General features: G+C 37.9%; 6 protein-coding genes, 2 long non-coding RNA genes and 1 pseudogene across 9 annotated transcripts; 3 read left to right on the forward strand and 6 right to left on the reverse strand.

Annotated features, from left to right (window-relative positions):
• Positions 1–1891: 1891 nt before the first annotated feature.
• On the reverse strand, positions 1892–2964 carry LOC126596577 (uncharacterized). The gene is made up of 3 exons (XR_007613995.1): positions 2819–2964; positions 2140–2316; positions 1892–2045 (listed from the first exon to the last, which is right to left on the reverse strand). It is a non-coding gene; the product is annotated as an uncharacterized LOC126596577 (long non-coding RNA).
• Positions 2042–6716, forward strand: LOC126596572 (probable linoleate 9S-lipoxygenase 5). The gene is made up of 10 exons (XM_050263202.1): positions 2042–2302; positions 2775–3070; positions 3627–3867; positions 3994–4036; positions 4270–4565; positions 4669–4754; positions 4848–4955; positions 5051–5364; positions 5453–5716; positions 5800–6716. The coding sequence occupies exons 1-10, from the start codon at positions 2080–2082 to the stop codon at positions 6566–6568; spliced, it is 2640 nt and encodes an 879-aa protein (XP_050119159.1). The 5' UTR covers positions 2042–2079; the 3' UTR covers positions 6569–6716.
• Positions 6717–11598: 4882 nt separating this feature from the next.
• On the forward strand, positions 11599–12477 carry LOC126596575 (photosystem I reaction center subunit II, chloroplastic-like). The gene has a single exon (XM_050263206.1). It carries the CDS (start codon positions 11716–11718, stop codon positions 12352–12354), a length of 639 nt encoding a protein of 212 aa, XP_050119163.1. The 5' UTR covers positions 11599–11715; the 3' UTR covers positions 12355–12477.
• Positions 12478–16173: 3696 nt separating this feature from the next.
• On the forward strand, positions 16174–16924 carry LOC126595282 (putative lysine-specific demethylase JMJ16). Its single transcript, XM_050261628.1, has 3 exons — positions 16174–16416; positions 16514–16617; positions 16781–16924. Exons 1-3 carry the CDS (start codon positions 16200–16202, stop codon positions 16922–16924), a joined length of 465 nt encoding a protein of 154 aa, XP_050117585.1. The 5' UTR covers positions 16174–16199.
• A 4794-nt stretch (positions 16925–21718) lies between these two features.
• Positions 21719–23525, reverse strand: LOC126595283 (leucine-rich repeat receptor-like serine/threonine-protein kinase RGI4). Its single transcript, XM_050261629.1, has 3 exons — positions 22601–23525; positions 22290–22496; positions 21719–22197 (listed from the first exon to the last, which is right to left on the reverse strand). Exons 1-3 carry the CDS (start codon positions 23523–23525, stop codon positions 21719–21721), a joined length of 1611 nt encoding a protein of 536 aa, XP_050117586.1.
• Positions 23526–31186: 7661 nt separating this feature from the next.
• On the reverse strand, positions 31187–34093 carry LOC126596574 (uncharacterized). The gene is made up of 7 exons (XM_050263205.1): positions 33695–34093; positions 33530–33595; positions 33344–33441; positions 33111–33236; positions 32774–32983; positions 32590–32655; positions 31187–31661 (listed from the first exon to the last, which is right to left on the reverse strand). The coding sequence occupies exons 1-7, from the start codon at positions 33738–33740 to the stop codon at positions 31473–31475; spliced, it is 801 nt and encodes a 266-aa protein (XP_050119162.1). The 5' UTR covers positions 33741–34093; the 3' UTR covers positions 31187–31472.
• A 145-nt stretch (positions 34094–34238) lies between these two features.
• On the reverse strand, positions 34239–37582 carry LOC126596576 (uncharacterized). 2 transcript variants are annotated; one of them, XR_007613994.1, is made up of 5 exons: positions 37242–37582; positions 37008–37152; positions 36238–36614; positions 35322–35387; positions 34239–34571 (listed from the first exon to the last, which is right to left on the reverse strand). It is a non-coding gene; the product is annotated as an uncharacterized LOC126596576 (long non-coding RNA). The 2 variants fall into 2 exon arrangements; XR_007613993.1 differs by having other exon boundaries at positions 34239–34635.
• Positions 37583–39059: 1477 nt separating this feature from the next.
• Positions 39060–40316, reverse strand: LOC126595284 (senescence-associated carboxylesterase 101-like; annotated as a pseudogene).
• A 2791-nt stretch (positions 40317–43107) lies between these two features.
• Positions 43108–46227, reverse strand: LOC126596573 (thermospermine synthase ACAULIS5-like). Its single transcript, XM_050263204.1, has 10 exons — positions 45944–46227; positions 45352–45418; positions 45159–45253; positions 44928–45030; positions 44592–44680; positions 44228–44384; positions 44059–44134; positions 43740–43798; positions 43484–43620; positions 43108–43401 (listed from the first exon to the last, which is right to left on the reverse strand). The coding sequence occupies exons 1-10, from the start codon at positions 46123–46125 to the stop codon at positions 43314–43316; spliced, it is 1053 nt and encodes a 350-aa protein (XP_050119161.1). The 5' UTR covers positions 46126–46227; the 3' UTR covers positions 43108–43313.
• Between the last annotated feature and the right edge of the window lie 24438 nt (positions 46228–70665).

The following is a 70665-nucleotide window of genomic DNA, read 5'->3' on the forward strand; positions in this document are numbered from 1 at the left end:
ACGATTCCAAGTGCCTTTACATCTTTGACTATGTTTTCCCTCACCAGCTTGCTCTCAGCTTTAGTGAGTTCATCCTTCTTCGCCAGAGTAGCGAAACCCTTCTCGACAACATCCCAGAGTTCATAAGATCGGAATATGGTCTTCATCTGAATATGCCAGAAATCGAAGTTGTCTTCATTGAATACCGGTGCTCGAAGATCAGCACCATTTGACCCAGCCATATGAGACTCAATTCAAGATCACTGAGATTTCTTCTCTGAATTTTCCTTTAGCAACAAAGTTCGACGATTAGTTCGAGTTCTTCACTGCGCTCTTCACATATTCACGCCTAGTTGCAGATGATGCAACTTGGCTCTGAGGCCATGTTCAATTGTGTGATTTTTGTACTGTGATTCAATGCATCTAAGAAAGATTTTTGGAATAGGGATTGAATAATTTTAGAAAGCTTCAGAGTAATGAAAGCCTCACACTCATTCTCATTGAAATTGCTCACTCTCTCTCTTACATAGCAAAACGAATATTACCGTTTCACTGAGGAGGGAATATTGCCTTTCTCTCTCCTCTAACAGAATGAAAACAATCTCAGCCATTCATGTTATCTATCCTATGAGATAGTTACATGTGTCACTCAACACCACTTACTTTAACTTAATCTAGAGCATCCATTTGGAATGTAATCCAAAGGCTCTGATTAAAACAAGTAAAATATAAACTTATTTCAGTTAAAATCACTTAAATGCTAACAGTCACGGACTGCAGGGACGTGATTAGTAGACGGGGGTTCGGCCCTTGTGTCTGGGTTTGGATTGCGTAGCAGAGAGAAAGGGGTTTAGGAAAGGAGTGAGCAAGTGGTGGTTGTGGAGAGAAGGGGCAAAGAGAGAGGGAATCGAAGAAGAAGAGGGAGGGTTAAGATGGGATTGGGGTTATTTTTAAAAAAAATTAATTAATTATTTTTAATTTTTTTAATATTCATTTGGGTCCTATATTGACACATGACATCTAGTCATTGTTCATATGGATGCCACATCACTAGTTAACGGCTGACTTAACAGCAACCTTAACGGATGTATGAAACTATCCCAAAATTTTGACTTCAGGTAACAATCTGGAATGAAAAAAACTTCATGTACCAAATGTTGAAAACCAAGAAACTTAAGGATAGTAAACTGATATTAACCCTTCATAAAATATATTCGACCAAGATGAGAGAATACATAAAATATATGCCAACATGTATATATTAATATTATTGCCAAATGATTTCAAATAAAATTATTATACTGTAATAAACAAAGATAATAAGAGTTATTACTCTTTACATTACTATACCAAGTTATTTTCTTTATTTTTTATCATTCAATTAAGGAAAAAGCTAAGGACATCATTTTTTTTATCATATTTTATAGATCACATGATGTGACAGTTGATGATTAGATTGTTTATGTAATGATTTAAAGAATGAATTTAACCATTAATCGCCACATTGTGTAATTTACCAAATATATTTCAAGTAGATGATCATTCTAGCATCACTTACTAAACTAAATCAGTCATATGTACGAATGAATCTGTGTAATAGTAACAAGTATTATCTTCATGATTAATTGTTATCTTGTCTAAATCGAACAAATGTTTTTTTAAAGATGATCTTCATATGAGATAAAAATAATAAAATATTCTGATTATGACGTTTGTACAATAAAACGATAAATTTACGTCATGTAACATATACAATTGTATGCACTTTATTAAATAAATACATATAGCGATTGGGTTTGCCAAGATGGAATCCAGTCCTTGAATTGTTCACTAGTAAAGAGAGAAATATTAAAAGTTCCACAAGGATCCCACAGTGTGTTGTCAATAAAAGTCCAAAAAAAAGAAAAAAAAATAAAATCATTAATCTGAAATATCATTAATAAACCCTCCCTCAAAAGGAGGAAAGGATTACCTGATTCACATCTTACTCGAACACAGAGCTAAATCCCTTCCCACATTCTCATCCATGTTCCTGAGATTTTGACCTTTTTTCTGAGGGGTGGGCTCTGTCCAAGTTCAACAACAGCGGTGAGTAGAGTGATGGAAGCATGTTGTTTGAAGGACAAGGAGAAGGACAATGACGACGAGAAGCCAGATTACATGGTGAGTGGGAGCAACAGAATCAGAGGAAAAGTTGTGTTGATGAAGAAGAATGTGTTGGACTTCAACGACCTCAAAGCTTCATTCGTTGATAGAATCCATGAGCTCTTGGGCAAAGGTGTTTCCATGCAGCTCATTAGTGCCACTCATCCTGAAGCAGCAGGTCAGTCTCTCTTCCTTCAGTTGAATCGAATTAACAATTCACTCACTAAAATGCCTTGAGTTTTTCACACGTAAGCTCTAAATAAACTAACTTTACATTTGAGAAAAATATATCATATCAAATCTGATACTTTAGAAGAAAAAAAGTTCCACTTACTTGGTAATTGGGGAGGACAACATAAGAATTTCACAACTGCGAATCATTTATTGCATGACAAGTAGATAAATTACGAATGAGAGGTTTTCCTCCCCAATTGATCTCTTGATGTGCTTTTGTATAAAACTTATAGTTGTGAAGGTGTTTTCTAGTTTACTAAAATTCTTTTGTTCAAGTTTTGAACGCATGGTTTTACTTTTAGTGGGAACCCGCATAACTGGATACAAAGTCAAAAGCTACATATGTTGAAGAAGATAATTACTATATTAAGATTTTAACAGAGCTGAAATTGACATAAATTCTTATTCATGTGCAGCAAATGGATTGAAATCGAGAGGGAAGCTTGGAAAGGTTGCTTACCTGGAGAAATGGGCTACAACCATTACATCGTTGTCGGCCGGTGAAACTAGTTTTACCATTTCCTTGGATTGGGATGAGTCCCATGGAGCTCCCGGCGCTTTGCTGATCAGAAACCATCACCATAGCCAATTCTACCTCAAGACAATAACATTAGAAGATGTTCCCGAGCACGGTCAACTCCATTTTGTCTGCAATTCCTGGGTATACCCAGCACATCGTTACAAGTACAATCGGATATTTTTCCCCAACAAGGTATACATTCAGTCTGGTTAATTAACATAATGTCAAAATATAACATGCAATAGGGAGACACATTTTTCACTTGTATTTTTTCTATTTAAGAATCGAAGAAATCTGGATCTTATCTTATCCGACCCATGTGGTCAGATTTGTCATGATTGATCCTTTTAATCTCTATAGTATGAAGCTTTACTGACCAAAAGTGGAAATATCACAATCCGCTACTTTTCCAGCTGGATTAGCACTTGCACATAAAAATACCATGTTTTATTAATTATAAAATTTCATATCTGGTTTCATTGAACAATTTTCAGAAGTTACAACAAATTGGTATTTTTTCTAAATTATTGAAAGATAAATGATTTTCGCACACTTTTATTTATTTTTACTTTCTACTCCTATGATCCACCAAATGTATAAGAGTGAAAGAAAATAAAAGAGCCGTGCTGAATCACTTCCCTGCTTAAATCTGTGACCAATGACACGCAGAAATGCAACTTAAAAGCTATAATTTTAGCTAAGGTACTTATGAGATTGCACTGACTGAAAACTTCATGTTTTTGTTCAGGCCTACCTGCCATCTCAAACACCTGAGCTACTACACCCTTACAGGGAAGAAGAACTCGCCAATCTCCGAGGGAGTGGATCAGGCGAGCTAAAGGAGTGGGACAGGGTCTATGACTATGCTTACTACAATGATTTAGGGAGTCCGGACAATGGTCCAAAATATGCCCGCCCTATACTTGGTGGGTCGTACGAGTATCCATATCCAAGAAGAGGAAGAACTGGTCGAAAAACAACTAAAACCGGTCAGTAACCTGAATAGTTCATTTTGCTAATTTAAGTCCTGACTAAGTTAAGATATGGCGTAGAACACGAACGACATGAAGAATTCTTACGGTTCTATGACCAATTTTCTTTCATGCTTCGTACAGACCCCAATTCCGAGAGCAGACTGCCGCTTCTAAGTCTAGACATTTATGTAAAGAAACAAATCTTCTTCTGTAAGATTGTTTTTCATTGACTGAATAAACAATTACATGGATGTACATATATATAGCCTTTTGGCTCTTTACATTTATACCCTTAGCTTCCTTAACTAAACTTGTACAATCCTAACTAACCACAACTAATAACAAAACTAACTACATTTAGTTTTTCCAAACTATATATCATTAACAGAAATGGATGATGTATCATCTGTCCTAATATTATGTTCCAAGAGATGAGCGGTTTGGCCACGTGAAGTTTTCCGATTTTCTTGCTTATGGCCTGAAATCCCTAGTTCAAATATTGCTTCCAGAACTCAAGTCTTTGTGTGATAAAACTATCAATGAGTTTGACACCTTTGACGACGTAGTTAATCTCTACGAGGGAGGTATCAAGTTACCAAATGGGCCTACACTGAAGAAAATAAGGGAGCGCATCCCTTGGGAGCTGCTTAAGGAACTGATTCGCTCAGATGGCGAGCGATTTCTCAAGTTTCCAATGCCTGATGTGATTAAAAGTACATACGTCTTTCCCCAATGGCTGGTATTAGATATGCTAAATTCCTTGAATTTTGAACATACTATCATACTAAATTGCAACGATTTCTTGATATAATGCAGAAGATAGGTCTGCATGGAGGACAGATAAAGAATTTGGACGAGAAATGCTAGCAGGAGTGAACCCTGTTAACATCACCCGCCTCAAAGTAAAATACAAGTTTCCCTGATTCATTTGACTATTATAGTGATAAGGATACGTTCCAAGTTTGTTCAAATAACCATCGAAATTCTAACTACAGGAGTTTCCCCCAGTCAGTAAGCTAGACCCTAAAGTATATGGGAATCAGAACAGTTCGATACGAGAAGAGTACATAAAAGGCAACATGAATGGCCTCACTGTTGAAGAGGTACTGCTGATGCTTCATTTGTCTCCAATATATTAATCCAATGTTTTTTTTAAATGTATCTACTGAAATTATCATTTTTGTCCCTTTTTGCACAGGCAACTGAAAAGAACAGGCTATTCATATTAGATCATCATGATGCATTAATGTTATACCTGAGGCAAATAAACTCAACGGACACAAAGACGTATGCCACAAGAACTCTCCTCTTGCTGCAAGAAGACGGGACGTTGAAGCCTTTGGCAATTGAGCTAAGCTTACCACATCCACAAGGGGACCGTCATGGGGCTGTCAGCAAAGTTTTCACTCCACCAGGACAAGGCAATGAACGCATCGAGGAGTCGGTGTGGCAGCTTGCCAAAGCTTATGCTGCTGTAAACGATTCTGGCTATCATCAGCTTATCAGCCACTGGTAAGATGCCTAACATACAAAGTGCTGTATTGGAGCAACAGGTAGCGGCTTGGGTTCTAGTTTACACGCTTATAAATTTTATTTGCAGGTTAAACACACATGCTGTGATAGAGCCATTTGTGATCACAACAAATAGACAGTTGAGTGTACTTCACCCGATACATAAGCTTTTGCATCCGCACTTCCGGGACACAATGAACATAAATGCCCTGGCCAGGCAAATCCTCATCAATGCCGGTGGGGTGCTTGAGAAAACAGTCTTCCCAGGTCGATTCTCCATGGAAATGTCGGCTGTTATTTATAAGAGCTGGGTGTTTACCGAGCAGGCATTACCTGCTGACTTGCTCAAGAGGTAAGCCAGAAAGCCCAAATTGAAAATAATAATGTTTAAATTTCCATCAAACTGAATGTCATTTTGCTTCTGTTCGATTTCAGAGGAATGGCAGTTCCAGATACGACTTGTCCTCATGGCCTGAGACTTCTGATTGAAGACTACCCGTTTGCTGTTGATGGGCTAGAAATTTGGTCGGCGATTGAAACTTGGGTTAATGAATACTGCTCTTTGTACTACCAATCGGACGATGTGGTCCAAGGTGATTCTGAACTCCAGAACTGGTGGACAGAGCTCCGCAATATAGGCCACGGTGACAAGAAGAATGAACCATGGTGGCCTAAGATGCAAACAAGAGCTGAACTTATCGAATCATGTACCATAATCATATGGGTGGCTTCTGCCCTCCATGCAGCAGTCAATTTCGGGCAATACTCTTACGCTGGCTACCTCCCTAACCGCCCAACTGTAAGCCGACGTTTCATGCCTGAGCCAGGCACTGCTGAATATTATGAGCTTGTGTCCTCCCCTGACACAGCTTTCCTTAAAACAATTACAGCTCAGTTCCAAACTCTCCTTGGTGTATCTCTGATAGAGATTTTATCACGACATTCGACTGATGAGGTTTATCTAGGGCAAAACGATACTCCTGAGTGGACTTCAGATGCTGAAGCACTAGCAGCATTTGCAAGATTTGGAGAGAAGCTAATGGACATCGAAAAGAGAATCGATGCAAGGAACAAGGATAATAGATTGAAGAACAGAGTTGGGCCTGTAGACGTGCCTTATACCTTGCTTCACCCTAACACATCTGACAAGAGTAGAGAGGGTGGACTGACTGGAAAAGGAATTCCCAACAGTGTCTCAATCTGAACCCTTTTGGTCTGTAAACTAGATGAATGTTTTTTAAGTAATTAGAGTGTGACATCGGACAACAGGAGTGAAAGACTACCAAATAGGATGTTTGTAATTCTCATATTCTTTTCCATGATCGTGTTAGAATATAGGAACTGTTATTTGATTCTTGGGAGCAGCCTCTCCATAAATGGGGGTAAGGCTAGCCGACATTCACCTCTCCCAGACCCTGCGTAAAGCGGGAGCTTGTGCACTGGGTACGACCTTTTTAGTGTGTATATGAGTGAGCCAATCAGATAGTACACTACACATCACATTTCTTATGAGTAAAGAAAGAAATTCGCCAATTTACAATTGTTGAACTGATCCCTTGCCAATGCCTCGGTGAATATGTCTGGTAGCTGCTCCTTTGTCAGACAGTAAATCAAGTCAATTATTCCTTTATGCAGTACTTCGTATTAAATGCTACCTTCGGTTAATATGCTTGGTTTTTCCGGTGAAATATGGGATTCTTGGTGATGACAATTGCGGAAGTATTGTCATAATTCAAAGGAGTTACCTCAGTTTGAAGTTCACCAAAATCCTCCAAAACAAACCTAAGCCTAGGTATCTTTTTTCAAGTATAAAAATATGTAAGTTGTAGGCTCAACTCAAGTGATAACAATTAATCTCTGCACTTGGTTTCATTTTCCCCCAATGCTGCTGGTTTGATTGTAGGAGAAATTTTTAGTTATGACGGGAACACAAGTGGTACACCACGTGTTTTAATAGAAGTGGTGAGAAATTTTATTGTTTAAGTTATTAACTTTTTAACACATATATCCCACCATTTGTATAATGACACGTGGTGTACCACCCCGTGTACCGGTCACACTGAAAAATCTCTATGATTGTAGAACGTAATTGAAACTTGGTTGGATGAGACAGCCTTTCATCTATGTTAAACCGATCACGCTAGCAACATGGGTTGGCACAAAACTGCGTTACATGAGACATTTTTTTTCTTTCTTTTTTAGCTTAAAACCTTTACTTAAGGCGTCTCTAACATTATAAAATTCAAGTTTCTTACCAAAGTAGGCAAGGGGGACAAGCAGAGAGAAGGGGCTAGATGGAGATTGACCCTCGAGTCCAAAGACAGATGAAGAGCTTGATTGCCTGTGTAAAGATGAAGCACCAACTCGAAGGGTTAACATGAAAGCGATCATGTTAAATTATATTTATTCCATCAACTAGCTATTGGTCTAATATATTTTTTGCTTCCAATATTCAAATAGATTCAGACCAAAAAAAATCCGAATGGATATTTTTTTTCCCACATAATGGTAAAAATAAAGTAGAAAAAGGGCTTTCCCCTTTCTCTATTTCTTCTCACCAAACACTAAATCTACAAACTTCATAGTCACAGGCCCCTTGCTCTGGCTTGGGGCTTATGGAAACCCCTCCTTTATCTTCTCATGGATTGTTGCATATTTTACGCCTTAGTATTTCCGTCAAGTGCCACCGTAGTAAGATTATTTATGAGTCTTTCTTAATGAGTATTTTAATTTATGTTGGTTTGTTATTGGCTCCTCTTGGGTCTATTTTGTTGGAATCGGTATCTTTGAGATGGTGTTGTGCACAAACTTTTTATGTTGGTATGAACACTAGTTGGTTCGTTGTTAGTTCCTCGTTGGAGTTGACAATGTTCATTGTCAAAGAGTGTCCGTATGTTTCTTATATTCAAGATTTTGTGCGCAGAAGTTCTCAGATGCTAATTCGCAAAGTGTTTGACCTTTTCGTTAGGAATGGAGTTTCTTTGGCCTTGAAGTGCCATCTCAGTCATCTGAGTTTGAGTGTGGATGATTTCAAGACTTGGATGCATTCAGCTGCTTAGTCCCAATCCTATCTCGCTCTCAAATCCACTAGTACAACGACAACTAGCTAGTTTGGCCAAGTTGGCATTTTAGGTTGTGTTCAAGTTTTTTTGAATTGAGAATTTCCTGAATGTTATCTCGAATATCCTCTTTGGTATTTGTACCAATTCTTAATATAATAACAAAACCACTATTGTTTCATCTTAAAATCACTATAATGTTACCGCTATCATTTCATCTCAAAATCAGAAGAAAAAAAAAAGATACAAAAACACAATATTTAGCCCCGTTTGGTATTGTTTTTTTCACCATAAACTGCTTCACTTTAAAGTTAAGCAGTAAAAACATGTTTAGTAAAAGTAGTATCCTGTTTATTTAAACAATAATGGCTTCCAGACAATAACTTTTAAAAGCAGCATGTAGGTTGATTTTAAAAACTACTTTAATAAAAGGGTAAAAGACTGTTTACTACTCTCATGTTTCATGATTTTCAACATTTAGTACATCAAGTTTTTTTCGTCTCAGAGTCATACCTAAAGTGTAAATTTTGGGACAGTCTCACACATCCGTTAGTCAAACTGTTAAATGTGCCGTTAATTGTGACGTGGCGCCCATGTGGACAATGACTGGGCGCCACGTGTTAGCCACGTTTTTTTTTTTTTTTTCTTTCTTCTTCTTTCTTCTTTCTTTCTTCTTCTTCTCTGCAACTTTTTTTTTTCTTCCTCCTTCCTCCTTCTTCCTTCTTCCTTCTTCTTCCTCCTTCTTCCTTCTTCCTTCTTCCTTCTTCTTCCTCCGAATCTGCCCAAATTCAGTTTTTTTTTTTTTCCTCCTTCTTCCTCTTTCTTCTTCCTTCCTTCTTCTTCCTTCCTCTTCATCTTCTTCTTCTTCTTCTTCCTCCAAATCTGGATAGATTCGGTTTTTTTTTTTTTTCCTCCTTCTTCCTCCTTCTTTCTCCTTCCTTCTTCTTCCTTCCTCTTCATCATCATCTTCTTCTTCTTCTTCCTCCGAATCTGCCCAGATTCGGCTTTTTTTTTTCTTTTTTCTTTTTGCTTCTTCTTCTTCTTCTTCCTCCGATTGCAACTTTTTTTTTTTCTTCTTTCTTCTTCCTTCTTCCTTCTTCCTTCTTCCTTCTTCTTCATCTTCCTCAAAAAAAAAAAACCTTCATCTTCCCCAGATTCGGAGGACGAAGAAGGAAGAAGGAGAAGAAGGGGAAGGAAGAAGGAAGGAGGAAGGAAGGAGGAAGGAGGAAGGAAGAAGGATAAGAAGAAGGAAGGAAAAAAAAAAAAAAAAAAAAAAAAAAACCGAATCTGGGCAGATTCGGAGGAAGAAGAAGAAGAAGAAGAGGAAGGAGGAAGGAGGAAGGAGGAGGAAAAAGGAAAAAAAAAAAAAAAAAAAACTTCCCCAAATTCGGAGGAAGAAGAAGGAGAAGGGAGAAGGAAGGAGAAGGAAGAAGGAGAAGAAGGGGAAGGAAGAAGGAGGAAGGAAAAAAAAAACAAAACTTCCCCAGATTCGGAGGAAGGAGAAGGAGAAGGGAGAAGGGAGAAGGAAGAAGAAGGAAGAAGGAGAAGAAGGAGAAGAAGAAGAAGAAGAAGAAGAAGAAGAAGAAGAAGAAGAAGAAGAAGAAGAAGAAGAAGAAAGAAGAAGAATGAACAAAAAAAAAAAAAAAAAAAACGTGGCTGACATGTGGCGCCCAGTCATTGTCCACATGGGCGCCACGTCACAATTAACGGCACATTTAACAGTTTGACTAACGGATGTATGAGATTGTCCCAAAATTTACACTTTAGGTATGACTCTGAGACGAAAAAAACTTGATGTACTAAATGTTGAAAACCATGAAACATGAGGGTAGTAAACAGTCTTTTACCCTTAATAAAAAGTGGACTTGAGCCTTTAATAAATATCTTCAATTGTTGTAATACCTTCATTATTTATTTTTATTTTTAAAATAACATTATTTAGCCTTCCACACATATTTTATCCCTTAAAAAATAAAGTGACCACTAAAAGAACTTAAGCTAGGGTTGTAGAGACTGATTGCATAAGCTCAACTCAGATAATGATGAGTGAGGTTTTGACTTCATTATATAGAGATTACAACATATGTTTGTTACAATATAAATGTATGGCAAATTACAAGAGAATTCAAATTACAAATATAAATTGATAGAGTCTAAGAATAGACAGGACTACGTTGGTTCTCTATCCGGTGAAGAGTCCTTGAGTTATCCAAACTATGACTTTCGCTTGGTGAGCGGGAATCCTGTATTCAAACTGCAGGCGTGTGGATTGCTGACTTATGCAACCATTTGGCTTCAGATTGGTGACTTGGATTACATGTAGGATTAATAGGTTTATCAGTTACGACCTACTATTACAAACACTAATAACCTTACACCATCAACGCCGTTACAACCATCATTGTTGCCACCACCACAACCACCACCACCATACCATCATTGTCATCACCATCATTACCGCCACCACTGCCACCACAACCACCACCACCAACGCTCCCACCGCCTTTAACACCATTGATACCTCTACACACCCCAACCACCACATCCCACTACTAGCGCCACCATAACCATAATCGCCACCACTACCACTACAACCACAACTGCCACCACCGGCGCTACCACCGCCTCTAGCACCATTGTTACCTCTGTACCCCAACCACCACATCCCACTATTAACACCATCACCATACCCCCACCATTGCTACTATCACCACCATTACTACCATTGTCCCCGTCACTGTTGTCGTCTTCCCATCTCCTACTACTATGTCCATTTTATTATTTTACACAATTATATTACTTTTACACTAAAATTTACCAAAAGCTTTTACACTACTTTTCTTACCACAACAATTTTAAAATACAGTTAATCAAAATCTACTTTATTTTACAGCTGATTATTCTTAAACACATTAAAAGCAAATTTTTAAAAAGTACCGCAATCCCAAACTGCCCTTAGCTTCTCCATATGGATTTACAAGTTGACCAGAACTCATTTACATATGCAAAGAAGAAACAAAAGCAAAGATGAGCCCTGAGTCACAGGTAGGGCAACGTATCAGAATCATGTTCTTATTGGTCGATCCCATATCACCTTATCCAAACCCAAATCCTCACCACCCACCTCATATCCTTACAAACTCCCAATCAAAATCTCCATAACCCCATAACACCCACCACCCCCCCCCCCCCCCCCCAAAAAAAAAATTATACTACCACACAACACAAACCAACCACAACTCTCTCTCTCTCTCTCTCTCTCTCTCTCTCTCTTTCCTCTCTCTAGTTCCTCATGGCCATGGCAACACAAGCCAGCCTCTTCACCCCAACTCCCTCAGCCCCAAAGACCACTGCTGACCGTACAACCACCCCATGGAAGCAATCAGTCTCCTCCTCCTTCATGGCCCCCAAGCCACTCAAGCTCTCCACCGTAAGAACGATGAGGATCAATGCCTCCGCTGAGGAAAAAACCGTGACCCCCACAAAGGAGGCCCCGGTAGGCTTCACCCCACCCGAGCTGGACCCAACAACACCCTCACCGATCTTCGGTGGCAGCACTGGCGGGCTGTTGAGGAAAGCGCAGGAGGAAGAGTTTTACGTGATCACATGGGAGTCACCAAAGGAGCAGATATTTGAGATGCCGACTGGCGGAGCTGCCATCATGAGGGAGGGTCCTAACTTGCTGAAACTGGCCAGGAAAGAGCAGTGCTTGGCTCTTGGAACTAGGCTTAGGTCCAAGTACAAGATTAAGTACCAGTTTTACAGGGTTTTCCCTAACGGGGAGGTCCAATACTTGCACCCCAAGGATGGTGTGTACCCTGAGAAGGTGAACCCTGGGCGCCAAGGGGTTGGCCAGAACTTCAGGTCGATTGGGAAGAATGTCAGCCCGATTGAGGTCAAGTTCACCGGCAAGCAAGTCTATGACATATGATGATAATATTGATTTGTGTAATTTGCATTGTATTTATAATCATGATGGCAATGTGAGTATAATTTGTGTTTCTTGTAATTTGATTTCATTAAAATGCAACCTCAGAAACATGATTTGGGTTAATATGTTTTTTCGTTTATATGAGATATTTTTACCATAGATTAGTAGGGAGAGTAGTTGAAGTAAAACGTGTTATATTGAAGGGGGTTCTTCTAATTTTGCCATCCATATATGCAGGTAAGAATTTTGTTTGTTTTATATTTGTACAGTCACTTTGCTTAAATAGTTTATTTACTTTATTAGTTGTTTAGGTTCCTCAACTGAAACTTTGAAGCTTTTAATTAGGCTGTATTCGCACATTATGTTTTTTTTTTTTTTTTTTTGACAAACGATAAAATAATTTACACTAAATCCATAATTTCTTAGAGGCAATAAAATCTACGCTAAATTCACCTAAGCTAGCTATAAGGAGAGGAAGCAAATATGGCATGTTGAATTTTAATCAAATATCCTTTGAGAAGCATATAGAATATTCTCTCTCGACGCAAAATATTTCCAAAATGTTCATAATTCTCTTATATGCCATTCCTTTCGATTGTCCTTTAATATTTGTCTTTCCGAATCACCTTTTTATATAGAATTCATCTGAGTAGTCACCCTAAAATAAGTGTGATCTGTAGCCATTTCTGTGTAGCGGCCACTTTAAATTGATCGACTTACCACTAGCCTATCTATCAAACTGGTAAAGGTCGCAATTTAATTCAATTCATTGAAACCCAATTGTTTGATTCTTGGCTATGGTTTGAATTTCATCCTCTTATGAATTGATAAGTGTTCATTTTATAAACCAAGAAGGAAAAAGGATGAACTTAGCAGAAGAAGAAGAGCTTAGCAGTCGAGAGAAGGCAAGGAGGAGATGATCACGGTTCTTTCTGTATTACTTTTCTTGGTTAAATTGGATTAATAGTTCTTGTGGTGATAGCCTGATAGGGTAATCGGAAGATAATCTCCGTGGTTTAAAAATTCAGATTTAAACCCTCATGGTGAAGTTCTGTTAGGATTTAAGTCCAAAATTAACATTTCCGTTAACCCACAACGTCAATTTTCTAGATTTTATCCTATTAACATTTCCGAATAGTTAATTTAGCCTACAAATTAACTAATAATCCAATTCAGTAAATTAATCATTAATTTGTTGGCTGGTTTTGTTGGATTAACATTTCTTGATTGGTTTTGTTGGTGGTAGAAATGATAAAATCTGAACAAGCCAACAAAATCAATCGATGGTTCGGACTAAGTCGTTGAGAATCGCACACCAATCAAGCAAAACAAAACCCAAGAAACATGGAAAGAGGAGCAGCAGGCAGACCTCATCATCATCCACTGAAGAATTATCTTTGTTTAGGGTCTGATTGTTTTATCTCAAAATGAAAACAACGTAGGGAAGCTAAATAGAAAGGAGAGAAAGGAACAGGATTTCTTAGGCATATATGAAGAGAACATAGTGAACGATGTTCTATTAAGCACGACATTTTCAGTCGGCTCCAGAAGAGAGAGAGGCTTTGTACTTCCATGACTTAAGTTGGTAAAACTACAGCTACAATGCGGGCTCGACTCCCTCATAAATCTTTATTTCTCACACTAATTATTTAAATTTGCTATTAATTTCTTTTATTTTGAAGTTGAAAATTATTAGTTAATTAACATGTTTATTTTTTACGGAAAAAAAAACATGTTCCCTAACTATAACTATGACTCTATGATTTGGATGCTGGGATGCAGATAAATATCCATTTGGTTTGCTCCAGGCCGAAAGTCTGGAGGGAATGAGAGAGAGAGATGAGATGCAAAGAAGCAGGCGGGGAGAGGTAGAACCAAAGTGGGAAAAAGACGGGGTGGGGGTGGAAATGTTAACGGAAATCTGATTTTTTTTTTCACCACGGGGGTTATCTTCCAATAACCCTATCATCACGGGAACCATTAATACAATTTAGCCTACTTTTTTTAATGAGAAAGTTATTACAATGAGAGTATTTATACAAGAATCTCAACAATACAACTTGACTAACAAACTCTAACGGAGATGAACATTTCTTTCTATATTACTTTTGTTAATGAGGAAGTTATTACAATGTGAGTATTTATACAAGAATCTCAACAGTACAACTTGACTAACAAACTCTAACTAACTATCTAATCTTTGTACAAGTGGCACAAAATTTATATATCTATCATCTCCCCTCAAACTCATGATTGGATGAACCAAGCATGAGATTGGAGAAATGAGTTCGAAACAAGGGAGCACCAAGTTCCTTAGTCAAAATATCTGCAAATTGTTTTCTGGAAAACACAAACTGCACATTAAGCTTCTTCTTAGCTACCCTTTCTCTAATAAAATCAACATCAAATTCTATATATGTTTGGTATTCTGATGCTGAAATGGATTAAAAGAGAGAGCAATAGCAGACAAATTGTCACATAAAAGGCACTAGGGTAAGAAAAACAGGACCCTATAGAAAAACTAGTAATTGCTTAATCCAATCAAGTTCAACATAAGTAGTATAGTAGACATTACTCTATACTCTGCCTCTGTGGATGACCAAGACAAAGTTCATTGTTTCTTTGAAGACCGGGAAATGAGATTGGAGCCTAATAAAACTACCGAACTAGTTGTTGACCTTCTATCATTAGGGTCTCATGCCCAATCAGCATCACTAAAGGCTTTCAAAGATAAATTCTCTTTTGAATATGTAATGCCAAAGGACAGAGTGCCTTTTTAAGTATCTCATGATCCTTTCTACAAAAGTGAAATGAGAAACCATAAGATTTTGCATAAATTGACAAACTTGATGCACAAAGAAAGCAACGTCAGCCTTTATGAAAGTAAGAGACTGCAAAGCTCCCACTATACTTCTATAAGCAGCAGAATTAGTATAGGGAACATCGTCATCTTTGAGAAGTCTATTATGAGGAAGGCATGGACTATCACAAGACCTGGATTTAAGCATTTTAGTTTTCTGTAACATATCTTGTCACAAAAACAAACCATTTGCTATCCTAGAAATCTGAATGCCCAATAAATAATGCAAAGAGCCCAAATTTTTTATATCAAACTCAATAGTAAGAGAGTTAATAACCTGTTGAATGGCTGCCACAACACTAGCAATGATAATTACATCATTAACATACAAAAGCATTACTACAACATCAATCCCAACTTGCTTAATAAAGCCTAGAGAAGGAAGAAAGGTAGTGAATCTGATACCAACCAAGAAGGAGAAAGGATGAACCCAGAAGTAGAAGAGCTTAGCGGTTGAGAGAAAGCAAGGAGAAGATAAATAGTTCTTCTTTATTACTTTTCTTAATGAGAAAGTTATTACAATGTGAGTATTTATACAAGAATCTCAACAGTACAACTTGACTAATAAAATCTTTGGACAAGTGGCACAATCTAAGCAATACAATATATCTATCACATTTGATTCAACCTTTCTTATGTTTAAATTATTTTATCTTCACTATACTACTAACAATTAGGGTTGTGCAAAAGTGGAGTTGAGGTGGGTTTGAGTAGCTCAACATGTAACGAAGGAATGGGTGTGGTTAGCCCACCAAAATTTTAGTGAAGTTGTATCATGTTGGATGTTGGAACCTAATCATATTAAAGAAACTTTCGTATCAAAGGAAAAAGTATAGTGAAAGCCCAAAGTAGGCCAAAACGCTATAAAAAACATGGCCATATAAAAGGGTTGAACAAAAAATATCAAAGTTTTTTTAAAGTGCTTTTAAAATTGTTGAAAATGTTATTGGTGATACAACTTTAGAATGAGGACAGACATGAAAAGATGGGAAGAATTGCCGATACAACTTTAGCAGACAATGTACGAATGACAACTGGAACTTCGTCGTCCAGCCAAAACAATTTGGACCGATATTACCGCCAAAAGGGTCCCCGAATAGCGAAGGTGGGGCGGAGAATCTCCTGCGTTGTTGAGCCTCTGGAAATTGGAGTTGTGCTATCTGGAAAGTCATGGTGTAACACCCAAGCCATTTTTCCAAAAGGTAAGCTTCATTTGCATTGCGACTAATGCATTTGAGATACTGTCCCAACCAAGAAGATCAACATTCATGTAATTCATGTTTGTTCTGCTCAATGCAGGATTTAGGAGCCGGGTTAGGCACATGAGTGTTCTGGATCCAACTGTTCTGTGTCATTATGTCTCACAAGTACTGGATGCTGGACAGGGTGGACCACTGTTCAAGGTATTGGGGAAAGCACCGTATTTAGCATGAACAGTTTCGATAAACTCCGGGCAAAATAGTATTTAATAGTGATGATCCAAGAAAACCTGTCTATATCTACCTACTGTGATTGAACGCGCTAGTTATTTACTTGATCTATTGTGTTATTTTTCTCTGCCTTTAGGTTTCTTTGGAGCATTGTCCAAGTGAGGTTTTCATACATAATTCAGCTGACAGATGCTGGGAAATGGTGAGAGAGAGAGTCAATCAAGAAATCACGAGGCAACATAAATTGGGAAAAATGAACCTTCCTCCTTTGCAGCTGTGAACACGGAAAATTCCTGAAACGAAAGTGACAAGAACAACGTGCACAAACAAATATTTGTATTTGATGATTTTGGGTTACAATCTCTCTCTATTTTGATCATCTGATTCAATCTCCGTAAGGTGTGTATTTGTGGATGTTTTGTTGATCCAAGGGCCGTTGAGGCTTGATCTTGAATGAACTGTTGGAAGTTTCTTCAAAGGGGCGTGGGCTTGATCTTTGAAGGTGGATTTGAGCGGATCTTCAAAGGGGGCTTTTGGGCTTGATCTTTGAAGAACAGTGATGAACGGATCTCCAATGGCTTTTGGGCTTGATCTTGAAGAACGGTTTGGACGTGTGGATTTGTTGATGTAGTTGATCCAAGGGGCCGTCGGGGCTTGATCTTGAGGATGAGTGTTTCTTCAAGGGCCGTTGAGGCTTGATCTTGAATAACGGTGATTATTAATCCAAGGGCCGTCGGGGCTTGATCTTGGAAGAACGATGAACGAAGAACAAAGAGAGCTTTCTTGATTCTTCGGGAACCTGGATGCTTGAGAGCTTCGGAGTTTCAGAGCTTCAGAGCTTCAAGAATTTTGCCTAATCATTTTTGGTTCTCCCAAATGAATGAAATGGGCTTGTATTTATAGAATTTTCCAAAGCCTAATTTTGAATATAATATCCCAGATGAAATAAGTCGTTTCTGCCAGGTGTTGACACATGTCCTATTTGATGACTTTTCCAACTTATTTTAATTTTCGTTGAGTCACACGCTACGTGTAAAATTTATGTAATACATGAGCGTTGACACTTTGATTTATCGGTCAACATTTATTTACCGAAATTTCGATGTCTACAAATGCCCCCACTTCAAGGCACGTCGTATACATGTGTTTGTCGCGTGTAGGAGATGCGTTTTGAAGTCCCTTACTGTAGACGTCGATCCAAGGGCTGTCGAGGCTTGATCTTGAATTGGGCTGGAGATTTCTTCAAGGGCCATTGAGGCTTGATCTTGAATTGGGCTTGAGATTTCTCCAAGAGCCGTTGAGGATTGTTCTTGAACTTTTGTTTGAAATTTCTTCAAGGGCCGTCGAGGCTTGATCTTGAATTGGGCTGGAGATTTCTTCAAGGGCCGTTGAGGCTTGATCTTGAATTGGGCTTGAGATTTCTCCAAGAGCCGTTGAGGCTTGTTCTTGAACTTTTGTTTGAAATTTCTTCAAGGGCCGTCGAGGCTTGATCTTGAAGGTTGAAATTGGACCACAAGAAGCTTCATGTGGTAGATGATTTTTGACTTTGGTAGTGGGTGAATCGGCACATATTTTGTTGCGCTTGTTGACTTTCCACAGTTTTGATCTTGAACTGGGTTGGAGGTTTTTCTAGATTCCTCCAATTGTTGATTTTCCACAGCTTATTCTTGAACTAGGTTTTGATTCAAGGGTGGTAGACACTTAATCTTGAATCGGACTCGTGATTTCCTCAAGTGTCGTCGAGGCTTGATCTTGAATTTGGCTGGAAATTTCTTCAAGGGCCGTTGAGGCTTGATTCTTGAAGGTTGAGTCGAACATATGACAAGCAGGCACGAGGTGAAGGTGACGACTTGTTGCTCTGTTCAATCTTTCTAATTCACACCTGAGCAGTTTGGTCAACGGTATGATCTTCAAGATTGACGAGCTCCTCTTCCAGTTGGTGACTTGATCTTTAAGGATTTGATTCAAGGGTGGTGAATCGACACGTGCAGCTCACAATGCCTAGTAAGCCGACCCAAGAATTTGAGGGTCAAAAACGAGTTCACCGTCCTCAGGCAGATGCGGCATCTTCTCGAGTTCTTCATCTCAGACTCTTTCTACTGAGCTGACTGTGCATGCTGCATTCTTCTCTGCTTGTTTTTCAGGCAGATGTGGCAGCTTCTCGAGTTCTTCAGCTCGGACTCCTTCTGCTGAGTTGACTGTGCAGACCGCATTCTTTTCTGCTTGTTTCTTCAGCACGTTGTCTCCACATGCTGCAAGGTATCATTTTCACTTGCCTTATCTGTTCTCCAGGCAGATGTGACAGCTTCTATGGAAGTACAGCAGCAGTGGGAGACGAGTACTCGAGAGCAGTGCTAGGCAGGCAATCAGGGAAGGGTTCCAAACAGTCGGTTCCTTACCCGAGTTTTAGTGGAAGTTCCGGCATATTGTTTTCTTTATCCTTGTCTTTGTAGATAGGAGCAAGGACAAAGGAAACAACAGGGAGAACGCATGATATGAGATACTCTTGCTTTCTACCCTGGTGATATGAGATACTTTTGCTTTGAAGTTATTGGCTTACAGAGGTACCCCAAGGAATAAGGAACACTAAGTGACTCGAGAGGCTTCGTTGGGAAGGCATTCTCGGAGATGAAGAAAGGTTCTGTATGTCTGCCTTGCTATGGAAGGTAAAAGTGGACAGTTATAGGAGGTCCCTTAATACCTGTAGAGGTACTATTCTTTCACTTGTGTTGGCAACTAACGCGTGATTGAACAGTAAACTTTCACGTGCTTTCTCCTTCACCAAAAATCTTCGACAAATTGCCCGTGATTTGCGCAAAGTTGAGTGTGCATATGACAGGTGATGACGCGGCTGAAAAAGACTGGCGCCTCTTCGATATCTGGGATCGGCGCTTCGACAAATTACCCGTGATTTCCGCAAAGCTGAGTTTGCTTGTGACGGGTGCCGACGCGTCTGGAAAAGCAAGATGCTTCTCCGATTTCTGAGCTTGCCTCTTCGATTTTTGAATGGCCTCTTCGAATTCTAAGCTCGCCTCTTCGATCTCTGAAATCCTGTCGAGTGCGGATTTTTTATAGAGGCAGGCAGTTCATTTCAAAGCACACTTGAATTTTTGCTTGTACCTTTTTGCACTTCTAAGATCTCGATTTGCCCGACCTCTTCTTTCTTTAACACCTTTGAAAATGTCTGGCCCCTCCGATCGTCGTTTTGACTTGAATCTTGGTGAAGAGGCAGTCCCTTCTTCTCCAGACAACATATGGCGCCCATCCTTCATATCCCCCACTGGTCCTCTTACCGTTGGGGATTCAGTGGTGAAGAATGATATGACCGCTGCGGTGGTGGCCCGGAACCTTGTCACTCCCAGAGATAACAGACTACTTTCCAAACGGTCTGATGAGTTGGCTGTTAAAGATTCTCTGGCTCTCAGTGTGCAGTGTGCAGGTTCTGTGTCTAATATGGCCCAACGCCTATTTGCTCGAACCCGTCAAGTTGAATCATTGGCGGCTGAAGTGATGAGTCTCAAATAGGAGATTAGAGGGCTCAAGCAGGAGAACAAACAGTTGCATAAGCTCACACATAGCTATGCGACAAACATGAAGAGGAAGATTGACCAGATGCAGGAATCTGATGGTCAGATTTTACTTGATCATCAGAGGTTTGTGGGTTTGTTCCAGCAGCATTTGCCTTCGTCTTCTGAGGCTCTGCCGACTGCTGAGGCTTCAAACAGTCAACCTCTGGCACCTACTCTTCCTGGAGCTCCGCCGAGTTGTGAGGCGACACTTGATCGTCCTTGAAGATCCCCTCTTGTAAATTTGATTTGGTTTGATTTTTTTTTTTTTTTTTAAGGTATGTATAATGCAAATTTATGTAAAATTTCCAGAAAAAATAAATAAAAATGGACTTTATTTCTCTCAATGCAATTTTTTTTTTTGCTATATATATATTATGTACACACACATGCCCCATCATGATTCTTTTATATGTATTTTTTTTTTCTATTCCTTGCTTTTGGTGGTGCTGGCACCCATCATTACTTCCCCTTTTTTTTTTTATCACATTTTTTTCTTCTTTTCAGAAGGGTGCCCATGCAAAACCCATGCTGCACCATTCCAATTGCCCTTTTATAATATATATATATATATATATATATATATATTTCTTTTTTTTTTTTTTTTTTTTTTTTGCTTTCACATGGTGCTGATCCACCATTCCCCTTTTCTTTTCTTTTTTTTCACGTGGTGCCAGATGCACCATCACCTCCCTTTTTTTTTTTTTAATTTTTTTTTTTTCTGTATAAATTTGGGTGATGGGTAGACGAATTTGCAGGGAGCGGAGCAAGGAGGACGGAGAAGATGGTGCTTCGAGCTTCACGACCGGCTAGTCGTTTGACGGCGGTCGTTGAAGTCGTTGGCAGCTGCGAGGCAAGAGACGAATGAGGTCTTTGGGTGTGTATTGATAAACTTTGGTTTTGTCAATCTCATTCAAAGGCGGCGGCCATGGCGGAGGTGCAGAGGAAGACGCTCCACCACTACCGTCACTGCACAACCCCTGAGCACAACCATTGCACTGACTGTTGCACTGCCGTTGCTGCGCTGCCGTTGTGACAACCACTGCCCACTGCTTGCTACCGCGACGTTTACCCATAGTGCCAGCCTTTTAAGTACGCTGCGACATCAAATCCTAGAAGGAGCTCTTTGATAGGCACAGGAACATCTTGATGCAGAAATGGAACTGGCTCCAGACGGCCGTGCTCTCAACTTCCCTCTCCACAAACATTTGCTTTCTGTAACAACTAACCATCCTATTGTTATCGCCACCCGTCCCGTCTTCGCCGGCGTTCCTCAAGCTTGGGTTTTTGTCTTGCAAATATACCCACGGATCATCTCCTAGTTTGTGCAAGTCTGTCACTGCCAAATCGCCAGATTTTGAACACAAATTGAACAGAGTCGACTCCTCAGCGTCGGCGTCCACGTAGGCGAATGAGTCCCCGAAGCGACTGCTCTGGCCTCCAACTTCTTCCAGTTGATTGATCGAAACCATTTATGGCTTTTGACGTTATCCCCTCCATTCGGCCCGTTACCTAACCTCTGTGACGGATCCTTTTTGTACCAATCCTTTCAGCAGAGAGTGAGCTTCGCTGGTTAGATACGACGTGAGTTTAACTTTCTCCTTGATGATTCTCTCCTTAAGTTTCTTTCTGTTTGCGTGTGTAAATGGTGGCTGCCCTTTTAGCATCTCATACAAAAGTATACCGATGCTCCACCAATCCGCATCTTTGTTATGGCCCTTCGACAGCAAAATTTCTGGAGCCATGTACTCTGTGGTGCCACACATTGAATTCGATCTGCTGGCTTCGTCAATTTCCTTTGCTAGCCCAAAATCAGTTAGCATGACATGCCCATCAGAATCCACAAGAACATTTTCAGGTTTAAGGTCCCGATAGACAATCCCGCACTTGTGAAGATGTGCCACAGCAGACACTATCTCAGCAGTATAAAACCTCGCCTGATCCTCGCTGAAGATTCCCTGCCGGTATAGATGAAAGAAGAGATGCCCTCCGTTTATAAAATCCATGATCAAGTAAAGCTTAGAGTTGGTCTGGAAAGATGGTGCGAATTGCTGGGCTTGAAGTCCTTCCTGAACATACCGGTAACGCCGCCGCCGAACTTGCTTGTTCCAACGACGTCATTGAGTAATTGCAGTAGCTCCGATGTACGGTCGATGTGGAAATCCCAGGAATAAGAGAGGAGGTTGAGGGATCCGATAGACGAAGGGAGACGGACCGGGGCGAGCTCATCGGACTGCAGGAGCCCTCCACTTTTCACTTTCTCTCTTTCTCTGTACAGGCTCGGAACTTGGAAACAATTTCCCGATGTAAGCTTCTACAGTTCAACAATTTCAAGTTCAATTTTTGCAAACCATTTGACCATTTATTTGTGGGTTTTTACTTGCATTTACTGTTCTTCCTCGGCGGAGTGACGAAAGCGGAGATTTCCCATGGGATAATGCCGGTGAGAGAATTGCGACTTAGATTCAAGCTGAGAAGCTTCTCGCAGTGCCCGATGTCCCATGGGATCGAGCCGTTAAAGTCGTTACGTTGAAGTTCGATCCTGTACAAGCTTTGGCAGCCGATGAAGTCGGGGATTTTTCCTGTGAGGTGGCTGGAGCTAGCAGAGAAAATCTGCAGATTTGGTGCGCGCCAAATGTTTGACGGAAGGACTGAGTGCAATGGGTTCAGCAAAATGTTCAAGTAACTGAGAGCTTCGGCATTGCCGAGATCTTCCGGGATCATGCCTGTGAAATTGTTGCCGCTCAAATCGACGAAGGTTAGATTGGGTAATGACCCGAAACCAGTCGGAACCGACCCGTTGATTTGGTTGTTCTGGATTCGGAGTATGAACAGAGAAGTGCAGTTTGCTAAGGTTTTGGGAAGAGGGTCGGTGAACCGGTTGGAGAAAAGTATGAGCTTTTGGAGCTTGTTGCCGTCGTAGATTTGGTGGGATCGGGCCGGAGAGAAAGTTCCGGGAGAGGTCGAGGTCGGTGGCTGTATCATGCCCGCCGGGACGGTGCCAATAGGCCATTTTCTCGAGAAGTCGGCGATTCTGAGGGCGGTGGGTCGAGAACGGTCTTGAACTAAGGGAAGGTGGTTCCAGGCGAACTGAGCGGCAAGGAGATTGCCGGACCAGCTATGGCTGGGATGGGTGGAAAAGGAGGTGGTACATAGAGAGGTGGTGGTTGCGGTTTCCATAAAGCTTTTGAAGCTGCTATTCCTGCTTGGAGCAGGGCCGTGACTACCAGGCACATTGGAGGTGGATGGTGCTGCTTCCATGCTGCAAGAAATGGGAGATGGGCCTTGATTTGTAACTGAAGTCTGAGCAGGCATTGGACTTGATCGCGGATTGGGCTTGGGGGCTGCCACTTGGGCCTGGATGGCCTCCTTCTGAGAAGGCTTGCTGCTGATGGATATATATACATACATATATATATATATATATATGTATACGTATGTAAAAGAACTCTATTTTTTTTTGTTTTTTTTTTAATACATAAAACATATGTATATTTTTTTTAAACAAGTAATAACATATGTATTCCTTTTTTTTTTCTTTTTTTTTTCTTTTTGGATACATAAAACATATGTATTTTTTTTTTAAACACATATTCTTTTTATTTTGATGTGACTGAACTCGAAATTTTGGAATATTCAAGCTGCCTACGTACCCCTCCAAAGAAGAGATCAAGTCGTAACGTAGTTCAAATACATACATATTTTTGGTATTTTCTTTTTGTGCCGTTTGCAGTTTTAACTCATGCAGGCAAGGAGCATTTGGTGCCGTGTTGCAGTTTCAGCTCGTGCAGGCAAGGAGCGTTGGTTCGTGCAGTTTAGGCTCGTGCGAACAAGGAGCTTAGTGCCATGCAGTTTAGGCTCGTGCAGGCGAGGAGCCTCGTGTCCTACAGTTTAGGCTCGTGCGGACAAGGAGCTTTTGTGTTGCCTTTTATGCTCGTGCAGACCAGGAGCGTTGTGCCATGCAGTTTAGGCTCGTGCAGGCGAGGAGCTTTGGTGTCGCCTTTTATGCTCGTGCAGACGAGGAGCTTTGGTTCGTGCAGTTTAGGCTCGTGCGAACAAGGAGCATTTGTTCGTCAAGCGATCTGAGAGAGTCGTTCCTCGCAATCTTCGTAGCAAAGAGCCTTGACTGAGTAGTTGAAGAAGTCTTCTGGGAAGATGTCACGCATCGTGATGGGGATGGATGATCTTCGTGTCAAAGTTTCATTATCTCCAACACTTTCACATTGTTCTAGAGGTGAACAGGAGCTGTTTTGCCCCCTTTCCCATTGGTGAGCTTGTGGAGAAGACATATGCTTCTTGTGCAATTTCTTCGGAGTGACATAAGTCCATCCTTCAACTTCACTCGGCTTGACTGGCATGTTTTTGGAGCATGCCCCTAGCGATTGAGGTGAAAATTTTGAGTTGACAGAGCCGGAAGTGACGTCTTTTTCCAGGGTTTCGTCTTCTTTGTCTTCTTGGGCCTTCTCTTCAGTGCGATCCTCTTGGGTTTGTTGCCGTGAAGATTGGCCAGTGTAGATGATGGTGCGCATCCTTACCTTTAGTGGTCCTTTTGTGTCGACTTCCAAAGTTGCTTGGCGCTTCATCCTTGAAGGAATCAGGCTTTGAACATCGTCTTTTCCTGCTAGACTGTCGAGCTTCTCTCCCTTTGGCGTTGTCTTCCTGTTTCTAGAAGGCTTCTTAGTTTCTTCACGTCTGTCCAAAGCCGACCGTTGCGGAGGAGATCTAGCTGTGCCGCTTTGTTTCTTGGGTTTTGATAACCTTTCAAAGACTGATCTTTGCGGTGTTGGCGTCTCAAGCCTTTTAAAGACGGAATTTTGGTCTCGACCACTGATGCGATCAAGTGCTGCAATTCTAGGTTTTGAATAATTCAGCCTTTTGAAGACTGAAGTTCGAGGGGCGGGTTTAGGCTCATCTTTTGGCCTTGTGGCTTGTGGTATTGGCTTCCTCGTTTTTTTGTAGGTCACCGATGTCCACCCTTTCTTATCACCAGTAGATGCATCTTGGTTGCTTGCCCCCGGTGATGGTTGTGTAGGAGGTGCCATGTGACTTGAACATTGACGGGAATGGTCATGCATGCTTCGGAGATGCACAGGATCGAGTGATTCAAACACGATAGTAGTAGTGTGTGCCGCAACCGTGTCTTCGAGGTCAAGCTCGATTTCCCCTTGCTGTGCTAGCTTCAGGATGAGATCTTTCAATACGAAGCACTTTTCCGTTGGATGATTGATGAAGCGGTGGAATTTACAGTATCTTGGGTTGTCGGTACGATTCATCTCTTCCGGCCGTCTGCACTCAGGCAAACTGATCACCTTCTTGTCCAACAGGTCATCCAGCATGGCAACCACATCAGAGTCGGGGAATGGATAAATCTTCTCCTCAAGCTCCTTCAAAGTGTGTCTACGCATCTCTTGATCACGAAAAGCTTCGGTTTGAATCGCCTTGTCTCGTGTGGAGATTTTGACGGGAGCTGTGTTGACCGTCATCGCTTCCTTGGTGGGTTTCCATGTAGCATTTTTCACCTTTGTCCCAAGAACTTTGTCGTTCTTGTAGTCGGCGATTGGTTCTTTCTTCCCATGATGGGCGATGCTCAACTCCATGTCATGGGCGCGAGTGGCCAATTCCTCGAAGGTCCGTGGTTTGATGCCTTGAAGGATGTATTGCAAACCCCATTGCATGCCTTGGATGCACATCTCGATTGAAGAGGTTTCCGAGAGCCTGTCTTTACAGTCGAGGCTTAGGGTGCGCCATTTGTTGATGTAGTCAATGACTGGCTCGTCCTTCCACTGCTTTGTTCTCGTTAGCTCTAGCATGCTCATAGTACGGCGGGTACTATAGAAGCGGTTGAGGAATTCCCGCTCTAATTGCTCCCAACTGTTGATGGACTCAGGCTCTAGATCCGTGTACCACTCAAAGGCGTTTCCTTTCAGCGAGCGCACAAACTGCTTGGCGAGGTAATCCCCTTCGGTTCCTGCGTTGTTGCAAGTTTCAACGAAGTGGGCAACGTGCTGTTTTGGGTTTCCCTTTCCATCAAATTGCATGAACTTTGGTGGTTGATAACCCCTCGGCATCCTTAAGGCGTCGATCTTCTTTGAATACGGCTTTGAGTACAACCCGGAGGTATTTGAGCTCCCTTCGTACTGTGCCTTGATGGTGTTGGTGATCATCTCTTGCAGCTGTTGGATAGAAAGAGATCCCATGAGTGCCGCTGCTTGATCTGGCTCCGGCTTCCCATCGATTTTCTTCACCGGGGGTTCTTCGTCTCCGCCAGCTCCTCCCTTTAGTGGATCATCCTCTGGGTCGGGTTTATCGCCGTCCTGCGCCTCCAGTCGGTTGACTAGTGCTGCAATTTGCAAGTCTTTTTCTTCCACAGTTCGGGTTAGCCTTGCGATTGCTTCATTCATTTGAGCCAGCTGCTCATTGATTGAAGTTGCTCCAATGGTCATGACTTGCATGGCTGAACTGTCGCTTGAATCGGCATCAGAGAGCATGGATTCGGAGTATTTCCTTGGGCTTTCCCCCTTGGTGCCCTTAGTGAGGCTAAGGTGATCAAAGGCTCGTGCCTTGGGTGCTTTTGTTCCCTTGGTAGAGTTGATGCAGAGGTGAAAGAGGCGGCAGAAGTAGCTCTTGCCATGCTTCGAGTCGTGATGCCTAAAGTGACACCAGTTGCGACGAGGACGCTTTTGTTCTTTGCGCCGGTTGCGGGAACAGTTTGAGCCTTCCTTGATGCCATTAATTTTGAAAGTGCGCTTGAATTTCTTGAACGGAGAAAGAGATGAGAGGCAGAGATTGTCCCACTGGGCGTGCCAATTTGTGAACACGGAAAATTCCTGAAACGAAAGAGACAAGAACAAAGTGCACAAACAAAATATTTGTATTTGATGATTTTGGGTTACAATCTCTCTCTATTTTGATCCTCTGATTCAATCTCCGTAAGGTGTGTATTTGTGGATGTTTTGTTGATCCAAGGGCCGTTGAGGCTTGATCTTGGATGAACTGTTGGAAGTTTCTTCAAAGGGGCGTGGGCTTGATCTTTGAAGGTGGATTTGAGCGGATCTTCAAAGGGGGCTTTTGGGCTTGATCTTTGAAGAACAGTGATGAACGGATCTCCAAGGGCTTTTGGGCTTGATCTTGAAGAACGGTTTGGACGTGTGGATTTGTTGATGTAGTTGATCCAAGGGGCCGTCGGGCTTGATCTTGAGGATGAGTGTTTCTTCAAGGGCCGTTGAGGCTTGATCTTGAATAACGGTGATTATTAATCCAAGGGCCGTCGGGGCTTGATCTTGGAAGAACGATGAACGAAGAACAAAGAGAGCTTTCTTGATTCTTCGGGAACCTGGATGCTTGAGAGCTTCGGAGTTTCAGAGCTTCAGAGCTTCAAGAATTTTGCCTAATCATTTTTTGTTCTCCCAAATGAATGAAATGGGCTTGTATTTATAGAATTTTCCAAGGCCTAATTTTGAATATAATATCCCAGATGAAATAAGTCGTTTCTGCCAGGTGTTGACACGTGTCCTATTTGATGACTTTTCCAACTTATTTCAATTTTCGTTGAGTCACACGCTACGTGTAAAATTTATGTAATACATTAGCGTTGACACTTTGATTTATCGGTCAACATTTATTTACCGAAATTTCGATGTCTACAGCAGCCACCGGGGAGTCTCGATGGCTTTGAAATGTTTGGGTTTACTTCACCAGCTATTGTACAGGTAAATTTATCAGGTGAAATCATTTTAAAAGCATTTTTGGAAGTGCTTTTAAAATAGTTGAAAACGTTATTGGTGAAAATATTTTTGAAACCAATCTTTAGTAAAATGCAAGTGAAATTAAAAAAAAACACTTGAAATCATTTTAAAAACATTTTTTTAGTCTTTTTAAAAGTACTTCCAAACGAGCACACGTGTGTGCATTGAAAACACAATCAATTTGTTATCACAAATTTTTTAGTGAAACTGATGAATGCATTAAAAGAAAGAGAAGGAAGTATAGTCTTCAACTATATTTAAAAGTTTGTTAAAAAAAATTAGTATGAGGATCCGGCGAGGATTCGTCAATCCTGTTCGTTCATCATACATCGTGCGATTAGAAATTATTTTAAATATTTGTATGTAAATTAAACACAAATTGTACTTGACAAAAAATGACCGCCCAATGTACGATGAACATACATGATTCACGGATCCTCAAGATTCTCATCAAAAGGATCCGGAGAGGATCCTGTTGGAAAAAAATTATATTTAAAAGTTAGCCTTGGCTTTCAAGATGTAATGAACAAAAACAAATATAAAATAAAGTGACTTCATTGCATCATTCATAAGCCAGGAGGATCATCACCTAATTCTCTTTGTGAGGATCTTGGGGATTCTCCAATCATATATGTTCATTGTATATCTGTGGGTAAAAATTATTGTAAATTTTTTTTAATTAAATATAAATAATATTTGACAAAAACTGACCGCATGATGTACGATAAACGAATGTGATTGGAGGATCCCTATGATCCTCACTCATTCATAAGGAGAGGAAGCTACTTTTGTCACATCCCGACCCGGGTCCCCATCACATCCCGAGCTTGACTCCGCCGTAGCACGATATTATCCGCTTTGGACCCTAACCACCCTTTCATGGTTTTTATTTCTAGAAACTCACACGAGCAGAACTTCCTAATGGGTCACCCATCCTGGGAATGCTCTGGCCTATTTCTTGCTTAACTTCAGAGTTCCGATGGAATCCGAAGCCAATAAGCTCCTAAAAAGCCTCTTGCTAGGTAGAGATAAGAATATATATATATATATATATATATATATATATATATATATATATATATAACTTACAGAATCCACTCCTCTGGACGATGTGGGATGTTACAACTTTGCTTATATAAACTTATACATATAATAACTTTTTTTTTTTATTAACATAAAAAAGTATTTGATGTGACAGACCCAAATTAATATTATTGTGACAGTAACATTTTCAAATACATATGTTTTTCTTGATCTATCTATCTATCTTATATATAAAGAGAATGGAAAATGTGAATAGTGATTTGGTGTCACCATACTTCAACAAAATATTTGGAAAAAAATACCCTCAAAATAAAAAACTTCAAAGGCATTCCAAAATAATACATCAAATAAGGTAGGGGCATTTTCATCATTTTAATAGTATTTTTTAATAATTAATTATTTTGTGGTTTTTTTTTTGGTTTTTTTTAATTGGTACCTCACAATAGGCTAGTAATAATGTAATTCAATTTATCTACTTTTAAACACGTTCAAAACATCTTAAGAGACGTGTAATGCCAGTTATAAAAAAGATCATTCGCAAGTGGATAATAATGTGATTAAATTAGTCATCAAATGATTTTTTTTTTTTTGTAACAAATGAAAGTATCTATACTAAGGGAGAGGGAGGTGGGCTTAACCTCACAATAGGTTAACAACAATGTGATTCAATCAGTTGTTTATTAAATATTATTTTCTATATTTTAAACACATTGAAAACATTTTAAAAGCCATATAATGCAGATTATAAAAAAAGTTTTTTTTGCACGCAGATAATAATGTGATTAAATTAGTTGTCAAATGATTTTTTTTTAAGAAACTATATTATCTACATTAAGGGGGAGGGGATGGACTTAGCCTCACAATGGGTTAGCAATAATATGATTCAATCAATTGTTTATTAAATATTATTTTCTCTATTCTTAATGTAAATTCTATAGAGACCGATTTTATTATGTGAATTCAATTGCTTTAATTAGTTTATGAGGGGTTTCTTCTAGCATGATCTAAGATTATTTATTTACTTAATTCAAATATTTGACTTTCCTTTTATCAATTTACGCATATATATATATATACACATTTAAAACATGTAAGTCGCGCGTAGCACGTCGTGATTCAAAAAATGCATTTTGCACGCGAGTGAGCGCGTGCATGGAGTCTAGTAATAATAGTGGCCAATCACTATGATCAGAAATTATAATAAAGGCAAGCTTGATGTTGCAAGTCTAATACACACCATTTTAGCCAATACAAACTACCCTTCACGATCTACTATTTCCTTTCCTCTACTTGCCGTTGATTCCACCAGTTTGAGTCCCTTTCCTCAATCCATTGTTTTCTCCATCTACTCCTTCCCTTATCTACCTCTATTTCGATCCCTTCTTCTAGATCCATCCTCTGTTTCTTGCATCCCCTATTTCCCTTTTCCCTTTCCTCATCTTCCTAATTTTGATCCATCATCTTTCTGCCGCTTATGTTTACCGCGTTTTCTTGCAGATTTGGGAGGGTGTGTAGATCTTTGGCTAGGGTGTTCTCACCACCACCTTTTTTGACCCTTGTCGGTCTTTCCCATTTGTGTTCGCCCTCGTTGGCGATGTTGCTCATGGGATCTCACTTCCTGCGTACATCCTTGGTTTCGTGGTGGCAGTTGTTTTGCTGGTCATGGGAAGATGATTCGGTTTGATTCTTCCTTACTTCTGGGGTTCTTGCTGGTGTGATCTCCGGTACTCATGAAACACGCCAGTTCGTATTGATCGATGAGTGGTTTTCTGATGATGGTGGCTACAGTTTCGAACGGTTTGGTTTAGGTTTTTCTGTTGTGTGGCTTTGTCTTTGTTGTTATTTGTGGGCTTTATTTTATGTTTGTTTGCAGCCCTCCTTTTCTCTTGTATTTAACTTCTTGTTGGGCTTGTGTTGTACTTACTTTTGTTGGTAATAAATTTACCCTCTGTACCGAAAAAATAAAAAAAACTACAAAAAGCCTAATGCAAGCTTACACATAATTTCAATTACTAACACATCAACTCATATTATAAAATTGCCACTACAAACTGTCGATCGAATCACAAACATTTTATTTTAAAATTCAAAATAATAATAATAATAATCGATATTACTACATTAAAGACGGAAAACTCGAAACTCAATAAATTAGAAAAAAAAAAGAAAAAAAAACGGCTCTAATAGTAGAACAACGCAATCCAGCACTTGGATCATTTTTTTATTTTTTGCTTAAAAGAACTATTATTTATTGGTACATTGCATAGATGCACTTTGGATTTGGGAATATATACGTAAGGATATGCTCATATGCACAACCATACTGATACATAATTGACATATTATGCACATTTTGAGACATAATTGAGATAAATATGCACAAAAGCCTATCCCAAGCATAACAGGCTAACACAAATCCAACCAAAGCCAGCAGCAAAAACATCTGGAACGGTGGATGAGGGAGCCAACTCCGTCAAGCTCCGACAGCTGTGGCGGTGAGGACGGAATCGCGATCGATTTCGCTCCTGGTGCGGCTGATCCGTTGGTTACTACCATCCTTTCCGCCACCTCCTCCTACCCATACTTCCGTTATTACTTGTGCCATGTTGTTCATGTTCTCTAATAAGTAATCTGCTTCCTTGCTTTTCACGGTCATTCCAACCTAAATTCACAAGACAAGATACAATTAGTACCTAATTAATTGACCATTATAAGAAAACTTTACAATATTCTAAGAAGATACAATTTGACCAAACACAAGAAGATATAAATTAGTACCAAATTGACCATTTTAAGAAAATTTTACAGTACACCAGTTTAGGAGGATTTTTCTTGCCAGACAATTTACACATGTTATTTTATCAAATACAACATTCTTAGCCAAGACGATGGCTTGACAAGGGCATTGACTTTATGAGTAATGTTCTAAAGACCGCGAGCTGCCGTGTCTTGAATCACAGTTTAATTAAACTTGTGATATGTTTCAACTTTAAAAAGGTACTGTTCATTTCCACCATAGTAGGAATAGTACAGTTTATTAAAATAAGTCCAATTTGTTATATTTAATTATTTAATTATTAATAGTTATCTGTTGTGATATGTTTTAGGTCAAGCATCATTTCATATCATTTTCTAAAGCAAACAAAAATTGGAATCTTAATCTTTGTATTCGTTTTTGCTTTCTCATCCACATTTTTGGTAATTACCTTGGACCATATTGCGATTGTCCCATGTTACTAAGTGGTTTTTTGGGAAAATGTTTGCTAAAATGATCGAAAGCAAACTGTTCATAATATTTTTGAACAAAGTGATTAACTATGAAGGTTATCAATTTAATATCAATCAAATATTGAAAACTTACCATTTCGGCAATTAGGATTAAAAGATTGATCATTTCAGTAATTAAAACTTAAAGATAGTTATTTCGAGTAATTTTTGAAGAGTCGTGCTCTCATATGTAGAAGAAAATTCTAATCATAAAAAATCAAAATGATGAGTGGGGATCAAAACCCAAATATTATAACAATATTTACACAACTAACAAAAATAATGAATTATAGAAACAGAGAATTTAAATATTAGTTAATTACCAAAACGGTGCGAAGACCAACAGCCTTTCCCGCAGCGACGTTACGCACGTTGTCATCGAGAAACAGCTGCAAGAAAGCAAAACCGCGTTGTCAAAATCTCCCAACAACTTCGTAGTGTTCAATATTATCACGCAACAAATCGACCACCCGCGAACGAAGTTATAATGCGCTTTCGCGGCCTTACCGTGCGGCGAGGATCGACATCCGCGGCCCGAAGCGCGATCTCCATGGCCTCTATGGACGGCTTCAGGACCACCGGGAACTCGTCCGGCCTCGTCGAACTCGGCAGGTTCGGGTTCATCGTCTCGAAACATATGATCTGATCGAAGCACTCCACCACTCCCAGACGTTCCAACACCTTCACTGCGTGCTTCCTGTCGGAATTAGTAAATATCTGCAACAACAATTCATTTTCCGTCATTTTATTTTTCAAACTTTGTGTAAATTTTCGTGATTTTTTTTTAAGCAAAACGATATAATAATTCCACTAAAAATTACGGTTTTGTGGATTTTAAGCTTACAATTTTTCTCTGGGCGATGCTGCGGAGCAGGTTTCGGAGCTGAGGGTCGGGTTTGATCCGATCGTACGGCAGCCTCCCGTGCACGACACCGTGGTAATCGTCGGCGTCGATGTCGTATCCTAACGCCTACAAACAGAAGCAAAACAATATATTTCAGAAATTCATTTTTTTAAATTACGTGCAGATAAATTAAAATTAAAAAATTGAAAAAAAGGAGATTAATGATGAATTACTCGTAAGCCAGCGAGGGAACTGCCGTATTTTTTGAAAAGCTCAACGCGGAGGCTGGAGGCCTTGCTCACCGGGAATCCACATTTTTCAACGAGAAAATCTGCAACCAAAGATAAAAATTAAACTAAATATCAAATCATAATTTGAATGAAATTTGATTTATTGATTTTGTTATTTCTTTTTCGCACCATCGATGTTCTTCTTGCAAGCTTCACCGAGTCCAAGGTTGGAAGGGTACAAAGTGTCGTCCAAATCTGTGGCGTGGAAATTATACAAATTAAGCGATAGTGATTATGGTCATTTAAGATTGATTAAGAGCTTCAAAAACGAGATGATTATCCATTAATGCGTACCGAAGATGATAGAATCAAAGGGAGAAGAGGAACTGAGGGAATCCATGGGATGCTAAGAGAGACGAGAGCTGAAATCAAATTTGAAAAAAAACAAGTATCTCAAGTAATAAAAAATCGTAAAAAATGTTTTAAGTCAAGTAATAAAATGAGAAGTAATGAGAGCGCTTTGAAGAAGGGGGAGGGAAAGGTTTTTATAGGAAGCAGAGAGAGAGGGAAAGGTTGGCGGGGACACGTGGGCGGTGCTGATAGGATAATTTTAATTATTTATTTACTTGAAAAAGAAAAAGAATAATAGTATGGATGTGGATAGAATTAGAAAGGATGAGATAGATGAAGACTGCTGCTGACTCGGACCTTCGCGTCTGGTGCCGACACGTCGTGGACACCCAGTAAAGTCGGAGAAACTTTTGTTGACGAAATTACCCTCGCCATTCATCACGCTGTGAACATACTAGTAATTTAGTAAACACTAGCAATAGTGCCCGCACGATGCTGCGGGTTTTAAAACTGTATAAAGTATGCAGAAAGTTCTAAAGACACACGATATGCAATACTATTTACATACATATAGAAACCTAATATGGACTGGCAATTCTATTGTCATTGTTCTAATATTCACATCTTTTACAAATTCAACTCCTAACTGTCCTTAATCGTAGGAAATTTTTTGTATATAGTATTATTTACATACAAAAGATAATATTTGATGTGTATTTACATACTATTTACACACAAAAGATTGGGTAGACGGTCCCTACTGATATCCTCATGAAATATACAGATAATCAGCTTATTTTACCCAATCATAACCAAACTGTGTGGTTGCAGCTGACTTTAAGTTGTTAATGGAACAAAGTACCTGAAGTCGAAGATAAACCTGGGGAATGTAGAAATCTTCAAGCCTTAAACAAATTGGCCTTGCTTTTTGCAACAAAACTATCCTTTTATTACAGAAAATTACAGGAAAAACTTTTAAAAGTGGAAATAAAATTATGTCAAATGATTAGGGAACCAGAAGTTTAGTGGACCATACATAGAAATAAAATTTAAAAAAAAAAAAAAGCAATCTCAAATACACAGAGCATGGCACGACAGATAATCTTATTTAATCACACCATTTTAATTTATCAAACTGATTATATAATACTGTCATGCATGACAATATTTTACCATAATGAACTCTGACAATACCCTCTCATCCCAGTCGCATTTTTTGTTAAAATTTTGACCATAAGTTTAATATCTTTTCACTGTTTTTCAAATCTTGACGAAACTCTGAAGACAAAAACAACAGCACTCAACTCCTTTTTCAACCCTATAACCAGTTTACACAAATAAGAATGCAGCATTTTTATTAAAGCATGTAATTCTCCTCTTCCTATATTGTTCCCCTTTCTCTAACCAAATAAAAATTTCCAAAACTATATACGAATTTTTTTTATAAAAATTGATACATAATTAAAGCAAACAAAGAAAAAAAAACGAAAACTGTTTTGTGAGATTGTATTACTTTGTTAGCAACCAGCAGCAAAATGTTTCATCTTCTCACCAATTAATAAGTCAGTAAACAAATGACTAAACTTTCTTAATCACAAAAGGCTAAACGCAAAAAACAAAAATCACTCACCTTAATGATAAAGCACTTTGAACAGTTGCATCATCTCATTGTTTAGAAACTTTTGTGATTACAAATCTGGAAAACAAACACTTCCAAAATTTCAAACAAAAACATAAATGCTTTAATCACACATGCACACTCACACACACACACGCCTATTCTGAATTCATAAAAGAGAACAAAAATGATAGGATTGATGCCAATATAGGGATCTGCTGCATATCATGCTTCAGGATAGCCATAATTTGCATTATAACCTACAACTTTAGAGGAAATTAAGAGGCAAAATCAAGCCAAACCAACAATTCCCTCATTAACTCGAAGAATGATTATCCATTTTTAAATAAGTGTGCAATCCAATCAAACCCAACAACCATCCAAAGCAAATTACACAATTAACAGATGTCCAAGCATTGAAAGAAAGGAAAATTAATGAAAAGGGCTTGAAAACTTTGAGTTTTAATGATAAGGACAAAATAAAGGGTAAAGTGAATAGTACCATGATTGACTTTTTAGTGTAAAAATATGGTTTTTCATTAAAGTGAACAGTACCAGGAGCTTTTCGTTAAAGTACTTTGAAAAAGAACAAAACTTACAGGGCCTTTATGTCTTGTGAGATGTCCAACAGAAGCACTTAATAGTAAAATATTAGTATCACCATTGATAACTCTCTTCTATTATATGTTCTGAGCTTTCCATTTATTACCCATTTCTTGGGTAAATTTACCCAATTATATTCGAAATCATGAGACATAATAGTAAAACACAAAAACAAAATTAGAAGAAATCAGAAGATGCAAAACTATTAAAAATTCCAACATTTATTAACAACTGTTTAGTAAGGATAAAAAAAGCATGCCATCAAATAAATTTGAAAAAAACAAAACAAAACAAAATTTAAGTTGAATAGAGAATACTTGCTTACCCAGAAATCCAAACCAAATCCCCAAAAATTTAAGTTGAATAGATGATAGCAACGAACTCCGATCTCCATCTTCTTCCAAATCCAAAAGAACCAAAACCCATACAAAAAATCTCAAGGATGGGCAAGAATTCCGGAGAAAAAATCAAAAAATTTGGACATAGATGGTGCTTTTTGCTGAAAAATTAAAAAAAAGACAAAAAAGAGGAAAATAATCAATCTTTTCAAATAGAATTGGAGTTAAGTTTTTGTACCGATATGAACGTTTTTAGGAATCGTGGAAAGAAAGCTGAGGTATGGATGAATTGGTGGTTGTTCTTCCTCCCCAACTCCTCCATAACTCCCAGAAGAGAAATTTTCATACAACCTCTTTCCAGCAGCTGCAAAAAAAATATTTAAAATTTAAAAACAAAATCCAAAAACAGAGCAAACAGGTCAGGTCACTCTCGAGTTTGGGTGCGAGCTTATCCCTAACCTTCTCACCAGAAAAAAAGAATATGCAAAAACTAGTTAGAGATTTCAGAAAATACACTACCCGATTACCTGCTATTGGAAACAAATAATAAATATACAGGGAATTTTAAAATAATTCAACTGCAGGCAATTTAATTGAAATTTTTAAAGAAAAAAAAAGAACTCAAAATCTTAGTAAAATTAAGAGCAAAAATTATTAACCACACAATGAAATTTAATAAAAATAAATTACTTAAATTAAAACCCAAATTCCAGAAATGAAGAAAAATGGAAACTTAATATGGACACTGAAGCTTTACCTACAGATCGACAACAGCGGCAGGTACCTCAATAATGAAAGAGACAGAGCTGGAGATGCATGAGAGAAGAGGGGAGGAGTGTTTGGCGATCCATAACTTTGTGTAAACCTTGAAGACCTCGTAGAAATATGCCCGGTACTCGTACCTGAACAAAATTAAAAATTTGAAATTAAGAAATAATTGTTTGGAAATTAGGGTTTAGGATGAGAAATGGGGAGAATTTGAAGAACCTACAATATTGGAGCTCTTTGATTTTAAAGAATCAATGGGGAGCTCTCCCCGACTGCAGAATTAGATTTTCACCCTCAAATATGGTGTAATTTGAGACCAGTAGAATCACTTCAACCGAGATTTGAAAGCGGAAAAGAGCGATAAAAGCAGATTTCGTGACTGAGATCGCAGCGTCAGAGAGCGAGAGAAGGCGGTGTTCGAGAGCGAGAGAGACAGAAGCAATGATTTGTGAGAAAGAAAAGCGGAAACGGAAGGAAAAAGTAGAGAAGAAAAGTCGAAGCACAGCGATGATCGACGCGTGGATCGAATGGGCAAAACAGACTTTTCACTGCACCAAAAGAGGAAAAACAAAAGGCATTTCCGACATTTCACTGTTCATAAACAGTGAAAAACAGTGCCGGCCGAACTGAGTTTTAGTATATAGATAATTTTTTATGCAAGAGAAAGTAGATCACCAGTGTCCGGACGGAACTGCCCTCGCTTCTCAGTTTTCTTTCCATTTGTGTCCCTGTTTTCCACGCGTTGCTCATCTTATTCTCTCGACTTCGAGAGTCTTCTTAACGAGTTAGAGTTTTGTTCCTTCGTTTCCTTTCCTGATTTCGGCTTTGGTCTTCTCGTTTTGGACGTTCTTTCTTCAAATCCTCTGTTTCCTTGTGATATCCGTGCTTTCTTTCGCGGACAGGGTTGCTAATTTTCGTGGTTTAAGGGATTTTGTGGTTGCCGGGCCGTTGTGCGTCTATTTAGATTTGGGATTTTTTGCGTTCCGAGGGTTTCGACATCTCTAATTGGGGTAAAGAATTCCTGTTGTTTCCCTTTTTTTTCCGTTTGGGATTTCTGGGTTGTGGCTGGGTTTTTGGCCGATTTACACATCTTTTCAAGGGTGGCGTATTTGCAGCCCGCTGTGGAACAAGTGTGATCCAACTAAGGTATATTTTATAATCATTTTATTTTGGTTTTTCCTTTGTTTCGATGAAACCTTAATCGTTTCCTTTTATTGTCAATTGTGGTGCTCTCTTGGGTTTTCCCTGTTAAAGGAAAATTTTGCGTTTTTGTTCTTCAGTTGGCAAATCTCTGATTTGCTAGTATTTGCAATGTTGCTGTAGTTTTTTCGGTATTTTTTTGCGCTTCTGTTTTTTTCCGATTCGGACATGGATTGGTAATTATTGGATTTAAATGGATTCATAGTTTTTTTTATGAGAGGAGTTGTTGAGGTTGTGTGAAGGTTTGTTTTTCTGGGTTTTATGCTGCAGGGGGTTACAAACACGGAGAGGATGAGAGGAAACATTAGTTTAGATTGTGATTTAAATATTTTTTTATTTATGTGAAATTTTATTTAAATCATGGAATCTCTTTTTACACCTAATTTAAAATTTTAAATGTTAATTGTCTATTTTATCTTGTTGCATAATTACTATTGATTACAAAATAAAATTAATAATAAAACTTAAATTTATCAATAAACCCAAATTCTATAATTAAATCTTACTACCACTTTTTGTTTATCCTACTTTCATTTTGGTTAAAATTTATTAGCTCTCATAGAAAAAAAATAAGTTTTTTTTATTGATGTACGGTGATTTTGAAGTTTTGAATTTTTCAACCAAAATATGAATTATGAATCCAATAAACAATACACTAGTTTGCGTTCAACTCCGTACTTCTTTCCATCCATCTCACTAATACGACATTTGCATCGGTCCCACCCATACGCTAATGAGTTCAGCAAGCCTTGAACTAAAACACCAACATTAATGATAGGACAGTCTAAAGCAATACACTCCACAATTTGCACCAACTCTTCATGTACAGGATCAACTTTTCGATTGACTAATGACACTTCCAATACTTGTGAAAAGTGTTAGGCTTCATGATCTCAGCGAGTGGTGAGGAATTACTTCCCACATTTTCTTTGTACTTGCTCCATCATTGCATGAAGCTGCTCTGGTCCAGGAAAATATCAGGTGTTACTGCAAAATTTTGGAGTGCTTTCAGCACCTAACGCTCAAAATCAATCAGCTTTTGCTTGGTATTTGGATTACTCGCTTGTTCGTTGCACAAGATAAGCGCTTCCTCAACGTGCATCCAAAAACAAGAATCATAATTGAGACTAGAAACCACATTCTTGACTTTTGAGTTCGACTTGGTTTCACTACCTTCCTTATTCTCTCTCTCTGCCTTCTTCTTTTCCTCGTCTTTATTGAACCATTGCTCCAACAGAATGAAATATCGAGGCATTTCCTTTATGTAATCTTTTCCACCCCCTTGTAGTAGTTTGCAATGTGAAGCAGTTTGATCATCCTTATGTAATTCGTTCCATCAAAAAATAGAGTTAAAACTCAAATGGGTGTAAAAATAAATTCACATATTGAATTGGGTTTATGGGGTATATTAGATAGTAAATTAGGGTTTAAAGGGATATTAATAGTTTGGTTAAAAATCAAATGGGTACAAAGAGTAAGTTGCATGTAGAAATAGGTTATATGAGTTTAAATAAAATTTCCCTTAAAATTACGATGGTAGATAATGAATCCTTACAGTAGTGAAATTGAGTGATCTGGAGCATGTGTGGTCTTTAGGCTTCAAACGTGGGACGATCTGTTCTAATATTATAAAGAAAGTTGAGGTTACACCATAAAATCAATTGACAATATGAGAAACAGCTCAAATTACTTATGAACACATGTAAGGTTTCTTATTTTCTCAATTGAGAATTATGACTCTCAACACAAACAAACTCGTATCATTTATTTTGACACACTATTGATAAAGAGAAAAATCAATCACATTTTTTTTAGTGCATGAATATACGTTCTTAATCATTTGAGAAGCTAAATGATACTATAAACTTAAGTCGTGAAGTATGTTCTACATTCACATATTCGAATGAAGAAGGAAAATTATGAGTTGACAAAAAAAAAATGATCGTAATCAGGAAAACTCGATAAGGAGGGAAAAAAAAACAGAAGAGCATCTGATATTTACTCACCAAACACCAATAACAGACAACCAAAAAAGTAGGCAATTAATTAGTTTAATAGGGAAATGATACCGCGGTCTGTGTCACGACTCACGGGTCATGATCCTTGCGATTGATGAGGGTGATGGGTTGTGGAACCGACCACAGTGCATGATGCAACGTCGATGATCACCTCATCTAAATTCCATTATTTCAATAAATTAACACAACACAAAAGATAAACAAAGACTCAGCCCAACGTTTAATTCGATAATTGGTTGGAGAAAAGGGAAAGTGACATCTGACACCGCACAGGCCAACAAAATGCAAACATGAGATGCTTCACTTTCGCATCGTCTCTCTCTTGAGTAACAAGGATGTGCAAATATTAGTCATATATGCGCTTTAGCTCATTAATAATACTCGTTAAGATAATAATTGGAACTTTATAATTTGTATAGATCAACCTATTGAGCACGACGGATGTGCAACCGTTAGTCATCTATGAGCTCATGTTAATTCTGATTGCTAATGCATTGAGTAATACCCGTCGCGTGTTCTTGACTAGTATCACTTGCACATACACATGCTTCTAGTTTTTGCTCGAATAGAGACAATAACTCTATTATAAGGAAAGATACCGTGTGATAAATATCTATTAGATGAATGGTGTACATTTTGAATACGTAAAAAATATTGGACTTGTAACGCCTCTAAGACAATGTTTGCTTGAGTAGAAGACTTTTTCCCTCTTTTTTTTTCTTTTTTTTTTTTTTTTTTTAATATTTATTTTCAAATCTGGTATAAGCATGAGCTAGAGGTAAAGACCTCAAGCACCAAATACCAAAATTTTATTAGAAAGGAAAACAAAGGAACTTAACATGGATCATATCGGCCACTTAGTAATACAGTTTAGTTGCATTTCTCTTCACTTGTAAGTGAAATGTCTTATGTTTAATTCTTGCCAAAGCCAAATTTGAACCACATTATTGCTAGTCAATTGTAAAATCGAGCTCACTCCCTCACCCCTCAATGTAGCCAATATCAATTGTTCAAAAAAATAAATAAATAGATAAACATGGATCATATCATCAGTTTGGGATTGAGTTTTTACCACATCAAGTTAACACATAATTGGGTTACACAAATGGGCTTCTCAGAACCCCATAAAACATAAATGGGCTGCACGCCTAATTTGGATTTCGAAATTGAGCACAAAATCAGCCGAAGGTTTTTCACTTTTATTTCCTAGGTAAAATTTGAAATTATGATTTTTATCACAAATGGCTTTTGAAATTGACCATTACTATTAAGATAGTCCATGAAATTAAAAATCAATCAATGTAGTCCCTGAAAATAGGTGTAGCAAATCAATGTGATATTTCCGTCATAATTCTGTTAACAATTCCGTTAAGTGCTTATGTGTCACATAAATGGGTCTTAGAAGTCATTTTTTTTCTCACAAATGGTCCTTGAAATTGGCCCGCGACATCAAAATGGTCCCTGAAATTGATGTGCGACATCAAAATAGTCCCTGAAATTGAAAATCGATCAATGTAGTCTTGCAAGTAAGTGTCTCAAATCAATGTAGTCATTTCATCACAATTCTGTCAAAAATTCTATTATGTGCTGATATGACACATAAATGGATAACACAATTCTAATTAAATTAAAAAAAAGTATAAATAGGTTTAATAATTTAATAGTTAATAAAAAGTTGTGAACCCAAAAACCTAGTCCTGCAATCACCTATGATCCTAGTCCATATTCCTCTACCTCATTTGTTGTCTATTCTCTAAAAAAAAAAAAAAAAAAATCTCAATACACTCATCTTTACACACTTTGACACTTTTCAACGAATTGAACTTGGATTGAGATCACCCTTGGTGACAGTTTGGCTGAATGGCAACGACTTCTAGACATCACCGTTAACATTTAGGCGATTAATATCCTCACAACCTTAATCTTGGAGAGCTTGTTCGACACTTCCCTATTGGTCTGGTGACTCAAAAAATGGTGAGGTCTACCTTGAGATAATGAAGCTATAATCGAGGTGCGTCTATTATTGGTTGAAAACTATTTCCAAACCCCCTTTTAGGCCTTGGTTAAGCCTTGTGCCTTTGAGAATTTATGGAAGGGATCTCTCATCGGAGTAGGTCCTACTATAAGAAGAAAAAAATTTCATTGGAAAAAAGGTATTTAGACAATTTTTTAATTAATTATTAAACCCACACTAGCACATAACAAATTTTTGTACAAAATTGTGGCGGAATGATCATATTGATTTGTGACACCTATTTTCAAGGACCACATTCATCGATTTTCAATTTTATGAACCATCTTGATGGTGTGGATCAATTTCAGGGACTATCTTTATGGTATGAGTCAATTTTAGGGATCATTTGTGATAAAAACTCGTAAATCTTATGGACCCCATTTATATGCCACATCAGCACTTAATGGAATTTTTAACAGAATTGTGATGGAAGGACCACATTGATTTGTGACACCTATTTTTTGGGACTACATTGATTGATTTTCAATTTCAGAGACCATCTTGTTGGTGATGGTCAATTTCAGGGACCATTTGTGATAACCCATTATGTTGATGTTTCAAATAGTGTAAAATGGTCTCTTGGCAGATTATATAACTACATGAGAAGTTTTAATCTAAAACAAAATAGTATCTGAGAAGTTCTCTTGTCAAATCGTGAATCTGGATATGTTTATATAAAATTATATAAATTATTATGCATATGCAGTCTGATAAGAGAACATTACTCTTCAAAATGATAAAATTTAGAGATAAAAAAACCACTTACCCTGCGAGGTTTTAATTTAGTCTTATAAAGTAGTTGCATCACCATTTTCATATTCATATAAATTTCCATACTTCATAGACATCTCAAGAAAGGCACAAACAAAGATTTATATCATAGTTTTTATAAGTTACTACACAAAAAAGAAAGAAGAAGGAAATACAGCTGAAAAAAAAAAAGACAGAAGATTGTCTTCCACTTGCACTCTCATGTTTCTTGTTTGTTTTTTTGGTCCAGCACTTTCATGTTTCTAAGTGCTAGCTTTTGGTAGTGGTTCTTCATTCTTCCATTTCTTGAAGCTTAATTGAGTTTGTAGGCACTCCCATGGCCATGGCCATATATGAACCTTGCCGTTCCTTCTGTATACACATGAGTCTCATTGACCATCCTGCCAACAACCCATAATCCTGGCTTAAATAAGTAGCTGCTTAAATCAAGAGGAAAATCAACTTATTAGGCACCCGACTTACGATTTCCGAACAGCTTTGCTCAAGGTAGAAGCTGATGAAAATGTTTTTCCATCTAGGTATCTGTTCTCCCCTGTGATCCTTTGTTTAATTCTGAGGTCTAGTTCATCGGCACTAAGCTCAAAAGGGGTATCTGAAGCCTGTTATTTTAAACAATTACTTAGCCTCCTTAATGTCAATTAAAAATACAAAATGGTGTCACTTATACAAGTAATTAATTAAGAACATTGATTTTATTATGAGGTGCTAGATTTTGTACCAGGATCCATCCCCAAGTATCAGCATAAGAAGGAATATGAGCTGAATAAGGCACAACATCTGCAGATATACAAAGAAGTAATAAGGGCAGAGATAAAAAGACAAGACACAAAACAAACGACCCCTCTAATTCAAGTGAGTCTCGCATACAACGCTTAGGTTCACCTTTAGTAGAGATATGGTCAGCAATGCAATCAGTTTTGTTTGTCCACTTAGCATTAAAACAAAACAAAACAAAAAACAAAAAAACAAAAAAACAAAGAAAAACAAAGAAAAAAAAAAACTAGAGATGAATCATTTTCTTAATCAAGGTCACTTACATTTGAAGACCTGCCTCAAAGTATTGTAAATGCAGGAAAATACTTCTGTGTGGCTGAAAATTCCAGCAGGACCTGCCTGCATGTATGAAAAAAAAACGTGAAGCGGTTAATTCTGTCATTAGGGTTCTGTTTTTGTGCGTGATTGCACGCCTAAGTATGGTTAAGATACCTGTGTGACAAAAATGCCTTCCTTGGTGAGTCTTGGTTTGACAGTAAACTCGTAGAAGGATTTGGTGTAGAGTTTATAACATGGGCCTCCTTCTATTGGGTCTGCTAGGTCACCAATGATCACATCGTACTGCCCTTCCCTGTGTTCTAGCTCAGCCCTGCAACGCACACAATAATTAGTGACAGCTATATCAGAATTAAAAAAAAATAGTGAAAGCAGTATGTAAATATTAATATATATACACGCACATAAATTCTCTGCACAATGTTTGTTCTTTAACAATTGTTGGATGCCATACCGATAAAGTTATAAACCCGGCATCATTGACACACACACACACAAACATATATATGCTGAAAATAACCTGGCATCATTGATGATGAGCTCCAGTCTTGGATCACAGAAAGCTTCACTGTTTACAGTCAAATATGACTTGCAGAACTCTACCACCTCCTGCATTAGTATTGCAGCTTGTAGTGAAATTTTTTATATTATGTGCAATGTGTTGCAACTTGTAAGCCAGATAAAACCCAGAACAGTGATTTGGAAAAATTGAAATTTTTTTATTTTTTATTTTTTTTGCTTCCACGACTAATCCTCCTTTTTGTCTTTTTCAAATAACAAGAGACAAATGAAAAGCAGCTTTTGGTAAAAGCAGCTAAAAAACTAGACAAAGTGTGACTTATAGAGGGAAATATACCTCATCAATGTCACACATGACAACCTTCTCCACAGTCCTGTGCCTCAGAAGTTCTCTTGCAGTTGAGCCTTCACCTCCTCCCATGATGAAGATGCTCTTTGGACTGAACTTGACATTAATTACAGAGTTATTAACAATGTTGCCCTTAACATCCAATGTATACACACATATATAAACCTCATCGGCAGTATGAGATAAATTTTTTTTATATGGAAAAGAGAGTTTAAGTACTTTGGATGATGTAGAAGTGGCGGGTGGACAAGACATTCGTGGTAGATAAATTCATCCGTCTCAGCGCTTTGAAGCTTTCCATCAATTACTAAAGCCTGCAAAATACATAAGAGAAAATTGAATTAATTAGTCATTTGCTGCAGTTTGTTATAATTGATTACTTTACTTAATTAATAGTAGGATTGATCAAAACCTTTCCAAATGGCTTTGTGTCCAGCAATGCAATGTCTTGAAATGGAGTTGATCCTGTATGCAATATACTGCAACCAAAATTAATTAATTAATTAATTAATTAATGAAATCATGCATTGGAACACTAACACTATTCTACTAACGTCTTGTCTGACCTTTTCATGACCATGATATTTCGGGGTAAAGAGGGTGTTATTCACTTTTAAGAATTCTTTTATTTTTCTAACGTAGGAATTTTGACATTAAGATTATAAAATAAGTCAGAAAAGGTATTACCATATCTACGTAAAAAACTCAAGGGGGACAACGAAGACTTTAGAACAAATGGTGAAAATTTCCTAATGATTTTGTCTATGGACATTCTCATAAATTTACAGTCAAAATGAGAAAATCACGAAGTCAGAATTTGGTAGCACATGAGACTAACATTAAAGTAATTAACTGTATAATTAGATGAAATGAGAAATCAACGAATAAAAGAAACAAAAAAACATAGGTAGTAAAAAAGTTACAGCGCCCAAAAAAGAACTGATAACATGTTTGAAAATTGAGTTGACTGCAGATAGTAAAAGATAGTGACAGTTAATACGTACCTATTAAGAGCAAAGCTCCATCTCAAATTTTCTTCAATTTCTTCCTCATACCAACAGCTCTTCCTGTATCCATTCAGCACTGAATGGCCCTTGCCATTCACTCCATTTCTATTCACATTCAAATTCCCACCCCCATTCCCATTCCCGTTGTTGGTTCCATTGGAATACGAAATATCACCCATTTTCTGACCTGGCTATCCAAAAATACTTCACCAAACAGGACAAGTCAGTGTATGTAGAGAGAGAGATAGAGAGAGGGAGGGAGGTAAGTGATGTAGAAGTGAAGAGGGTTCTCACAATATAAGAAGGAAAAAGGTGGCGGCCAAATCGAAGGGTACCATGATTTAGGGTTGGATAAAAAACTAGAGAAATGATGGCCAAAAAAATATTTAAAAAAAAAAAAAAGAAGAAGAATAAGGGAAATCTGTTGAAGTGGTTGTGCTTGAGAACAGACACAAAAGCATGCAGCCTCAAGATATCTTCATTGGAATTCGGAAAGTAATGGGAAAATGGGACTAATTTAGATTTTTGTTGCCTGGGTTTAATATCTTGTCCGTAAAACAGTATTATCAATTTTTTTTGAAAATTACTAAAGAGATTGTTCATGAATTATCTGCTACCGCACAGTTTAACGTTAATTCCAAAATCAATATTATAAATATTATGCAAAAAAGCAGATAGTAACAAAGAATTCTACTTGTGAAAGAGTCTCCGTATCATTTCTCAATTGTTGAACATAGGTGATTGAGATTTCAGGCATGCAAGTTCTTTCCTTGGAACTACGCAGCGAGCTTTGACATGTTGCTAACATATTGATACTGTTATATATGCACAAGTTAATGATATCATGGCTGTCATTGCATGTATGCATGTATGATAATGATATTAATTTTATTTTGTATCCAAATGGTATTCTAAACATCCCAATTTATATTCGAAAACCTTAAATTCATGTGTAATAAGACGGACACATTGTCTTAACTAATTGATTTTATTTGTAAACGTGTGATGATATTATCTTAAGAAATGAAAAAAAAAAGGTATTGGTGGAGGAAAAAAAGAGGGGGAAAGGATAAAAGATGATGATGGAGAAGGTGACAACAAGCGAAAATTCTGGTTATATTATTTTCTTCAAGAATGTGTGCAAATCTTGATTGGAATTGAAGAAGAGAGAAGCAGAGAGAGAGAGGAGCGTGCACTGGAAACCATCATAACATTCTCTTTGCTTCAAAAGATTTAGAGGGCGTGCTATGGCAGGCGCACTCATCATAACTCTCACCATTAACGCATCAATTCTCTCCCCCCCAAACAGGAAGTATTTAACTTCAACCCCATACCCACCGTACGTAAAATGTATAAGAAATTAAAGATGATAATGAAAGACATTAGTTCTAGCCCTTCACTAGCACTTAGCTATTTAGTTTTTTTTTTTTTTTTTGGTGACATTCTATTTGAAAATTATCTTTTAGGTTCTAGCTAGCATATTCACTTGCCTAAAGTTGCTTGTAAGATCATGGTAATGTGAGCTGAACAAAGTTAGGATTTCACTATAAAATCAATTGGCAATATGGGAAGTAGTCCAACTTACTTATAAACTCATGCAAGGTCTCTCCTCTCATCAATATTCATTCTCAACACGCTCCCTCACGTGTGGCAAATTTTCAAGCCTGACATGTGGACAACACATTCCAGGTGGCGTGAAGCACATGCGGCCGTTTGGCTTCACACGTGGGCAGTGACGAAGCTACGTGAGGGTGAGGAGTGGCGGCCGCCCCTCCCCTCGCCGGAAAACAAGCCTAGGAGCGCTGGTTCAACCCCTCCACTGTCTTGGTTGAATTTGCAAAGGAAGGGCGATAATTTGGTTGGATTTGCAAAGGAATGACGAAGACGAAGGAGAGAGGTTGGGGCGAGGGGGGAGAGAAGATGGGCAGAAGAAGAAACCATAGGCATGACATGGAGATTAGTAGACATAAGAGAAAAAGAGTTCTGTTTGGTATTGGGTTTAAAGGGGTTGGTTCGCGTCTGGCCCCACCTTTTTTTTGGTGGTTTATTAACCCATTTCTTTTATTTATTATTATTATTATTTTATATTTTTGTATGTATTTTTATTTTCTCTTTTAAGACTCTCACCGTATTTATCTTAAAGTCTCACATTATTTATAAATATTGTATTACTTTTTAAAAATAATGTAAATATTGTTTAATGCTTATTTTACGATAATTTAAATCCATCTAAGCTCTTGCCTAGATCTCGTTTAGGCACCTAGCTACTAGGTTCCAGTCTGTTGTTTGACTAGCGTCTAATATTTTAAGAGGATCTAATCCTAGCCAATTTAAGCTTCTTACATTGGCTTTGATATTATTGCTTACAACCGCTTTGATGGAGAGACTATTTTCTGCTATGAATATTGACTCAAAACTTTGTACTCTCCAATGTGAAAGCAATCGCTTCGATTGAACTTTGCACTCTTTTAATTTCACCCCTCCCCTCGACAATCCTAGCTTCTCCACTGCACGTGGGACAACTTAATTTGATATCATGAAGAAAGTTAGGGTTCCGCCATAAAACCAATTGGCAATATGGGGAGTATCCCAACTTACTTATAAGCCCCATGCAAAGTTTCTCCTTTCATCAATGTGGAATTCATTCTCAACAGCTACATGTTTGCTGAAAAATGTATTTTTTGTTGATAGTTAAACAAACTATAGTCTTGCATTAGATCTAGTTTGATAATCTTCCCCTTTGTTTGAATAGTTTTATTGGTAATGATTAGCTTCAGATGTCCAAGCCTAGGCTCATAGCAATCTAGCCGTTACCCAAAAGGCAACGCAAGGGCTATAAAATTGCCCTTTAGCCCCAAAAACCCACTTTCATCAGTCTGTTTTGTGGAGAGCAATTGGTGGTCGAACACATGCTTAGTCAAAAGCTTGAGCAATTTGAGCCCAAGCTTGCATCAACGGGTGAGGCTGATGTTAGCATGACGTCAACTACGTGCTTTTTTTTGGTCTGGTGTGTGAATTGGGTGAGTGGGTCTACAAATTTTGCTGCCATGCCCGCTACTACATATTCAAATTTTCTACCAATTGTCGACTGAATGGTATATGAGAGCTTTTGGATTTTTCAACAACCTGATGATCCAGATCGTTGGATTTCCAACGGTAAAAAAAATGAAAAATTATTGTTGTGCTACCTGGCACGTTTTGGATTGTCAAATTCAATAATAATAAAATTAAATGGTCAAGATAAATCTAATCATTAAAAAAATTTAAAAAAAAGTTTTATTGTATAAATATCCAACAATCTTCTTCATTCGCCTTTTATTTTTGATTAATTATGCTTGTTTGTGATGTTATGCTTTGCTTTGTATTTAAAATTAAATTTTCGGAGGTAAAAAAGGAGTTTTATTTTCAAAGAACAAACTTACAAAGTACGCATTTTTTTCTTTCAACAAACGATATTATCTATACTAAGGGGAAGGGGTAGGCTTAGCCTGATAAGGGGTTAGCAATAACATGGTTCCAATTCACATTTGCAAGAATCGAACCTAAAACCTCTAATTTACAAGTGAAGAGAAATACCACTAGACCGTAATACTAAATGGCTACAAAGTATACATTTAAACACACTTACAAGGTATAAAAAAATAAAAATATTTGCGAATAGTAATCGCCCTTACCCCCTTGCCAAACAGGTGGACTTGCACAATAATCACTTTTTAGAAGGCAATTACATTTCCTTGCCATCCTAAAACAGGTGGATGTGCTCTTATAATTGTTTAATTTTGTTTAAGCTATTAACCCCTTTTCAATCAAATAAAAAAAAATCCAATTTAAAATTTTAAGTGACAGTGGTAGTCATATTTACACACAAAAATCACTCCACATGTCAGATGCTTTGTTTTGCTATAGCATGTCAACCCATTATCCAATCCATGCAACAAATAGTGGATCTAATTAACGGGGTCCAAAGTGTCCATTTGGTGGCGTAAGATTGGCATCAGAATGATGCGTGAAAAATTAAGGGATGTGATATCCACACATCCTATTTTACTTCTCACACATTTTTTTAATTTTCAACCATCGGATCGAATGAATTGAAGAAGATCAACGGACATAAATTATCAAGGGTGTATGAGAAGTAAAATGTGGTGTGTAGATAGCACATCCCAAAATTAAATATAAGTAACAAAAGAAAGGAAGAACAAGATAAAAATCTATGTGCGCACATAATTACTATGGTGGAGGAGGGCATAGGAGAGAGGGCCCGAGTATTGGAGAAGTAGTGGCGTTCTATTTGATGCAGGCCAGCTATGAAAACCAAGGAAATCATTCTTGTTACTTGCAGTGTGTTTTGGTTAATTTGGAGAGATTTTTTAGTGTGATTGGTACACAAGATAGTACACCATGTGTCACTATAAAAATAGTGAGATATGTGTGCTAAAAAGTTAATAAGTTAAAAAATAAATTTTCTCATCACTCCTAATAAAATAAGTGGTGTATCACTTATGTTCTTGTCATAACTAAAAATTTCTTGTGAATTTGGGGGTGATGATGGATTCGCCAAACTCTTGTTTTAGAAAAGTTATGATGACCTCAAAGGCCTAAAGCTCCAACTCGAGGTCCCCAGGATAAAATTGTGTTCCCCTAATCTTTTACTTGCCTCCTTCTCCCCTCCATGACCTGTAAAAATCATTGCACTGGCCTAAGCTTTGTCACCCAGCAAATCATATGACATGATTTTATAGATTTCTTGTTAGCTTGCCTTGCCGCACATAAAATGATGTCCATTCTTCATGTCCCATAATGAATCAAGTCATCACAAGGCAATACACTAGGTATCTCATGTCTTTACTTTGTCGTATTATGCTTTTCTTCTTCATCTCTTATCAACCGGAAAGTTTGAACTTGAATGTGACGTTTGGACCCGATCAAAATATAACATTCCCCCTCTCCATGCATCGGAAAGTTAAAACTTATAAATATCTTTTGAGTCAAATTAAAAGTCATGTCTTTTTTTATAAGTAACTAAAGCTATAAATTTGAATTTAAAAAATGTTTGAGTCTAAGGTGAATGTCGTGACAAAGAGAAAAAACTTCATTCCAACCAAGGTATAAAATATCGATGATATTGAAAATATCGGTAGTCAAAAAACACGGAAATATCGATGTAAATATTGGGATATTATCGATATCGATAAAAATAATATGGAAACCACGGAAATTGTAAGAAAAACTTGGAAATTTTTATTGAAACTTTGCAGGATGTTTATTTAGTTAATTATCTATTAGTTTATCACAAAAAATTGGAAGGAAATGCATTGCATAATGAATTTAACTGATTTAAGTTGATTATATAGCGAGCTGGCAAACATTGTGAGTGTAGAAAATATGTAGTAATTAATGAAAGAAGTTTAAACACCATAATCATTTATATATAATGAATTAGTACAATATTTTACACTTTATACATTGCATGATAAGATACATGAATTAGGACACAATTGCCCATATGTATTGGATTAATAAACAATTTTAATTTTTGTTGTTAACGTAGGAAAGTTAAGGAAGTAGACAGATAAATAAAAGAGAGACTGGGCAGGTAAAAGATGAGAAAAAGCAGAGTAAAAAAAAGTGGGAATATTCGTCAAACGAGACACACAAACCCAAAGGCTTATTCATTTCACAAAAATTTCGTCTTCCAAAACGCACAAAAACAGGTCCCCCACTCCCCACCCTCCTCCTCTTCCTCCCTCCGCGTTACCCACCCCCTTCTCTCCACACACCCCCTCCCCACCCTCTATATCCACCCCCACCCTCCTCCTTCTCCCTCCGCATTACCCACCCCCTTCTCTCCACACACCCCCCACAACTCATACAATTTGGGCTTTGGGTTTTCTGATTACCCACCAAATCTTCCCAAAATTACTTTAAAACCTCCGATTGTAAGCGATCGATAGAAAGATTCGGACTGGTGGGTTTTAATCATTCGATGAAGAGAGCATCATCGGGGGACTATTCGATTCGGTGAGGAAAGGACGAGGTGAATCTGTCGCTCTCGCTTTTCTCGATTCGGTTTTACGAGAAGATGAAATACACTCGGTGGGTTTTTCCCTAAATTTCCCTACTTTGGATATGTAATTCTTGTTAGATCTTGAAGCTTTTTGTGTAAATTAAGGTATTTTTTGAATCATTATGCACTGTAATTCCATAATTTGATCTATTGGAATTTGGGTTTGCTTCAACTTCGTGTTTGTTTCTGGGGATTTGGGGGAATTTCGGCGGTGGTGATTGTAATTGGCTGTCCGGAGGATTCAATTGGCAAATACGAATGGCGTCGTGCGTGAGCAAGCAGTGGCACAAGACGGCGGAGGACGAGCGGCTCTGGAAGCTGATATGCACCAGGCACTGGGCCAACATCGGCTGCGGCAACCAGCAGTTGAGATATGTGGTCCTCGCGCTTAGCGGATTCCGGCGGCTCCACTCCCTCTCCACCGTTCAGTAAGCCCTCCTCCGCCTCTTCCAACTCTGCTCCTTCTTCTTCCTCGTCGGGCGCATCCTCCTCGCGAAAATATCGAAAATATCGCGATATTATCGATAATAGTGATAATATCGCGATATTTGGATGATAATTAAGTGGATATATGTAAAAATATCGTTATCTAAAAAAAATGATATTATCGGCGAAATATCTTCGATAATATCGATATTTTAATCCTTGATTCCAACGATAAAATAACGTTTGAGTTTTGATTTTGATGCATGTACTCACATAGTCACATGTAAAATTTATAATTTGAAATTTAACATTTGGGCAAGAAGAGAAAATAAGAAAACTCAAACCCACCACTCCATTTGAACTCAAGTATAAAAATATAGGTATAAATTTTGTGTTTTTTTTTATAACAAAATATAGGTATAAAATTTTAAGTCTTGCATTTGATCATTTCATTTAGCAGAGGAATAAAACAAGAAGGATGCCCTTTTTGAAATATTTATGGTTTTTATTAATCAAAGAAGATCTCATAAATGGTTACATTTTCTGACAATTAAGAGTCGAATTAACTATTGTTTGCTAAAAAAAATTTAAAAATCTTTTTGAATCGTAAAAATACATGTTGAAGAAGCACATATCAATATTCTTATGATCATAAAGTATCTTTATGTTGTAGGTATAATTTACTAAACAATTATGGATGTCGGAGAGAGAGGGAGTGCAACACATAGAGAGAGATGTGTAATTGTAAGGTGTGTATTATCTCATCCCATTGTGCCTTTATTTATAGTAGTACGGAAGGTAATTCCTTACTCCAATAGGATTACAACTCTAATAGAATTCTAAGAGATATGGTAGAATCCCCTAAGGATATCTCAGATATTATAGGATTTACACGATCACATTCATAATCTAATAGGATTGCAACACTCCCCCTTGAATGTGTAAATACTCAAACAAATGGCGTATCAGTTCTTCAGTTATGAAGTAAGTTTAGTTAATGAAGTTGTTGGCACAATGAGCGAATGTGAGTCTTAGATTAACGGAAGAATACATAAAAGGTAAACCTCACAAAACCTCGCTATGGTAAAACCCAAGGTGGGATAAAAACCCATAGGCTAAGGAGAAAAGTGAGAAATTGCATTACGTCAAAACTATATGTCTTCTGGACGCAAGTAGAAAAGCTCATAAGGGTATGACCAGCCCAAGATTGGTGCATCGTCAAAACTTAGTTAGGTAGCAAAAACCTAGTAGGAAAAATGCTCTTAATTGTAGGGAAAAAAATACATTAAGATCAAGTGAGTATACTTCTAGATACTCCCCCTAAGTCTGATAAAACTTCCAAATGAGAACTACAAGCATTGCATATGAATGGTTAAGCATACGAATTCCTCAAACAAGTTTCTCGAAGGTTGACTTCGATAGTGACGTCGTGTAGAGGTCGGCAAGGTTGTTTGGGATCGGCTTACATGACTTCAATCTTCTGATGCTTTGCTGATGTAGACGCAATATGTCTTGGTGTTGACTTCGTTGATGTATTGTGTCTTGGTCAGGTTGATACATACGACATAATCTTCATATATCATCGTTGAGACTCAATGATGGATGAAAACAACAAGTACTTTGAATATGCTCAACAAGAGATCTCAACCATGTCTCACATGTTGCGTAGTGAAGTAAGGTGAGCCATGGAACGATTCGAAGATTTCGCAACTAAGGTTATATCATGGACCTCCAATATATTGCGATATCCCTTAACGATATAGACATAACCATTCAGGGATGTGCCTTGGACGGGTATGATAAGTAACCAGGGTTAACATAACTAACAAGGCAAGTATCATTATGAGGATCAACGGGGTCAAATCCATTTAGGATACGTTGGGATTAGCCTAAATACGTATTACCTTTAAGGTAGTGGAAAAACGCCTTTAATACCAATTCAATGGATGAGTGTAGACACGATGCTGCATCTTTACTAATAGATCAACATCGAAGAAGATGTTCTATCTAATGCAATGAGCTAAGTACAACAAAGCGCAAAGTTGAACTTTGATATGGAACTTCGAATTCCATAACCTCTTCAAGGTTCTCCTTTGCAGATAACGTATGAAAGATCATAAGTATAATAAAAGGGTAACACCTTTGGGGTGTAGTTCGACTGGTAAACCAAAGTACTGTCAGAACAATACTTGAACTTCAGGTCAAGGTATAAACAAATTTCCCCAAGATCCATCATCTCAAATTCCATCTTTAGATGCGAGACAGTTTTCTCAAGCTCTTTTAGAGTCTTGGTGAGATACATGTCATCGACATAAACTCTAACTCTAGCAATTCAGAATAAGACTTCATAGTTTAACACGCAAGGGCATAATTCATATCCTTAACTAATCAAATAATCACTTAGACGGGTATAACACATCCGGCAAATTGTTTCAATCCGTAAGTGAACGCCTCAAATGAGTTGAGAGGGTGTTATGTGGTTTGGAACTGTTTGAACCAACCCATGTAATTCTTCGGGAACTTACATGTCAATCTCCATATTAATATCCCCATGGAGAAATACTAACCACATTTCATAATGCCGTAGTCAATTACAGGGCGTTTGAGAGAAACATTGTGTCGTAAGTCGTGCATCATATTGCACTATTTCATTCATCTTGTTTGTACCATACTTACCAATCCCGAAACTACTGAGCACCGGTCAACGTTATACCGTCAAGGATCCAGAAGAGTTTCCCTTCAACCAGGAAGCCAATCACAACGCGACATGTGTCGACATCAGAAGTCAATCATAGCGCGACATGTGTCAACATCAGAAGCCAATCACAACACGACACGTGTCAATGTCAGAATGAAACTAGAAACTCTCTTCTATAAATAGAGATCATTCTCCCACAATATTTCCGAATGTCATTTGTACTAAATCATTAACTTGTACTTACTAAATGAGAGCTTGAACCTATGTACTTGCGTAAACCCCTCACAATTAATGAGAACTCCTCTACTCCGTGGATGTAGCCAATCTGGGTAAACCACGTACATCTTGTGTTTGCTTCCCTGTCTCTATCCATTTACATACTTATCCACACTAGTGACCGGAGCAATCTAGCGAAGGTCACAAACTTAATACTTTCTGTTATACCAAAGTCCTCACTGATTTTGTGCATCAACACATCTCATTATGCCTTAATTCCTACTTGTAACATAACAGGGTTACCTTGAGCAATTTAGGAACTACAGGTCCAAACATACTTTGGTAAGTAATTTACCCTGGATTGTGATTTCGGTTGTCCAATCAGTTTTACGTTGTCACTGATCAACGAAACATGGTTCGATATCCTTGATTTTCATTTATGTCGGTAGCAACCATATAAGTGAAAACATCATCGATGATAATCTTATTCCAATTCCATTATCTCATCTAACTAATATACTGGACCAAGAACTTCAAGTCTTGGGAGCAATCTAGATTAATCTCATGAGATGGAAATGATCTAAGACAACAATTGAGTATAGATTCATATTGTGTCGTGACTTTCATCTTATAGGGAAGTGAATCCTATGAACCGAGTGATCTGTCATGCTTCAGGCTGAGACAGATTGATTGGTTATCCATTGATGTAGGGGCGGCCAAACCGTCTACTAGGAGCAGGCACACCCTTCGAGCATGTTGACTCAACGTCCGTTAAATACGTTTATCCCTGCATGCATGTTTATAGCTGGTATATGATCTCGTCACTTTAACTAGATCGGAGGAATGCGTATGGAGCAACATTATGAAAGTTAGAATTCATCACACTTGCTTATCATACTTGTGCGGTACGTGGATCGAGATAAGACATAGTGGGTAACGTCCACAGAAATTCACGTTGTTTTACAGAAAAGTTGACGTTCTTATCTCCCCTAACAGTGGGAAGACTACCTCATTGAAATGACAATCGACAAAGATTCACATCCTTATATGAAGACCCATATTGGTACGTTACGGTGGCACAACTTGACATATGGAATGCACACCCAAATGTGTAAATATGAAACGTCAGGTTCGTACCCAGTAACCAACTATAACGTCACAATGGTTGGGTGGCAATGGGCCTCAAGACGGACCAACATTGCTGCGTACAAGATTGCATAACCCTAGGCAGAAATCAAAAGCTTAGTGCGTTCACTAAGGTCCAGGAGATCATTTAAATTGCGCTTTATGATCACTCTACGAGGCTATTTTAGGATGAACATGGGAATTCAATGTCCAATTATAAAACCAAAAGACATGCAATACTTTGTCGAAAACATTTGAAATAAACTCTTCAACATTATCCAGTCTTCTAGACTTTATGGGATAAGTAAGGTGGTGAATCCTTAAAATTGGTCAAGAGGTTTAATAGCAATGTGTGTGGACAAACATTGACCAGTTTGTCGATTCATCAACCAAGACAATAAGTATTTATATGGTCCACGTTTTGGTTGGATTAGTCCACATATATTCCCTTAAATCCACTGTGAAAAGAGGGTCATTTCGTATCTTTGCTATGGATGATTTAAAAAATCAATTTCTCTAATGAGCAGGTTTGGCAAAGTGTGCTTGTAAGTACATGATCCTTACTTTGGGTAAGGAGATGCGCCATGGCATCATTGTTCGACCTAAGTGTCCCAAAAGGTTGTGTCAAGGTAAGTGAACTGCTCAATCACCAGGGTCTAGGCCGGCCACATGTGGCGTGTTCCTAGTTGGGAGGCAGCCTATTGGCCCTAAAACAAAGTTTCATGCTCATTTTTGGAGGTGGTGCAAAGATATTACATTCTATTTTCTTCAGTGGTTTCATTCATGATCATAGTCATCTCGAATATCCTTAAAACTCAACAACATTCTTCCGGAACAGGGAGAATATAAGGTTTCTTAAATGGTAATTTAGTACCATTCATACAACGAGGAGCATGCCTATGTTCTCAATCAGGTTGGATAGACCTAAAGTCGTTGTTAGAGATGTGATTGAGGTATAAAGTTAGTGTGCTTAGTATCGCATTCATCCAGACAACTAACTTTCCCACATTCGTATCTAATCACATGTTTAATTGAATTCGGTCACATGTATACAAGAAACATTATTCAATTAACTTATATTCGAGGACAATTTCAACAAAGATTATCCATAACGAAATACAAACACCAAACTTGAATCCAAGAACATGGAAAATGTTCACAAAGTAAATGGTTTACTAAGGGGATTCGGCATACAAGGCTATTCATGTCAAAATTCTGCTCTTCCAACGGTGTTTGGTGGAGCAAAAGTAGTCTCACATATTGACTATAGAATAGTACTCCTCAACGACATTGGTATGGGCACAAACAGGTGCATAACCAATGATGTTTTCCATCAAGACGGAAGTAGATTCTGCAAGGTTAAGGTTCTGGAACAATATCCCTTATTCATGAAGTTTTAGGTCTTAGGTGCCAAAGATCACATTTCGCGCGTGATGCCTTACCTTGGCAGACCCTGATTCTACCATATGTTGTAAAAACAAACTCGAAATTGGATTGTGAGAGAGACAGACCCAAACTTGGGTTCCGTAGGCTCCAGCCGAAGCTCTAGTAGTCTGTTCGGTAGGCCTCTGCTGAAGCAGATCAATACCATTTGGTGCACATCTGTCGAAGCAGAGCATGCCCTTCGGTACATCTCTTCCAAAGTAGGGTACCACCATTCGGTAGACTCCAGCCAAAGCTGAGTCTATACCATTTTCTCACATTTATGGTAGTAATCAGATCCAAGAATTTGGTAAACTTTCGCTCTCTACACTACTGCTTCAGGAGCGAGTTAGGAATGTGGAATGACGAGAAAAATATTCTCTAGTCAAAATTTGATCGAATTTATAAACTTCAGAATGGTACTTATTCATGGACGTAATCATGGTGTGCTTCAGGCAATATCTTTCATGATTAGATAGTTCGTATGAGCGAGCCAAAGAGTCTGAAATCCTCGTTAGGGACGTACTTCCGTTTGTAATGCTTTGGGCATAAGTCTTCGAATAAAGATCATGATGGAGGCTTATTCAGCTCTTCCATGCCATTGTTGGCTACAATGATTTCTCAGCTTCTTGATAGTCAAGTGGAGATTCACATCTTGTACCCATATAAAGTGGTTTCTTTCAAGAAACATCCAAATCAATGAAATCAAACTTGTTACGATTCGATAATCCACTGAACGGAGGGAATAAGATTGTGATTGGTGCTTATAGAAATAAGATATCCATAAGCATCAAAGTTAGAACATTCGGGCTCTAAGACATGGTTTACACGAAAAAACTTCGGGTTTTCGTTGGTGTATTGTTTATGAAAACTTCGGGTTTCAAGGGCACTAAATTTGAAACTACAGGTTCAAGTTTAGTTATGAACTTCTGGTTCATAAAAGTAGGTACCTATAAGAACACAAAATATATAACTAAATGTAGTGGATTTGAGTTGCTTCAGGAACTCAAGTTTGAGTACTTCGGGACTACGAAAGGGAGTCAGCAGTTCAAAGAAAAGAAATAAAATATTGAATCGTTAATGTCTAAAAGTGGGCTTCAGGCCAATAATTTTGGATGTCATGTTAGATTAATGGACTGTTAGTCACTTTAATTAATTCAATAAATTGGGACCATTTGGGATCGATCGTAGAAGCAAAATAATATAAAGATTCAGGCCTATGCACATAAGTCATGTTGGCTGTAGGCCAATTAGGAGGCAAGCCCAATTGGACTTGGTCTATGAAAAGAAGCAGCCTATGCTGCTGCTTGTCTAACCAGCGTGAGTTGGTGTGGGCTTTGGGAAAAAAGCAACCCAACTGCAGGTAAGAGGGTCGGATAAAGAAAAGAAAAATTGCAGGCCATTGGGCTCTTAGGGACACAAGTTGCTGGACATAGGCTGCAGGTGACAGTGGGCCGAGATGGAGTGAGGTCCAGCACTACAAGGCTGTTGGAGATGAGCCAAGGCATGGGACGAAGCCCATCAGCTGTTGGCTTTGGTTTTTGGGCCTCGCAGATGGCGGGCCAATTTTGTTTTGGGAAGACGATGGCAAAGTCATCGCTCTGGAGGTTTGTTCTGAACATTGGAGGCTTGGCTCAATTTTCCATTTTTTTCTTTTTCCAGATTTTTATTATTTAGGGTTTTCAGAACCCATAAAGTTAATAAAATCATGCTTCTTTTTTAGTTAGATTCTTTGACTCACAAATTCTACATAGCGAATTTATAATTGTGTTATGCATGAATATATATATATATATATATATATATATATATATATATATTGACAAATATATGTATCGGAAGGAAAATATAAATCTACGGGGTTCATGCATCATGATGAATGTTTTCATGCTTCATGATCATTTCAAATATCTTAATTTATTTTAAAAGAACCTGATTGGCAAAAAAAAAAAAAAAAAAAAAAAAAAATAAGCCTTTGAATTTGTAGAAGATTATTCTCGGAAAGCTGGAATTGCATCTCCAATGCGTTGTATCACGTTCAACAAAGAAAAATTAAATTGAATCAATAACATGTAGATCAATGAAATAAAATAATAAATTAATCATAAAAAATGATAAAAACGTAATACTCCTCTAATTGAATAACAAACTCTCTTTAGCGCAGCATCAAGAACGTGCTGATAATGTGTTGTAAGCATAATTTCCTAAACAATTATGAAGGCCAAAGAAAGGGGGTGCGGCACATAGAGAGAGAAGAGTGAGATGTGTAATTGTAAGGTGTGTGTTATCTCAACCCATTGTGCCTTTATTTATAGTAGTATGAAAGGTAATTCCTTACCCCAATAGGATTACAACTCATATAATATATAGTTTAAGAGATATGGTAGAATTCCATAAGAATATATCATATATGATAGAATTTACACGATCATATTCCTAATCTAATAAGACTGTAACACTCTAAATGTTTTTTATTTTAACTTTAAATACAAATAAGCATAAATGCTGTATGCAGAAACGTATCCTTGAATGCTTGATAGGAATTGAGAATTATCCTAAACAATATTATCCTACTCCGACACATTATTCAGACACCAATTCATATCTAGCTATGGAGAAATGTTATGGAAACTCTCAAAGTGTGACTCTTCATGGATTCTGTCATCTCACAGTTTAACGTTGATTCATTTGTCAACATTATAAAAATTGTGCAAAAAAAAAAGAGGTAACAAAGAGTTCATAAAAAATCTCACTTTTAAGTCTCCTTAGCATTTCTCTGTAGCTAAATGAAGATAGGTTGAAGGTTACAAAGCTAGATGGATCTCTTTCCCATGCGAATCATAAGTCTACGAACCCACCTCGTGTTATTGATAAATCTACGCAACTTCCTAATGCATTCATAAATGTATTTATATATGTGTCTGTCATCATTAGGTTAATTAATTAAAAAGAAATGGTAAGGAGACTCTTCGTGGACTCTCTACCACCTTATAATTTAACGTTAATTATCGTACTAACATTATAAAATATTGTATAAAAAAATATAAGCATGGAGAGTCCCCTTAACATTTCTCTTAATTAGAAGTAGAATTTATATACCTCTCGACTCTTCAAACAAGGAATGAAAGAGAAGAGCAAGTCAAACCTCATAGAAGCCAAATATTTTAGGAAAACGAAGAAGAGCAAGATGAAAAACTAATAAAGTGAATTTTTTTTTTTTTGCAAGTGATAATTTATATTATCTATATTAAAGAATGAATGAGAGTTTAAATTCGGAACAAATTGAATAAAAAGGAAAACTCTAACTAGCAAAACAACCCACCACATGTACAATAAAGTGAAACTGATAAAAGTCGAAATGATCCAAATTTTCAAAGATAAGTGTTGTTTGTGGCTTGTAGCATAGCATAGTACATGCGTTATCTTTGCCTAATATTTTATTAGACAATTGGTTAAAATGGTCAAATTGAAATTTTGATTGGAAAATCCTTAAATTGGTTAGTTCAGCAATTAGATATTGTAGAATCACTAAAACAACTTTATTTTAGTATATGGTATGTATTTTATTTTACCTAATATTTTGCATGCAATTTAATATTTAGGGTGCAGTTGAATAACCATTTTGTTTTTATTTTGTAATTTTTTATTAGATTGTTTGAAATAACAGAGACATAGAATAAATGAGAGCCTTAGAAGAGCGAAGAAAGATGGAGGGAGAGTTGAAGAAAAAATATATAAGGAATGTAAGAAAATACATACAAAATGAAAACTAATTGAAAGCTAAAAACAAAAAACCATTTTAAGTTGTTTTCACTTTCAATATTTTCTTTTTCATTTTTTTTTTGTCCTTCTCTCCCACCATTCTTCTCATATCACAAGTACAAAATGTAAAAATCAAAAACTAAAAACTAAAGGGTTATCAAACGTGCTTGTTGGAGAGTTGACCTTTTGTAATTAGTTTAGTTACCTATTTGGGTCCTTGTAATCAGATTGTAATTAAGTTATTTGATGTTTCTTTCCTTGTAAATCACTCTTGTACATTATATATTTTCCTCCTTGGTGAGAAGAATGATATCAGGAAATTAAACACCAAAATAAGCCCTAATTAGCATGGTATCATAACAGAGATCTTAGGATTTCTGCTCTGCCCGTTCCCTCAAGCAAACTCTGCCCTCCCATGGAGAACCTACCACCACTTCACGGTGGAAACAACCCCATCCTAACCAATTCTACTCCTACACTAAACACTAAAACCCTAAACACTACTACCCTAATTGACCCTACCATGAATCCTACCCTACCTAAACCGCAAGTTGTTACACAGATTGTCCATCATGATTCGTCTACTACTTCGATTGGCATCAAACTCAATGGTGCCAATTATAGAGTTTGGTCTCAGATTGTTGAGATGTTTGTTGCTGGAAAATACAAGTTGGGCTACTTGTTTGGGAGTAATCCCCAACCACCTATCGACGATCCGGCCTTCACCAAATGGTGTATGGAGAACGCTATTGTGAAGGGTTGGCTCATCAACTTTATGGAACCCAATTTGATTGGGTACTTTTTTCGACTATCGACGGTAAATGAAGTATGGGATGTGGCTCGCACGTATTATGATGGCTTTGATATATCTCAAGTCTATGATCTTACCTGCAAGGCCTTTTGCATGAGGCAAGATGGACGATCGGTGGAGACATACTATAGTGATCTTCAATCTTTGTGGCAAGAGATTGATTATTGTTGACCAAATCCGATGAAGTGCGGTATTGATTATTGTTGACCAAATCCGATGAAGTGCGGTACTGATATTGAAATTTTTAATAAAATTGTTCAAACGAATCGTGTGTACACTTTGCTTGCAGGATTGGATAAGATGCTTGACAAAATTCGTAGTGATATTCTACAAACTGAGCCCCTTCCTTCCATCGAACAAACTTTTGCCTGTGTTCGCCGAGAAGGACTGCGATAAGCTGTGATGAATACCAGAGGACAGTTGCCGAGTGAGGGATCCATGGTGGCTCGACCTGCCACACGAGTTGTAGCTCCACCTCGTCCCCATGCCCCTGAGAAGTCATCTGCATTGAGTCCAGGACTGCAACCCCAGGCTACTGCCCCAAGCCCAGCACAGGGCTCGCTTTTTGTTGCTAAGATGGCTTCACGGCCCACCATTGGTCCCTGTCCTCCTCGTCCTAAACCATTCGTCCTGGCTGGTGCTTGTACCCACTGCGGTAGTGAAAAGCATGACATGATAATTGCATGGCTATCCTGACTGGTGGGAACTGTTGAAGCTTCATAAACAATGGGAACGAGACGAGCAAGCCAAGCTTGGGCAAGCCAATCTCGCCACCTCCATGTCCCAATTATCTTTGATATCTCAAGATGATCATCCTCATGTTTTGAGTTTTTCCAACATGTCGCTGAAGTCCTCAGGTAATTATGGTTATGTTTTTCATATGAATAGTGATGTTACTCAATCCAGATGAATCATTGACTTCGGTGCCACAGACCATATGACTTATGATCCCATTGATTTAGCTTGTGATATTATTCCACTTCGACATAATATTACTAATGCTAATGAAGTCACCTCACCGGTAATTGGCGCTGGCACCGTGGGCCTTATGCCCACTCTCTCTTTGCCTCATACATTACTTGTAACTTCATTAAAGCATAAATTGATGTTTCCTGGCCAAGCTATTGAACAATTGAACTGTTGTGTGCTAATGTATCCAAAGTTTTGTCTTATACAAGATATTCTCACGAACGAGATAATTGGTCATGGTACTAAGAGGGGGGATCTTTATTTTATGGATGATGTTAGTACATGATGGGTCAATCTTGCCTAATGAGTCATTGATAACAAAAGGCTTCAGATATGGTTATGGCATCACCATTTGGTTCATCCATCTTTCAGTTATTTGCAGCATATGTTTTAGAATTTACTTGTTGGTTGTTCAGTTTCAGACTTTAAATGTGACACTTACATACTCGCCAAGAGTCACCGTGTTTCTTATTTGCTGAATTCTAATAAAAGTGTTATTCCTTTTGGTCTTGTTCATTTGGATGTTTGGGGACCATCTCTGATTACTACTTCATCTGGTATTTGGTGGTTTGTAATTTTCATAGATGATTGCACACATATGACATTGTTATATCTTCTTAAGCATAAAAATGATGTTTTTTCGGCTTTTAAGACCTTCCACACCATGGTTCAGACACAGTTTTCTACTAACATACGGATTTTGCATTCTGATAATGGTGGTGAATATGTTAATAATGATCCATTATTTAATTAAGGGTAAAAGACTGTTTACTACATTCATATTTTGTGGTTTTCAACATTTAGTACAACAAGTTTTTTTCCTCTCAGATTTATACCTAAAGTGTAAATTTTGGGATAGTCTCATATATCTGTTAGTCAAACTATTAAATCTGCCGTTAATTGTGACGTGGTGCCCATGTAGACAATGACTGGGCGCCATGTGTCATCCACGTTTTTTTTCTTTTCTTCCTTCTTCTTCTTCTGCAACTTTTTTTTTCTTCCTCCTTCTCCTTCTTCCTTCCTCCTTCTTGCTTCCCCTTCTTCCTTCTTCTTCCTTCTTCTTCCTTCTTCTTCCTTCTCCTTCTTCTTCTTCTTCCTCCAAATCAGGGGAAGTTTTTTTCTTCTTCTCCTTCTTCCTTCCCCTTCTTCTCATTCTTCCTTCTTCTTCCTTCTTCTTCTTCTCCTTCTTCATTCTTCTTTCTTCTTCTTCCTTCTTCCTTCTTCCTTCTTCCTTCTTCTTCCTTCTTCTCCTTCTTCATTCTTTTTCCTTCTTCCTTCTTCTTCCTTCTTCTTCTTCTCCTTCTTCCTTCTTCTTCCTTCTTCTCCTTCTTCTTCTTCTTCCTCCAAATCTGGGGAAGGTGAAGGTTTTTTTTTTTTTTTTGTTGAGGAAGATGAAGAAGAAGGAAGAAGGAAGAAGAAGAAGAAGGGGAAGGAAGAAGGAGAAGAAGAAGGAGGAAGAAGGAGGAAGAAGAAGAAGGAAGTAAAAAAAAGTTGCAGTCGGAGGAAGAAGAAGAAAAGGAAGAAGGAGGAAGAAGAAGAAAGAAGAAAGAAAAAAAAAAAACCTTCATCTTCCTCAGATTCGGAGGAAGAAGAAGGAAGAAGGAGAAGAAGGAGGAAGAAAAAAACAACCTTCATCTTCCCCAGATTCAGAGGAAGAAAAAGGAAGAGGGAGAAGAAGGGGAAGAAAGAAGGAGAAAAAGGAGGGAGAAGAAAAAAAAAACCTTTATCTTCCCCATATTCGGAGGAAGAAGAAGGAAGAAGGAGAAGAAGGGGAAGGAAGAACGAGGAAGGAAAAAAAAAACCTTCATCTTCCTCAGATTCGGAAGAAGAAGAAGGAAGAAGAAGAAGGAAGAAGAAGAAGAAGGGGAAGGAAGAAGGAAGAAGGAGAAGAATGAGAAGAAGGAGGAAGAAAAAAAAAAGGTTGCAGTTGGAGGAAGAAGAAGAAGAAAAAAAAAAAAAACTTCCCTAGATTCGAAGGAGGAAGAAGAAGAAGGAGAATGAGAAGGAAGAAGAAGGAAGAAAGAGAAGAAGGGGAAGGAAGAAGGAGAAGGAGGAAGAAAAAAAAAGTTGCAGAAGAAGGAAGAAAAAGAAGGAAGAAAAGAAAAAAAAAAGAAAAAAAACGTGGATGACACGTGGCGCCCAGTCATTGTCCACATGGGCGCCACATCACAATTAACGGCAGATTTAATAGTTTGACTAACAGATGTATGAGACTGTCCTAAAATTTACACTTTAGGTATGAATCTGAGACGAAAAAAACTTGATGTACTAAATGTTGAAAACCATAAAACATGAGGGTAGTAAACAGTCTTTTATCCTTTAATTAATCACAGAATTCTTCACAAAACTACTTGTCCTCAGATTCCTCAACAGAACGAGGTGGCTGAGCGCAAGCTTGCTCACTCTTAATTAGGGCGTCTGTTCCCCGCTCCTCTTGGGATGTTGCTTTTCAGACCGCCACTTATCTTATCAACCGTCTGCCATCCAAAGTTCTGAATTTTCTTACCCCTTTACAAGTCCTTGCTACCTTCGTGCATCTATCGTCAGTTTTGGTACTCCCACCTTAGGTTTTTGGATGTGTTGAATTTGTTCATCTTTATAAAAATCAACGGATGAAACTTGAACTATGTGCTCTCAATTATATTTTTATGGGGTACGAACTCCATCAGAAAGGGTATCATTGCTACCACCCTTATTCCCATTGAATGTATGTTACTATGAATGCCACTTTTTTTGAGTTTGAGATGTATTACCCTTCGGATGCTTCCAATCCTCATCCTCAGTGGGAGACACGACATGATGAGAATGATTGGACCATGAATGATACTGTTGATCTTTCGTTGCCACTAGCCAAGCCAGCAGCTGAGTTTATAGCAGTTGCCCACAGAATCAACAGCAAACACCCCACAAAATCAACAACAAACACGTCAATGTTGTCCTCACCTACGACAACAGTGTTGCCATTTGTCAACTTTGAGACTTCTACTGATACTACTCCCTTCCCGTCTCCAAATATAGTACTACCAGACGACCATACTTCTGAGAATATTCCTAAGGGAAGCTTTACTATCCCTGTTGATGTATCTGTTGTTCCGAATTATCAATTACCTTTCAGGCACAACCAGGGAAAGCTACCCAATCGATATTCATCGGACACAATGAAAGGCTCTAAATACCTCATTGCCAACTATGTGTCATCATAGAAGTTATCAGAACCCGACAAAGCTTTTGTACAACAAATATCCAATGATAGCACACCAAGTTCATTGAATGAGGCACTATCTGATGATCAATGGACCAAGGTAATGAAAGAAGAAATGGTTGCACTCCAGAAAAATCAAGCGTGGGATTTAGTTCCATTTCCTAGAGGAAAGAAGAGAGTTGGGTGTCGATAAAGCTGATGGATCCGTTGAACGATATAAAACACGATTGGTGGCCAAAGGATACAATCAGACGTATGGTGTTGATTATACATAGACATTTACCCTGATATCAAAGATTAATACGGTAAGAGTATTGCTTTCATTGGCGGCCAACTTAGATTGGCCATTACAACAATTTGATGTGAAAAATGTTTTCTTACATGGTAATCTCAAAGAAGAAGTGTATATGGATATTCCACCTGGTTATGCATTGGTTTTACAACCGGAGTAGTGTGCAAGTTGAACAAAATGTTGTATGGATTGAAACAATCACCTCGAGCATGGTTTGGTAGGTTTCGGACGGTTATGAGGAAATATGGGTTCAGGGAGAGCAATTCCAATCATACACTTTTCTTGAAACATCGAATGAGGAAATTGATGGCACTTATCATCTATGTGAATGATATGATTGTTACGGGTGACGACAAAGAGGAAATCTCAAGGCTCAAAGATTACCTAGCAATCGAGTTCGAGATGAAATATCTTGGTGGTTTGAAATATTTCTTGGGGATAGAAGTAGCTCGATCTAAACAAGGTATATTTTTGTCGCAAAGAAAATATGTTCTAGACTTATTAGTTGAAACCGGAATGCTTGATTGTAAACTAGCTGACACCCTCATAGTCCAAAATCACCATCTTACAGTGCACCCTGATCAAGTTCCCACTAACAGAGATCGTTATCAAAGGTTAGTTGGGAGGTTAATTTATTTATCTTACACTAGACTTGATATTGCATACGCAGTAAGTGTTGTTAGTCGATTTATGCATTCTTCGAGTGAGGCACATATGGGGTGCGGTTGAACGCATCCTATGATACCTGAAGTCATCACCGGGTAAAGGCATCATATTTTCCAAGAATGATCATTGCCGAATAGAGGGTTACACCGATGCAGATTGGGCAGGCAACGTTACTAATCGTCGGTCCACATTTGGTTACTTTACATTTGTGGGAGACAACTTAGGGACTTGGCAGAGTAAGAAATAGAATGTGGTTGCTTTATCAAGTATAGAGGCGGAATACAGGGGTATGGCAAAAAAAGTATGTGAACTATTATGGCTTCGGAGGTTACTTGGTGAGCTCGGGTATCCTTCGAATTCAGCCTCAGATTTATTTTGTGATAATAAAGCAGCTATCGATATCTCACACAACCCAATTCAACATGATCGCACAACACACGTGGAAGTTGATAAACACTTCATTAAGGAGAATTTAGATGAGAATATTATTCAATTCACATTTGCAAAGTCAAAGGATCAATTGGCGGATATCCTAACAAAAGCTATTGCAAGTCAAGCGTTCTACAACTCTCTTGTCAAGTTGGGCATGAACGACATTTATGCACCAACTTGAGGGGAGTGTTGGAGAGTTGACTTTTTGTAATTAGTTTAGCTACCTATTTGAGTCCTTGTAATCAGATTATAATTAGGTTATTTGATGTTTCTTTCCTTGTAAATCACTCTTGTACATTATATATTTTCCTCTTTGGTGAGAAGAATGGTAGCCCTAATTAGCAGTGCTCTCATATTTCTTAGGTGTTATTTTTTTCACGAGGTGCTAATTTTTAGAGTTGAAATTAGGGGTAATTTTTAGAAAGATTGGACCACATATGCATTAAGGGATCTTGGTGGTTCTAGAACCACCCGAAAGCTTGGATAAATAGTGTGAGAACCTCTGGATCATCCAAATTTGGGCATATGGGCATATGGTGGAGAGGAAGAGTGCAACGGCAAATCGCCGGCCACATGGTTTGCAAATGATTAACAAATGAGAAGAAAATATTCTATTTTTTAAAGGACTTGGCCAAAACGACTTTGTTTTGAGCCAAGTTATTTCAAGTAAATTATTTAAAAGTAAGTCTTTTTATTAAGCCACATGAGAGAGTCACTTTTTAATTAAAAACAAATAAAGAGAATCTAGTCTCTTTCCTCCTACCCGAGATCTCCACCTAATCACATTTTGCATTCACTTTTTCCAATTGCATTATGGATAAGGATGCTAAATTTTTAAACCAAATTTGCAAACCAAATTATGCGTTACTAATAGGAAATAAGCACGTTAATTGACACTTAATTAATAATCCAATCATCTACAACCGCATTATTTATTTTACACAAGTTGATTTTAAATTTTGGTTTCCCTAGCATTACCCTTGGTCAATTCTCAATTCCAATTCCCTTTTTCCTCTAACCCCACCCCAACTAATCACCAGGGCACCACCAGCTGCTCCACACTATCACCTGTCTCATCTCCACGACCACCACCTGGTTCACTTCTCTTAGTTTCCACCACCACCTAATCCCCTAAATTTCTGAATTTAAGTAAGTTTTCTAATTTAGCCTAAACTAATCATATACGACGTTAAAATCGATGTGCATTGCATGGAAAATTTAATTTCATAATGGATCATAGTTATTGTTAATTTGTTATGATTTGACCTCATAATTGATTTCTTGGACAAATTTAGTCTTAGTAGTTTATAATGTTTGTACAAAGATTATGAATAAAAAGTTTATAGTTTATCGTTTAAATTTTCAATGTTATTTTTGTCTAATTTGTTTGGGAGCTTTTATATTGGGATCAATCGATGTTAAAATCTTGAACATGCCACTTATTGGGGGCATGTTTATTAATAAAGAATGCATGGAATGAAAGTCATTCCCTTTCCAGATTACCCACTTGTTTACTAACTTAAGGGGGAATCATAATATGCATGGGTTTCGCATGAAATGAGAACTAGATTCCTAGTATTGATGGAACGCCATTTTTCATGGAGAGGTGGGATTGGAGAATGGGGAATGAAGAAAGTGGAGGTTTCTTTATAAAATTAATTAGCAATATGGGGAGTAGTTCAACTTACTTATAAGCCTATGCAAGGTTTCTCCTCCCATCAAGTGATTTATTCTCAATACTCCCCCTCCCGTGTGACAAATTTTCAAGCCTAACATTTGGACAACACAATGAGGGTGGGGTGGAGCGCATATGGCCATTTGGCTTCACACCTGGGACCATGGTCTAAAATATCCATAATATCCCGATATTTCCATTGAAATTTCCGTGCTTTTGGACTACCGATATTTCCGATATTATCGATATTTTAGACCTTGCTATGCAATGTATTAAGTATAAAATATTGTACTAATTCATTATATATAAATGATTATGGTGTGTTTAAACTTCTTTCATTAATTACTACATATTTTCTACACTCACAATGTTTGCTAGCTCGCTATATAATCAACTTAAATCAGTTATATCTATCATGCAATGCATTTCCTTCCAATTTTTTGTGATAAACTAATAGATAATTGATTAAATAAACATTCTGCAAAGTTTCAATAAAAATTTCCAAGTTTTTCTTACAATTTCCGTAATTTTTATTCAATTTTTATCGATATCGATAATATCTCGATATTTCCATCGAAATTTTCGTGTTTTTAGACTACCGATATTTCCGATATCATCGATATTTTATACCTTGCCTGGGACAAACTAGCTCCGATATCACGAAGAAAGTTGAGGTTCCACTATAATGAAGAAAGTTAGGATTTTACTATAAAACCAATTGGCAATATGGGAGTACACATGCAAGGTGCCTCCTCCCATCAATATGGGATTTATTCTAAAAAACGCCCATTTAAGTGTGGCGAATTTTCAAGCCAAACACATGGACAACATAAATCGAGTGATGTAGAACACATGTTGCCGTTAAGGTTCAGACGTGATACAACTTGCTGTGATACTATGAAGAAAGTTGAGGTTTCACCATAAAACCAATTAACAATATGGACAACAATCTAACT

This window comes from Malus sylvestris, chromosome 13 (genome assembly GCF_916048215.2).
Source record: "Malus sylvestris chromosome 13, drMalSylv7.2, whole genome shotgun sequence".
NCBI classification, from domain to species: domain Eukaryota; kingdom Viridiplantae; phylum Streptophyta; class Magnoliopsida; order Rosales; family Rosaceae; genus Malus; species Malus sylvestris.

Coding starts and splice junctions, on each gene's coding strand:
- LOC126595282 (XM_050261628.1), top strand. CDS start 16,200: ATGGGAAGAATTGCCGATACAACTTTAGCAGACAATGTACGAATGACA. Junction 16,417..16,513: donor CCAAGCCATTTTTCCAAAAG/GTAAGCTTCATT, acceptor TGCTCAATGCAG/GATTTAGGAGCCGGGTTAGG. Junction 16,618..16,780: donor AGGGTGGACCACTGTTCAAG/GTATTGGGGAAA, acceptor CTCTGCCTTTAG/GTTTCTTTGGAGCATTGTCC.
- LOC126596575 (XM_050263206.1), top strand. CDS start 11,716: ATGGCCATGGCAACACAAGCCAGCCTCTTCACCCCAACTCCCTCAGCC.
- LOC126596573 (XM_050263204.1), bottom strand. CDS start 46,125: ATGGGTGATATTTCGTATTCCAATGGAACCAACAACGGGAATGGGAAT. Junction 45,031..45,158: donor CCACTTCTACATCATCCAAA/GTACTTAAACTC, acceptor TGTCAAGTTCAG/TCCAAAGAGCATCTTCATCA. Junction 43,799..44,058: donor TTTGAGGCAGGTCTTCAAAT/GTAAGTGACCTT, acceptor GTATATCTGCAG/ATGTTGTGCCTTATTCAGCT.
- LOC126595283 (XM_050261629.1), bottom strand. CDS start 23,525: ATGCCTGCTCAGACTTCAGTTACAAATCAAGGCCCATCTCCCATTTCT. Junction 22,497..22,600: donor CACTCCGCCGAGGAAGAACA/GTAAATGCAAGT, acceptor ATTGTTTCCAAG/TTCCGAGCCTGTACAGAGAA. Junction 22,198..22,289: donor GTTCGGCGGCGGCGTTACCG/GTATGTTCAGGA, acceptor TTATAAACGGAG/GGCATCTCTTCTTTCATCTA.
- LOC126596574 (XM_050263205.1), bottom strand. CDS start 33,740: ATGGATTCCCTCAGTTCCTCTTCTCCCTTTGATTCTATCATCTTCG. Junction 32,656..32,773: donor ATGTCGATCCTCGCCGCACG/GTAAGGCCGCGA, acceptor GCTTTCTTGCAG/CTGTTTCTCGATGACAACGT. Junction 31,662..32,589: donor TTGGTCTTCGCACCGTTTTG/GTAATTAACTAA, acceptor TTGTGAATTTAG/GTTGGAATGACCGTGAAAAG.
- LOC126596572 (XM_050263202.1), top strand. CDS start 2,080: ATGGAAGCATGTTGTTTGAAGGACAAGGAGAAGGACAATGACGACGAG. Junction 4,566..4,668: donor AATGCCTGATGTGATTAAAA/GTACATACGTCT, acceptor GATATAATGCAG/AAGATAGGTCTGCATGGAGG. Junction 5,717..5,799: donor CCTGCTGACTTGCTCAAGAG/GTAAGCCAGAAA, acceptor GTTCGATTTCAG/AGGAATGGCAGTTCCAGATA.